Below are 72,089 nucleotides of genomic sequence, written 5' to 3'. Positions count from 1 at the left end.
TTAAGACCAGATGTTTATACTACAAGAATTAACATCTACCTTTTCAATATATCTGTATTTCAAAATTTTCTCCATACCGAATTGTCTAGGGTTCTTCTTTGACTCCTTTTGAAATATAGATGGGTTTATTTCTCTTTCTATGCAAAAATTATAATTTTCGGTTTTAAGTACTAGTAATATAAGGGATTTTGCCCTTGATTTTAATAGCCAAATTTCAACTTGGATGGTTATAAGTCTGAAAGTTTAGAGTGTGTAATGATGGGTTTATTCTCTCTCTATGGATGATTTGGTCTAAAATTATTATTTTTGGTTTTAAGTTTTGGTAACATTAGGGATTTCGCCCTTGATTTTAATACTTGGTTGGTTGAAAATCAGAAAATTTAGAGTGTATAGTAATTACTGCATTTTTGAAAAATTAATTAATTAATTAATTAAGAACCAATTGATTACTATACACCTTCCAACAGATTGTTAGAAACTGTTATTGAAATTATAAAAAACCTTCTTACTCTATCATTTTGTTTAAATTCAGATTTGCTGCAGTTCTCTATCAAGTACAAAACTTGAGTAATTTGCAAGCAGAGTTGCTGGAACAAATTGATAGGTTAGGAAAGCCTAATTTTTCCTTTGTTTATCTAATAATTTTGTCCATTATGTATTCGTTGTTTGAATTTCCTCTGTTTTTGCATATTTTAGATAGCTTTTTCTAAAAAGAAAAAAATGCATTCCATGATTCTTTTTCAACTGACCTGTAAAATTGTTATGTTTTTTTTTTTTGTTGGTGTCATGCTTTGTGATCAACTTCCTTATAATGATTACTTCAACTTCTTTTTGTAGACTTTGTTTCACCTTAGGACGGCCTTACTATCCCTCTATTTATCTGATAGTTTGGATTACATTTTGTTGATTGATGTATTTGGGATAGTTCTAAGCAAAATTAGATTGTTAGAGTTCTCTTTGGTTTCTTTTTTGAAAATAAAAATCCTTTTTTTAGGCTTTACATTTCAATCTACCTCAAAGATTAAATTTTCTTGATTTTGAGGGATTTCAGTTGCTATTTGTGATGATTCTGTGAATGAAACTTTCAATTTCAAATAGAGCTCTTATATATGGTTTGTGATCTCTAGCATTTTTCCCCACCCATGTTTGTAAGATTTGAGTTGTGATAGTAGCAGATTATTTATTACAATTTTGGGTATCTTAGATTAGTATCTATTTAATTGTTAGCCTTTATCTTTCCTACTGTTAAATATTTTGTTTTGTTCAGTTATTTTGGAACTCCGTGCATCCATCTGAATTTCACTAATTTTTGCATATAGGCTTAGGTTGTTGTTTTCCCTATTAAATAAGTAGTGTTGTGCTCAAAGTTGTTGGTTTGTAAGTGAATGGTTTGATTCAAGTGCTAATTTGAAGATTTTATCGATTAAGGTAGATCAAGATCTTTTTTCATTTTTAGAAGTAGGTAGACTCATTAAATGAATTTGAGTGTCCATGTGCTGAATTAGCAACATGTGTGCACCTTAAGGCAATATCTTTACATGAGATAACATAGGAGAAGAAGACTAAGACTTGGTGACATTTGCTGGCTGGCTGTATTAATGGTGTGGAGGATTTTTTATATTATTTTTAAAATGTATTTGAACAATGTTAATTTGTACCATCTGTTTAGTGCATAGTTTTTATAGCTTGGATTTTTTTTTTCCTTCTTACATGCTTGCTTTTTGTTTCGTTTGAAAGATTGGATGGAATGCCATGTCGTCTTTCTTTCCTCTTTTTTTTTTTTTTTTCTTTTCTTTTGATGGAATGCCATGTTGTCTTTGGCAAGATGCTCTATGGGATGGATGTTGTTTACAAGAGTGACACAGAAGGATATATTTAGTTATTGTTTTGGGATGTTATTCTATTTGGTCAAATATTATAAATTTTACCATTTATTTAGAGATGGTGTTGATAGGGTATGATAAAGTACCAACCCCGACATCGTCCATAGAGGTCGTCCAGGACAAAGCCAGCGAAGCAATGACCCCAGAAACCTCATTAATAACTACCTCGTCCATGAAGGAAGAAGCTTGGACGAGGTTCGTATGATCAGGGAACAAGTTGCCTCGTCCTAGAGAGCCACAAAGCTCATCTTGAACAATATCCGTCTATAGGAGGAATGACCCTTATTCCTAAGCGAGGTACGCTCGACAGGAAGATTCTCGGACGAGGTTGTCACACTTAGGAAAATTCCCAAGCGTATATTACAACTCCTTATTACACGCATCATTTCCAGTGACCGTTATGTGAGAAATATATAACTCCTAAGCAGTTATGGAAGTTATCTTTGAACCCTCACACCTCCTCGAATCCAAGGGAGGTTACAAATTTGATAACTGTCTTTAGGACACTATATAAACGCCCATTCAGACCAAACAAAGGTACGCTTGGCTTATCCCAAAAAAGTTGGAACTCCAAAAATATAGAGAGAAAACTAACTTTGCCATCGGAGGGTTCTTGGCCGGCAGCCCCGGTCACCTTTGATTGTTCTTCTTTCTTTTTCAGACTACCAAGAGAGCCAGTAGTCCTTTTAAGTTCGAAGCATCCAGCCTACTGATTTTCTTCACATCATTAGGTGTATTTTGGAAAAGTCTTCCGAACTCTTACCCATAATCCATTTGTTTCTAAGTAATTTTTTTAGAACAATGCTTACTCCTAAATCTGTGTATATTTATTCTTTTCTTGATATGCAGAGTATTAAGAAATTTAATATTTTTTAAATGGATAAATTTAGAAATATGTTTTGAACCAGTTCAGTCTTGGTGTCCCATGAGCAGTCAATGGTACTATGGGATCAATCTTGCACATTTTTCAATTCAAGCCAGATTACAACTTCAATTTATTTTCTATAATTTAAGAAACCTCCTTTTCCCATCCTTTTGTTGAAGCACAAATTTACAAAGTTCTCTTTCAGATGAGACATTTGGGTGTTTTTTTGTATATTAAAAAAAAAACCCAGTTAAAATAAAATAAAAAAACGTTGCAATTGAAAAAACCCTAGCGATCTCTTCTCATCATTCTTTGCTTAACATTTTCTCTCTCTTATCTTATTGTCTTCTTTAGGTTTGCTATCAATTAAGAGATTTGAGATACAGAGATAGAGATCAGTGCAATTTCGTGACCAACATAATTGGAACTAAACACAGACCAACGAAAGGTACGCATCAATTTACTGTGTTCAAATTTGAATTGAAATTCGGATGCCCATTCTCTTTCTTTAGATGCTTTGTTGTGAATATTAATTCTTACGGCATGGACAAGAATGGCAGAACCCTTGAATAATCAGAGGTGGTTATTGAAAAACTAGACCGACCTCTTCATTTAAGAGAAACAAAACAATTCCCTTCACTCCATGGTTTCAATTTCATCTTAGCTGCTGCTCTAATCGTTCTCAACCCCATCCCTTCTCTGCTCTGTTAGTTGTCTGCCCCCATCCCTTCTCTTCAATGGTGTATTCTGAAGGTACGCACTGATTCGAATTTGAATTTAAACCTGGCTGTTTATTCTCTTTCTTTGGATGCTTTGGTCTCCGATTATAATCTCTGTTTACATGTTTTAATAACATTAGAAAAGTTGCCCTTAATTAATGTTTTATGCTTTCAAATCTGAAAGTTTAGTGTACAATTATTGAAAGTTTAGTTATTTGAGTTACGTTAGGTTTTGATTTGTTTTTTTGGTTTCTCTCAAAATTTGTCTTTCTCAATTTAATTTACAATAAGCCTATTAAATTATATTTGCTTTTGTTATGTTTTATAGATTGCTATAATTGAATTTTTATTTTTATTTTTTTGGGTTTTCACTGTAAAGAAACAGAATGCTTACTAGGTTTCAGGTTCATTAAAACACTGATTTCAAGTTTCTCAATATAAAAAAACTAACCGGTTCAGAATTCTGATGTGACTATTTTTATTCAGCATTTTCAGTAATGGGTTTGTTTTGAATTTATCTCTTTTGGATTTAAATCATTTGATTTCTTTTTTTGCTGAGATGATGTGGAATCTTTCTACAATCTATAATCTCTAATTTCATCAAAGCAGAAGTAAAGTTAAAGGTATTAATTTCTTTTCCTAATATTCTCTTCAATTATGGTTTGTTGTCAATTTAAGAATTTTGACTCATAGCCCTTTTCCTCCCTATAAGTGGAAACACCCACCAAATGAAATCCTACATGAGTTTTAATGGTTAGTAATCCTTTAAACTTAATCATTTCGCTTTAATTGTTGATTTTTGTTTTCCCTCTTACCTGTTCAATTATTTGTAAGGGGGATTGAAATTATTGGATTTTGAAATCTGAAAATATAATGTTCTTTATAGAAAACGTTTTTGGATGAAGTATAGTTTGTCTTCTTTTCTTGGTTTGGATGGAATTAGATTTTTGTAGCCTAAGTCTAAGATAACCTGGATTTTTTTTTTTTTTTTTTTGGGTGTGGAATTACAGACTTTTTTAGGCAAAGTACATATATTTATGGAAGTTAGCACAATCTCCAGTTACGGCTATAACTCCTACGTTGTTGGTGGTAAATTTTGGACTGTTTTCAATTGACAAGTAATATATTAACAAATACGTTATTTGTGCTTGATGAGATGTATATGTTTTGATTGTGATTTTCATGTTGCAGAATGATTAATAGATTTGAAAAAGACAAAAAAAGAAAAAAAGAAAAAGATGAGTGGGAACCACTGAGAGGAGGAAAAAATCCTTAAAATTACTTCAAATATTGCTGCACTTGGATGATTTAAAAGTTATATAGGCATGGCTTTTTGCATAAATTTGTGGTGCTCTTTTGTTGCTTTAAAGTTTTTGACATTTGAGTTTTTTTGAGTAAATGATCTATTGGTTTTTTCTCCTGTGTATGTGTGTTTTTTAATGTGCTATGTGTGTCCCAATTTTTGATATTATTCAATTCTAAGACGCGGACATTGCATTCTATTAATCTTATAGAAGTCTAACACTAATCATCTTGAATGCCATTTGATTTTCTAGCACAATGTTAAATATTTTCATATTTAAGCTTCTATTGAGAGATGATGTCTTTAGGAAATGTCTTCGAAATTCCTATCCACAATCCATCTTTTCTGAGTGAGTTATTTTCTTAAAACTATGCTTAGTCCTAAATCAATTTTATATATGTTCATGATTATTGATATGTAGATTATATATGTTAGAATTTAGACCCCTGTAAAAACTAGATTATTTGACCTAATTAATTAACCAAGTAAATACTTAGGTTTATTATTCAGATCTAGGTTAAAACAAAAACAATCATATCATGCAAAGCAGCGGAAATAATAAATAACACAATGATATGATAATCCAGGAAAACCAAATTGGTAAAAAATCGGGGGAGGATTTAACTTAACTATCCTCAAGGTAAACCTGAATCCACTATGAAAGAATCGAAGTTGTATAATAGCGACTTAGACCATTAACCTCCTATTGCTACCCACCAGTAGAACTTACTGACACGATCATGTGCAAGCTCCGAGATCACGGACTCCTTCTTTCTTGGATTCTCCAGCAAGTACAAGCACTCCCGCTTGTGTGTCTTTAAGCTCTTATGGCAGCAACTGAATGATCATCAAGCTCTTGAAGAAATCTCCTTCTTGATAATCCCAAGCTTGTGTGAAGGCAAGCACCTCTCTGATCTCACAAGAGATTCACACAAAACAACAATATGAGTAACAAAGACTCTAGAAAGCTTTGGGTACAAAAACCCTAAAACAAAAAGAGGCACACTCTTCTCTCTCTTAGAAGTCTTTAAAAACGTGCTAGGGTTTCCTTTATATAGTGGGAGAAGTAGATCTGAAATCCTAATCCTTAATGGACTTGAACTTGTTTGGGTTGACTTAAATTCTATAGAAAATTCCTGATGCACGATTCTTGATTGGTTGAGTCTATTCTTCGATCGATCGAGCCATGCAAAAATAGAACAGTAATTTCCTGCAACTACTCAATTCCAAACTTACATTAAACCAAACGTTGAGCAAGTCTAAACCTAGACTAAATGTTTTGATCGTGGTTTGCCAACACAATACACATTGAAGTTCTAATACATTAGTCCCTAAGATCTTAGAACCTAACCATATATAGCTTTAAGTTAAAAGACTTGCACGATACATCGTTTCAGTAATCTTAAAATTTTAACTTTTATTGCTACAACACCATTTGAAAGCCTCTCACTATAAAAAATAAATAAATAAATAAACTGCTTAAATTACAATCAACTGCTTGCTGAACATTGAATTTACATTTTAAACCAGTTTAGTCTTGGTCCTATGAGCATTCGACATTACAAGTTTTTTTTTTTTTTTTTTTTTTTTTTTTTTTTTTTTTTTTTTGCTTCTAACCAAATTCTGCACATGCATGTTTTTGCTGCATATTTCAAAATTTTAAAAAGTGAAAGATACTGAGTTGCAGATATAAAGGGAAGGAACGAAATTGATTCAATAATGCCCCTCCTGTTATAATACTAACAGTTAAGCTGATGGTTTATTAAAATGTCTCATGTTATACCACACGTACAGTTAAAAAAGAAAAAACACATTATTCCGCTTAATTAATAGTCTAATGAGAACCAGTAAGAATTTACTATATTAATAGTTTTGTAAAAATATTATAAAATACTTATTGCCTATAGCATTTATATATATATTTTTATAGTTTACATCTAAATTTATATATATATATATATATTTTTTTTACCAAATGAAAAATATATAAGAGGGAGGAGGGATTTTTGAAAAGTCAAAGGGCTCCTCCTAAGAAGAAGATGATGATGATGTTGATGGTCCTTGGGTGCTCATGCAAACCATTAATGTAAATATACTAGTAAATCTCAAACTATATATAGATATAGAAAAAAAGTGCATTCAATTAAAACTGAATAGAAAGAAATTATAAGAAAAGTAAATTAAGGAAGAGGAATATAATTTAATGTATATTTACTTGTAAATCTCAAGCTATATATAGATAAATAAATAAATAAAACAAGTGCATTCAATTAAAACTAACGAGGAATAAATTATAAGGAAAGTAATTTAAGGAAGAAGAATATAATTTGATGTAAAAGTGTTTTGGACTAAATTCTTCTTTTATTTTGAGAAATGCTAGGTCCATAATACTTTTACAACATTTTTACAGTAAATTCTAGGTGATAGATTATTAGAATTTACAAGGAACAGCTTGCCATTTAAGATCTGTTGTGAAAGTGTTGTATGTGTAGAATTCATCTTTCATTTTAAGGACAAAGCGAAAGGAAAATAATAAAAGTGAAGAATATGTGACTTACAGATTTGGAAATTGAGATCACTGTAGTAGTGATCGTGATGAAAGTCGAAACCTTCTTGAAACAAAGCCGGACTCAATTCTTATTAGATAATTTCCTGTTCCATAGTCTTCTGGTTGGTCTTAAATGCCCTTTCTCTTTTGTCTTTTAGTGTGGCAAAAGGGTCAAACTTAGCTCTTCACGCAAATCAATTTATTTATTTATTTTTATAGAGTTTCAACCTATAATGTCTCTTTTGATGATTACGTTCTTTATTATCAGAACAAGACATCAATCGGTTTTTTATATAGATGTGGATTGAATTCTAAATCTCTTATTTAGTAATCAGAGATTTTACTAATTAAGCTAACTGGAACCTATTGCAAGTTAATTCATTGATTGCTCATTCATCCCTTGCTCCTTGTATTTTAGTTCATTTTACCTCCTTATTGATCCTTTCAATTTTTATTTTTATTTTTAGTATTTACTTCAATGTTATAGTTTTTTTTTTTTTGGGAGTAAAAAACGAATATTTACCTTTTGAGTAATTACAATCCTCTCCCTTGAAGTTTGGAGAAATGACAGTCCATCACAAGCTTGAAGGAAAAAAATATTTTTCCCCTTAACATCCGATTGAACAAACTTTGTTAAATTAATATTAAAATTTTGTGTATTAACCTGATCTTTGCTTAAGAGCAAGTTTCCAAAATTATTCTATTTCATAATTAAAATTCATTATTTCAAAATTTTAATTAAAGTGTATTTTAAAATATTAAGTGTGGATTTTGCTTATTATTATTTTTCTTTTTTCAATAGGTTATTGAGAAATTTTCCGTTGCAAGTGTTTTCGTACTTGATCAATTTTAGGGGGTTGGAAGGGAGGAGTGTTAATTTCTTCAAATCTCAATGGAGGGGAGTATATTTTTCCCCACAGGTTTGAAGTGGAGGATCATTCCCTCAAACTTAAAAGGAGGAGAGTGTAATTACTACCCAACCTTTTTATTACTATTCATCTGACCTCTCTTTGGCACATGTTTTTTCTTTTTCTTGTTTTTTGGAGAGAAACTCTTTGGCTTTTCTAATGTTACACTTACCCTTGAGTATTGGATTAAAATAAAAACCTTCGAATTACTATTTGATACGATTATATAGTATGTAGGGAGCGAAAACCTACAAAATGGATAAGAAGAGAGTGGAATGAAGAACCAGGAATTTTGCTGCTTTGATATAAGTATACTTTAGTAGATTTATGTTGCTTTAAAAAATAAATTGAGTAAATGTAAACAAAACCAAAAAGAGGTAACATATTAAAAAATTGTACATAAACTAGCGGTAAAAAAACAGGTTGATTTTAAGCTTATCCAATATACACTTTTGCAATTGCCAACAATATCAACGATCCTGACTTTTCTGCAAAAAAATTTCAACAATCTTGACTTTTTTCTCAAATAATGCCGACAATCATGATTATTAGTTAGGTTGAATATGATATCATTAATTTTTACTTGCTATATGTATCTTTAGAATACAAATTCTCATTTCACTTTTTGTGTTTCACTTTTTGTGCTCCACTTTATGCTCAACCAATTACACAATGTTTTTCTAATGTTATTAGTTTGGTTGAATATAAGAAATTATTCATTCATGTGGGAGGAGTTCACTCCTCTCACAAGGGGTGGTAGGGAGGACTTCTCCCATAGGAGTGAACAATTCCTAGGTTGAATATATTGTCATTATTTATGACTTGTCTTTTTGTATGCATTTGATTATATATATATATATATATATATATATATACACACACACACACTTGCAGACACAATATAACAAAAAATTGTACTAACTCTACCATCGCTCTTACAAATATAGCAAAAATGGCATTATTGTCTTTATAAAGTAGTTAAAATCTTAAAATTCTATAATCTTAGAGCATTCTCATCAAAGGTGAGATAAATGCTAAAAGTTATTTTTAGCAACGAAACCATTAAAAAAGCCCCTACATCAATGACACTAAATTTTAAATTTTTTAGCACCTTGCTACAGTAAGATGTTATTACTAACACCCTCCTGTAGCAAGTTACTACTCATTTTTTATTCCCCTTCTCTCCCTTCCCTCAGATCTCACTTTCTGCTCTCTCTCAAATAGAATAAAAAATGATAAATAAATAATATTTTAATGAAGTGGTAAAAAAAATAGAATTTTTTTTTGATAGAAAAAATAGAAATTTTGATGTTATGTGTATTGTAAAGTGGTGTGTTAAATGCTATAAAGTTGATTTTTTAGGTGCTAAATGCTAAAATTTTTAAAACTCCTGATGAGAATGCTCTTACACAACCAGACAAAGAGTTCCGATCCCAAAAAAAAATTCCTCTCTCAAGTTGTTAGAAATGGAATAGTGATATTATTGTGTTTTCCTTTCATACGTTGGATAAAAATTAGTATTAGCCAAACTAGACTCCTTGAAACATCTTACAAATAAAATATCTTGTCCATTCCTCAATCAACTCTGAAGTTTGGACTAAATATCTCCATCAAATATCCTCTCTTGCTTTTGATGCTTGAAACATCAAAATATATCCAACTAAGCATTCAAAATTAGTTTAGTGTAATATTTTATCCATTCAACTCAATTAGACACAAATTATTTCAGTAAAAGATAATTGTAGAAAGGTGTGAAAATAAAATCAATTATATAGAAAGGAACAATTTTTGTTGTACTAATAGCCTGTTTTTGCCAATTTGGAAATTTGTTTTAACTGCAAGTAGAAATGCTGTACAACAGACCCTGTCAATAGCTTCCTGTGTTGAGTAGCATTAGGGGGAAAAAATATGAGTAAAAACAAACTATCTTTGGACAATGGAAACCCCTATTTTTCCAAAAAAATAACTCCATCTCATGACATACAAAAGAAAGGAAGCTAAGAGGCAATATGTGAAACTATTGAAACGAAGCCAAGAGCTCTGTGGCTGTAGGTGTGTAGCTCTTTCTATCACTCACTTGATATTGATATTATTATTTACTAGTCGCATACCCGCATGTTGTGCGTGATAATTTTTTTAGGATGATCTCATTAAGTGTTTTATTAATACTATAATCTTAGTTATTAACCATTAGTTCATTAGTTTTTAAGTTAATATAAACCTTAAATATTCCTTTTTTTTACCTTTACAGGCACGCGCGCGCGCGCGCGCACACACACACACACACACACATATATATAATGTGAATCTTTACACATACCTTTAAGAAAACTTTATATATTCCATTTCTTTGGATGCACAAAATTATAGACCACTACTCCATAATGATAGTGGCTAATTAATTTTATATATATTTTTTAGTGATTTCATTTGCAACGCTTCTTACCATTATCATATATTTACTAATTGATGATTCGCATAACAAAGAAATTAAATGAGAGGTAGCATTGTTCATTATATTTTCAAAAGTAATAGTGTATGAAAATTATATATATATATATATATATATATATATATTATAAATAAGGTTAAATGAAAGGTCAAGAAGAATTTTGAATATTTTCTAACTTTATTTCTAATGTAATTTCTACTACTACCAGAGAACATCTTTTTTTATTTTTTTTATTTTATGATTAATATGGTTTCCATAGTTAGAGTTTGATTAGTTTTAAATTTAAATTTAGTACTATGATTGTATTTAATTATTGATTTAATTTTTAAGTGAATTTAACGGTTTATTTTACACACTGTAAAGTTTTTAATGTTCTCCACACGATAATCTCTATTTTATTTTTTACTTATCCTTACATCTTCTTTGTTTTCCAATCAATGGTTACTAATTGACGCTTGATTCTTTTTTCTTTATCTACTCTTTATTACTTTGTATTGTTTTTTTTCATTACCATCTCTCTCTCTCTCTCTCTCTCTCTCCATTGGCAACCTATTGTTATCCAAAATTTGATGATGATTCTATGAGATTAAATATGCATTATTATTTTTTTATTTAGTGTTTCTAACATAATTTGTTTTGCATTTCATTTTTCCTTTGATGCATTGGGTATGAGAATGAGTGTTTCCCTAGCATTACTTCACTTAATAAGGACAATTTTATTTATTTAATTTAGGATAAATATTATATTTTAAATTTTTTAAAATTAAAAAGGAGTGGAAATATAAATAATTTAATGATATATATGGGGGATGTGACTGAATTTAAATGTTGAATAAAATTATATGAGAAAAAAGTAAAAAAAAAATAAATATATATATATATATATAACAGTAAACACTAACTTATATGTAATATAATAATAGTATATTCTTACATACTATCTTTAATTCTTTAAAATGCAATATGATAACATTTAACAATCAAAGTGATAAAAAAAAAAAAAAAAAACTTAAAACACAAAACACAAAACTAAATTTCATCAACCAAAATAGAATTCTATAGAATACAACACTTTATCAAGCTAAAATAGAGATGCAAGAAAAACAAAAATAAAATCCACCAAAAAATTGAGGGAGAAAGAGTGGGAAATAACCTGTTTTTTGTGAGATAAAATTATGTAAAGAATAGAAGAGTGAATGACAAATTTATAATGAGAGAATGATAATAAAAAGAAACAAAATAAAGAAAGAGTGATATCAAGGTAGAATGTTTAGGAAGATGAAAAGGTAAATGGAATGAGAAAGGTTAGAGAAAGTGTAAATGTTAAAAAATTGAGTACAATTTGATGAACACAATTTTCTTTTATTTGAATTTAAGTAAAATATTACATTTTTTTAAACAAAAAAAGAGAGAGAAAATGTCAATAATTTAATGATAAGGAGGATATGGTTGAATTTGAATATTGAATAAAATAAGATGAGAAGGAAAAAAAATAAGAAAAATTAAAAGATATAACAATAAACACTAAATTATACAAATTATGCTATGTAATGGAATACTATTATATTTTTATCTACTATCTTTAATTTTTTATAACGTAATTTGATAAAATTTAACGATCAAAGAATAATAATAATAATAATAATAACTTCTTAAAACACAAAACTAAATCGTATCAACCTAAATAAGAGTTCTAAAAAACACAAAAATTTACCAACCTAAAGCGGAGATGTAATAAAAATAAAAATCCACCAAAACATTGAGAGAGAGAGAGAGAGATAATCTTTTTTGTGAGAGATAACTATGCAAAGAATGAAAGAGAGAATGACAAATTTATTGTAAGAGAGAGTGAATAAGAAGAGACAAATAAAGGAAGATGAAGAGAAATATGAATAGTGATATTAAAGTAGAGGGTAGTGGGAAGATGAAAAGGTAAGGGAAGAAGAAAGATTGAAGAAAGTGTAAATATATATATTTTTTTAAAAGTGAATGTCAAAAAAAATTATAGGAAAATTGGAAATAAAAAGGATACATACATACATATATATATATATATATATAGATGTTAAAATCGACAAAGATGAATATGTAAAGTTAATAATTTATTTATATATTTTTTTGTAAAAAAAAAAAAAGAATAATAATTATGTGACAAATGATGTGGTAATGAGATGACGCAACATAAGCTCAGCAGCAATAAATGCTACGCTTCAGCTTTTAGTAATATATAGATATAGATATAGATATAGAATATAGATTAGCTTAAAAATTGTAATTAAAAAAAAGTGGTGGAGAGAGAGAGAGAGAGAGAGAGAGATATATGAAGGGTTTTTTTTTTTTTTTTGCTGAAATAAAATTCATTAAAACTAACAAAACAGAATTACACAGTACAACAAGAAGAGACCCTCTCAAGAACAACAACATTAGAAACAGAAACTGGGAGAGTCTCAGCAACTAAATAACCAATAAAAAATGAACTTGAGGCCCATTTAACCAATGCGTCAGCACTTTTGTTCAAAATCCTAGGAACACAGCTAAAACAAAATTTAGGAGTCTCACTCTCCTTAACTACACTTCTAATAATTTCAACATACTGATGAAGCTCCCAGCATACCGATTGATCAGTGTTGCAGATAGCATCAAAAACAATCTTTGCATCCCCTTCTATCATTACTTGCTCATAGCCTTCTTCATTTGCAGCTTGAATTGCTAGTCCAATAGCCAAGCATTCAGCTATCGCCACAGAAACAGCATCCACCTGTTCAGCCCATGCCTTCAAAACTTCACCTCTACAGTTTCTTGCCAAACCAGCAACACTTGCCTTCCCTTCACTCCAAGAAGCATCAACATTGATCTTAATCCAGCCCCTTGGAGGTGGACACTACCCTTCTTCCTTCTCTCTTTCCTTACACTGCCCATCATTTTCCTTTCTTGGAGAAAAGCTTTCCATAGCAGACTTAATTCTCCAAGGGAATTCCATTGGGTCAAACTTTACATTTTTAGAAAGCATCAAATTTCGCATCCTCCATGTTTCGTAGCAAATCACAGCTGCCATTAAAGTGAACTCATTTTGATTTAAACCATCAGTTATTAACTCCTTAGGGGGGTTTAATATCTTTTGTACCAACTCCACAGCAGAATTAGCCTCAAAATGATCCCATCTCAAGCCAATCTCAGAGGCAAACCACAACATTCTAATCACTATACAATCACGGAACACATGTAACTCTGATTCCTCTGCTTCCCCACACAGCACGCAAGACAGATCCTCACACCCTATGCTATTTGCCAATCGGGTTTTAAGGGGTAGTTCCCCTTTTGCAAGCCTCCACAGAAACATTTTTAGTCTTTCGTGCAATTTACTTTCCCATAGCTTCTTCCAACCTTGGTTATACTTCTGATCAAATCTATCACCGTGCTCTGTTAAGTACGAAGATTTCACTGAAAAATTTCCTGACGTTTCTCCCAACCACACCAATGTATCTGGAGTTGCTCTTCTAGGGATGGGAATTTGCTTCATAGCCCGGATTGAGTTTTCTTCAAAAAATTGTTGTGGCATGATTTCATTCCATTTTCCCTGCTCAATTAGATTGACTACTATTAAAGGGTGATTAGCTGCTTCATTTGATATAGGTGAAGGTTTGAACCCTTGGATTCATTCCAAGAGAGATAGAAGTTTAAAAACTGTAATTCAAAAAAAAAAAAAAAGTGTCTGGACAGAGAGATAAATTTTAAAATTGCAAATGAAACAAACAAAATAAAGTGGTTGAAGTCATAGAGTCATAGCCCTCATGATACCTACAATTGACTATTAAGTAAAACCAATGATATATTTCAATTTTATTATAAAAAAATATTAGTTACAATTAACTCATCTCATAGCCAAGCGTTGTGTGGGTGTAGGTATAAATTTGTATGTTAAATGCAAATTGGAAATGGGTTGTTTGAAGATGAAGTAGATCATCAATAACACCTGTGGTTGTAAATTTGAATAACTAATAAATAATATTGGACAACTAATTTACAAATTTTAGCAGAATTAAAATGATAATCTATTAATTGGACAATCACGATTATCTAACAAAAAAATTTAAAAAAAAAAAAATCATCCATGCTTGTGTATGCAAAATAAATTAAACAAAGAAAGAAATCATAATGGCAAATAATTATTTTACGAGATAATTGTCATGTGCACTTTTACTTGAGCAAATTCAAATTTGAAATATAGCAATACCTCAACTTGGATTCCACTAGTTAAAGGTCCATGTCTGTAAATCCAGGAATTAAGATAAGCATTTTTTATCAAATGCAATTTCCTGGTAACTTCCTCCATATTCATTCTTTCTTTTGGTGACTGCACTGAACAAGCCAATCCAAGTTGAAGTATTGGGACTAAGTACTTATGCATTTCTTCAACGTCTCTTCGAAGGAATGGATCTACAATCTGAACAAGTCTTTCTGGCTGTGCAACTGCCATCTTAGCATAATTGTGGAGATTGAGACCATCTTTAAACATTTTGTCAGTGGGTCGCTTCCCTAAGAACATCTCCAATATAATTATTCCATAGCTATACACGTCTCCCTTTGTTGAAGTGTCACAGCCCATGCCATACTCTACATATTATGTAATGTAAGGAGATTTTGAAATTCTTGTTTGTAATGAAATTTGGGATTTGAGGAGTGTCCATCAAAAAGTAAAAAGAAATTGAACATAAGGAAAAACGTGATGATAGATGCCACAAGTTCAATGTTTCAAGTTTGAAAAAATGATAATTTGTACGTTAGAATAATACTTTTGAGCCCACTAGAAGGAGGCAATATTTATGGTTTAGATGTAGTAATGGAAATATGGTTAATGGTTATAATTAGGATAATTCAATCAAACTAATTTATAATTGGTATGGTCATACTGGACTCATGAGATACTGGCTCCACAATTCACAAATGTTCAATACAGAATCGTAAGTCCTATTATTACCCACTACATAATTCACGTGTAGTTTTTGTTGACAGCTTGTTCAGAGTACGATACGTACATCAATAAAATACACAATATTGTAGAATCGGTCTGTCTTAAGAGCTGCTATACCACAATTTGATATAGCCGATTGACAAGCTATCATCTCAAACGCATAGTGTTCAGGAATTAAATGGATTAAAAAAGCAAGCTAAGTGAATGGATAATCAGTAATACCTGTCAACTAATCAAATTTACGACTTATCATTGGCATAAATCATGTTTTCTTACTTAGACTTTTTTATTTAAAAAATATATCGAGTGTGTGTATGCTTGTTTTTGTGTTGCATGTTGTGAGAGAGGATCTTTTGCTGATACGGCAATTGCTAAAACAAGAAAACCAATACGTTTTAAACAATTAATTTAACGATATTTGTTAGGATATTTTAGGATTTAGAAATGATTGGAAGGAAATTACCTGGAGCAACAAAGCCAATAGATCCCTCTAGCCCAGTTGTAATAGTTTCCTTTAAACAAGAATCTTCAATAGTTGAGCCGAACCTTGCTAAGCCAAAATCACTTATATGAGCAACCATGTCATTGTCAAGAAGAATATTACTTGGCTTTAAATCACAGTGAATAATTGGTGGCACAGAATGGTTGTGAAGATAATTTATTGCAGTAGCCACATCAATTGCAACATTTAATCTTTGAAGAAAGCTCAAGTTCCTTGATTGATTTTCGTTGTCTAGCCCTGGATGCAACCAAACATCTAAGCTCCCATTTGTCATGAACTTAAAGACTAGAGCTTTGAATTCATTTCCACAATGATCCATGTGAGAGCAACATGTTATTATCTTAACAAGATTCCGATGCCGAATATTTCGCAATGTGTTGCATTCGGCCATGAAACTTTTGGAAGCTCCCTTCTGTTGAAGGTTAAGGACCTTTATAGCAGCTAGAGTTCCATTCCCATCAAGATCTCCTTTATACACAGAGCCAAAACTGCCAGATCCAATTAAATTATTTGAAGAAAATCCACTAGTTGCTTTATAGAGTTCTTTGTATGTAACATTACCAGGGTCTAGTGACTGCTTGAATTCATTGTATAAAAACCTAATGCGGGGCATTCTTGAAGCCATAAATAGTGACCTTTGTGATTTTCTTATCAAGTAGCAATTATCAAGAAAGGATGAAAACAAGCAAATAAATAGAACAATGGGAGTAATAATAATTGCTACTCTAAAGCCAATGGACTTCCATGGTTTCATGACTTTTACAGGACATTTTGGCAACTTCAAGTTTGGTATACCACCACAAAGTTTAGCATTTCCAATCAATGATATTGCATTTGTGTTTTTAAAAACTCCTTCAGTTGGTACCTCACCCTCAAAATTATTGAACGAAAGATTAAGGTGTTCCAACACCAAACAAAATCCGATAGATTTCGGAATTTCACCCGACAAATTATTGTTAGAAACATCCAGTTTGTTGATATTTTCAAGGTCACCTACTTCTAATGGCAGTTTGCCAGTCAATGAGTTGTAAGATAAATTGAGAATTAGTGTAAGGGAAGAAAGACCAATAAGCTCTAGGGGTATGGATCCATTAAGGTTATTTTGTGAAACGTCCAAGATCTGCAAATTTGGGCAGTGTACAATACTTGGAGGTATGGTTCCTTCGAATCTGTTTTCTTGTAACTCGAGTTGGAATAACCGAGTAAGGTTGCCTATGAAGGTTGGTATTTCTCCAGAAAATTTGTTTCCACCTAAAGCCAACAGTTGCATCTTCTGAAACCTCCCGAAACTAGTGGGAATGGTGCCACTGAAGTGATTATAATCCATTCCTAAGCCAATTAAGTTGACAAGATTCTCTAATGATGCAGGAATAGTTCCAGATATTTCATTGCCTCCAAAAAATAATTTAGTGAGGTTGGTTGACAAGTTGGCTATAGAATTGGGCAAAACACCTTGAAATTGGTTTTTACTTAAATCCACGGAGACCAGTTTGCTACAATTTGTTAGCGATGTTAAGAAATGGAGGCTCTTTCCTAGGTAATTGCTATTCAAACCTAGCGATGAAAGATCCAACAAATTTCCAAAATTAGTTGGAACTGATCCCAGAAAATTGTTCATACCAAAATCAATTTTTTGAAGGTGAGTTGCATTGCATAATGAAGTAGGGATTGGCCCAGAGAACTCATTCCCACCAAATCGAAGAACTTGGAGATTGGGAAGATTAAGGCCTATGTTTGTTGGAAGGGTGCCATGAAGTTGGTTGTCTGCAACTGAAAATATTTGGAGAGATGACACGTTGTAAAGAGAGGAAGGTATCATACCTGACAAGTTATTCATGAGAATTGAGAAAACTACTAAGCCTTTTAATCGGCCTATGGTATCTGGAATATTTCCCACCAGGTTATTGTACTCAGCAGCGAAAGATTTGAGTGAAGAAAGATTACCCAGAGAAGGTGGGATCCCTCCTGCCAAATTGTTTTTGAGGAGTTGAAGTTCTTCAAGTTTCATTAGAGAGCCTAGCTCCATTGGAATTTCCCCTGTAAAGTTATTCACATGAAGATGAATGAATCTGAGATTGGAGCACTTGGACAAGTTGGATGGTATTTGCCCCTCCAGCGTGTTATTATTAAGTCTGAGTTCTTGCAGTTGAAACAAATTGCCAACTTCCCGTGGAATTTCACCATAGAAGGTGTTGTTTTGGAGTTTGATGGACCTAAGAAAGCTGAGGTTGCCTATGTAAGGTGACAGAGATCCACGTAAGTTGTAGCCCGGTAGGTCCAAGGCCGTGACTCTTTGGTGTCGACCATCGCATGTTATTCCAAGCCAATTGCAGAAGTTCACAGAGTCATTCCATGAACTCAAAATGTTATATGGATCATAAGATACAGATTCTTTAAATTTGAGCAAAGCCAAACGATCTGTCTCATTTGTTGGAGCAGGGGCTGCAGTGGTTGGTTGCAAGCAGAGCAGGATTATAAAAAGGAAGAGAATCGCATGAAGGTATATGGAACAAGATGCACACGAATTGATTTGGCGAAGCGTCATTTGGTTTGGAGAAACAGGAATTTGGCGAAAATGAAATATTTGATGTCGGGCAATGAAGGCTGATTATGAGCAGATTTCTCCTCTGGGAAATGGGAAAAAGATAAGACCCCAATGCCTTGTTTTCAAGAGCTGCCAGTCCGTAGGAAATTGATTAACTACCCCCACGGCCCCACCTTTGTCCTTGTTTTGTTGAAATTTGTTTGACTACTTTCACATTTTCAATTTGCATTTTCTAATATTCTACTTTCCAGCCACTTTCCAAAAGATCTCATCGCTCGGTGTTCTCATAAAGACACTTCTTATTAATCTCTTTCCCCTCTCATTTCTCAACAAAAAAAAAAAAAAAACAAAAATCTCCTCTCTGCCTCTTTCTTAACATAGAAGGTCCGTATAGATAGAGTTTATTGCTGAAAATTAAAAACTGAAAATACTGTACCAAAATAATTTTTAAATGTGTGAATAGTGTCGTGGGACCCATTTTTAATAAAAAAAATTATGTAAAGTGTAGTTTGTGGGTCCCGTGAACAGTACACGGGACCCACAAATGTGCTGAAAAGTCAGCAAAAGCTGGCTACTGTTTATGCAATGCATGAACAGTAGCCTTTGTCCCCTGACCCGTACAGCAGCAGAAGAAGAAAAAAAAAAAAAAAAACGCAAAACGCAGCAGACGCGGATGCATAAGCTGTATCCAAACTCAGCTAGAGTTTTATTAAGTGAAACTTATAAATTAAAGTGACAATAAATGTAATCGATAGATTTTAATTATCGTATAAATGAATATTTGAAAGTCTCTCTATCGTTGGTGACACATCATTTAGTAAGCTTAATGTAATAAAAATTGTAATACATGCACCACTAATCAATGAATTATGGCTATGATTGCTTTTCTTATTATTATAATTTATTAGCAAATTATGTTTCTATTACCAGCCGCTCAACAAAGCTATCGATCATCCTCTAGAAAACTTTTTTTTTTTTTTTTTTTTTGAGAAACATACTCTAGAAAACTTAAACACAAAGAAAGAAAAAGTTTAATACAACAGCCCACACGCACAAAATAAAGTCCGCTTTTCACACTACCTCTCGATGGGAAACACTCTAGAAGGGAAGAAACTCAGCGTATTCATGGCATCTTCAAAGCAAAAGGGAAAAGAAAAAAAAATGGTATGAGTATGACATTGATGGATTGGTGATTTACTTGGCACATACAAAGTCTTCTTTAATTTAACAAAAAAATAAAGGCTTCTTTTTATGCTGCGTAACATGATAATTAATAATTATTCATCCAAAATAAATTATACAGTAACCAAAAATAAGATTTAAAGAATTTCTTGATACTATAAAAAAAAAATTAGTAATAAAAAATATCATGAAGTCACAATTAATTTGATAGCAGTCAATTTGATTTTTACTTATCAGCTCACTAATAAAAATGTCATGCCATCATTTGAATTAAAAATGTCAGGTAATTTCACTAATGAAATTATGCCCAAGTATTTTTGGACCAGGGTGTAAATTAGTATGGGCTAGTCATGTTAGTGGGCTAGTCTCACTTTGAGAGAAACTCAATGACAATTAGATGAGTTAGGCCCAACTCAAGCCCCAATCCTTCAGAAGCAGTACTGATGGTGGTGCACCTAACATCGAGTAATGCCAACATTAGGTGAGGCTTTATTGTAAGGTGGTGAGACTATGCACGTGTGGCTGGGTCAGCAGGGACGGAACTTGTGGGCTTAGGGGGCCATTGCCCCAGAACGACTAGTATATAGCTACACAAAAATTTTGACTTTTGACCCTAAATTGTATGTACTTGGCCCTCTTTCTCCATATTTTTTTACAAATTGACATAAGAAATTTCCCAATTTTGTACTTCTATTTTATCAAACAATCCCTTTTCTCAATTGCCCCAAAGAATATCAAGAAAATCCTTTAGACTAACCAACAAAACAATTCATAAACCTAGATAATAAGAAAAACCTTAAGACAAATGACAAATTCAGTCTAAAAAATGCCAGAAGGACAATTACAAATGACAAATCCTTAGCAAAACAATCCTTTTAGCGCAATACCACCACCATCATCATCTTTTTCTCTGGCCAGCTGCCGAACTAGTACCACCATCGTCTGTCAAAGACTACCATCAACATTTTCTTCATGCTGCATCTTTACTTGCCTTCGTCTTATTTATTTTTCTTACTTCACAACCTTCAGTGCATATGTTCATCTCTCCTCTTTGTTAAATGATTATGGAGAAAGCTTATCTCCAAAATAGTTTGGAAAGAAATTCTTCAAACTCTCCTTATATTTTTTTATTAAATATAAATTTTGATAAATCCACTGTTAGATTACATTTTCTTATTATATCTTTTATACATATAAAATTTCAAGAAGTTCAAAGATAAATAACTATGTTATCAATAAATTTTTTAATTTTAAGTTTTTGTAATCTTAAATTATGTATAAAAAAATATTTATGGATCGAATACTAATTAACATCTAATTTGAAAGAAATTTAACATGTTTATTAAGAACATAAAAAATATGTAATTCGGTGGTTAGATTTTCAAAATATGTATAGACCATGTGTAAAACTAGAGTAAAAGAGGAAGAAAGAGTGGTTTTTTTTTTTTTTTAATGGATTTGGGCTAAACCGTCCTTGGGTACTCTTTGGAAATTGTTGTGGAGGTGATGTGTCATCGGAGGAGCCTGAGGAGATTGGGATGTCGTGGGATTTCCCAAAGCAGTTTCCCATTGAGAAAGACAGAGGAAGGTGGAGAGAGAAAGAGTTTTAGCTTGTAGTGCTTTCGAGAATTTTTATAATCTCCAATTTAGTTGCAAGAGCATATATTTATAAAAAATTCGAGAAGTTTGATTTCAACTGCTCTACACTGCTTCTATTTTTTTTTCTTTTTTCTTTTCTATTTATGCTTTGCTTTTGCTTCTTGGATGGTCCTGGGCATCATTCTTCTTTCTCTTTTTGCTTGGATACGCTTTTGCACAGAGAGAGAGAGAGACAACAGTCATTACTTTGATTTATCAAAAGAAAATGGCCTTCAATGTGGTAACGAATTTTGCATTGTCTGGAATGTCTAATTGCAAATACAAGAACATTCATTGATTCACAACTAGGTCCTCTTATAGAATGAGGAACCATCTTTGTTTAAATATTTTTCTCTTGTAATTACATTATCTAACAAGAATTTAGAAAGGTCATCTAATTGCAAGTTGTGTTTGAAAACTTAAATTTGGATATGGATTTTGATTTTGATTTTGATTTTGATTTTGAATCAATAGATTTGAAATGCCTCAATTTCAAATCCACTGATGTGGCCAAAATCCTGGGATATGAATTTGGTCAAGAAGTACCTCCATTCATGTGGCCAAATAAATTTTGCATCTCTCCAAACTTTGCAAATTGGTTTGATCTTGTGATAGTCACCATAACTTTTTTAATAGCTACAGATAAATTAATAATAATAGAATACGTTATCTGATAGACAAAATTGCAATAGGTCCTGTACAACTTTTTACTTCAATTTAATTCTAATAGTGGTAATAAAAATAGGGAAAAAGTTAATAGATGCCCTAAGGGCATTAGTTTATGAAATATTTTTAGAAACTTTTTTGGAAAGAGAAAAAAGAAATTAATGTTTTTTTAATGATTTTTTTTATATATTTTTCATGAAAGTTGTGTCAAAACTCTACTTAAATAGTTTATTAACAATTGTTCTAAAAGCACCCGCTAACAAATTTTTTTTTTTTTTAAACCCATCTATATCTCACAAGTATTGAAGCACCTTAACCACCTAACAAGTTCCACATTGTGTTTGAGTTTCTATGATTTTGTTCCATTGGAGCTAAAACTATTCTACAAATTAATATGAGGGCCCATTTTCTGTTGAAAACTCTGTTTCTCATGTAATTATCTGCTATATCAAGAATTTGGAAATTGGTTACCAATTGTTAGGTACCAATGACTCAATTTTCCAATTCTACACTTGACAAATTTCTGTCCATTCATAATTCCCTCAAACCCTACTAATTACGACAACAGAAAAATCTTCTAAAGAGCAAGGAAACCATATAAACTTCTCCGAAATTCACAACTCATGCTCTCATTGAGATTAACTCAAATAAAACTTTCTTATAAATAAAAAAAAGATTAACTCAAATACACTACATGAGAGAAATGGGAGAAAGGTACCTAATAGTACAGCTTGTAGGCGATACGACAGCAGTAAGCTCAATTGAACTTTATTATATTCTATGAAAATAGTAAGCTCAATTGAGCTTTACTATATTTTATGAAAATCATAATAATTGAAACCATATAAATCATATCTGGTAAGGACTAGAACTCATCAAAGAAAAAAAAAACACTATACACTACTCCTACGCCAAGCTTGTCACTTTATTTCCTATACTGACTTGTAATCGTGGCATTTCTCTAATAAATATACTTATTATTTGTAAATGACAATAGTTTTAATTAACTAAATAAGAAAACGTCTCCTTAAATTTTTATTACAGTGATTAATGAAAAGATTGCACTTTTCTTTACCCAATTTTTGTCCATGATGCAATCAAAACTGTTACCTTGATTTCTCTAAAAGAATCTTTGAAATTTGATTCTAGAAAAAAAATAAATAAATAAATAAATTTTGAACTCCCCCTAAAAATTCTATAAACCAAACACTTCTTAAGGCCCATTAATGAGGAATCACTATGTGACAGGCCAAGAAGTAAGCTAATATTTTGTTGCACCATACCAAAATTTTGTACCTCCTAAATCCCAAATTCAAAAAAAGAAAAAGAAAAAGAGACTCATGACTAAATAAAGGAACAGAGCCCATTATTGAAATATAGCCCAAATCCAAAGAAACTGATCTGAGAGAGATGAAAAAAAATGGCGTAAATGCACTTTTAGTCCCTACATTTTGACCCAATTTCTATTTTGGTCCCTACATTTTATTTTTACCACTTTTAGTCTCTAAACCAATTAACGCATAACGTTTAAGTCCTTACCGTCACCCAACTAATAGAAAATGCTGACGTGGCTAACGATACAGTAAAATAATAATTAAAAAATTTATTTTCGCATTAAAAAATTGCCACGTCAGAATTTAAATTAATTTTAATTAAATAAAAAAAATTAAAAACAAAATTATTCCGCATCAAAATCAAAAATCACTAACAAACCCAGATTTTTTCAAAACTCACTAATAGATCAACTAAAACTAACCCAGCTACCAAAACAACAAACACTAAAACCCAATAACCAAAACTAATAGCAAAAGAGAAAGAGAAAGAGAGAAGAATTGATGTGCAAATCCTCCTCCTCCACGGCAATACAAGTCACACACAGTCGCATATGGGTGCGCGAATAGCTTTATTAGCGCCATTTTTGCGAACTCGTACAGCTTTTGAGTGGGTTCAGATGGGGTTTTGATCGGCGGAAGGAGATCGGGTGGGTTCCGATGGAGTTTTGATTGGCGTGGGTTCTATGGAGATCGGAGTTTTGATCGGTGTATATGGAGATCGGGTTTTGATTGCGTGGGTTTCGTTCCGATGGGGTTTTGATCGCGTGGGTTTTGTGGAGATCAAAGTTTTGATCGGTGTATATGGAGATCGGGTTTTGATTGCGTGGGTTTTGTTCCGATGGGGTTTTGATCGCGTGGGTTTTGTGGAGATTAGAGTGTTGATCGGCGTATATGGAGATCGGGTTTTGATTGCGTGGGTTTCGTTCCGATGGGGTTTTGATCGCGTGGGTTTTGTGGAGATCAGAGTTTTGATCGGCGTATATGGAGATCGGGTTTTGATTGCGTGGGTTTCGTTCCGATGGGGTTTTGATCGCGTGGGTTCTGTGGAGATCGGAGTTTTGATCGGCGTATATGGAGATCGGGTTTTGATTACGTGGTTTCGTTCCGATGGGATTTTGATCGAGTGGGTTTTGTGGAGATCGTGGGTGCCGAAATAATGGGTTTGCTGGGGTGATTGTTGATTTGTTCAAGCGCTTCGACGATCGACGAAGAGGGAGAGTTCGACGCACTGCCGCCACTGGGTTTAGAGAAAGAGATGGTGGGTGCTGGGTTCGACTAGGTTTGCTGGGATCTGGGCTTTCTCATCGGTGATCGTTGGTGGGTTTGATTGGGTTTGTTGTTGTTAATTTGGATGTGGTTTCGTGTGAGTTTTTTGTGTTTTCTATTGTTCATGCTCTTTGATCTAGTGATATATATATATATATATATATATTTTTTTTTTTTTTTTCCTGTAGGTCATGTTCTTTGATTCTGGGTTTGTTGCTGGGTTTGATGTTTATGTTCATGTTCAATTCATGTAATTTTTTGTTTTTTATTTTTTTATTTAATTATTATATTAATTTAAAATTTATTTATTTTTAATTTAAATGCTGACGTGGCAATTTTTTAATGCAAAAATAGATTTTTTAATTATTATTTTACTGTGCCGTTAGCCATGTCAGCATTTTCTATTAGTTGAGTGACGGTAAGGACTTAAACGTCACGCATTAATTGTTTTAGGGACTAAAAGTGGTAAAAATAAAATGTAGGGACTAAAATAGAAATCGGGTCAAAATATAGGAACTAAAAATGCATTTATGCCAAAAAAAAGAATTGCATATCCAAATCCGACCACGATAGTATACATAGAATGGGAGATCCGAAACCTATTAAAATAAAAATAAAAATCTAATCCTAATTCCTAACTCTAAACTTAACCCCGCCACCTTTGGCTTTGTCTCTATCTCTCAAGTCTCATCCCCATTCCAAATCTAGAAGAATCGTCTATGTCAGGAGGGTCAAGTTCAGGGTCAGGGTCAGGGTCAGTGTTAGGGGTGAAGGAGAGTTTTGTGATCGTTTTTTGTGGAATAACTTTGGTGAGAGTCGCACTCTCTAACAGGACATTTCCTCTTGAATATATAGGGCTCTTTTATAATCTAACAAGAATATTACTTTACAACTGAACTTGTTTGAAACTTTCTCCTTTTGAACTGCAAGGAATATATTGTTTCATAAACATTATCTCAAAAACACATAGAAGGCAGAAATGTGACAAAGTTACCTGAAAATATTGCTTGTAGGCCATCCAATAGCACTAGCCCACTTGAAATTCATCCAACAAAAAAATATTATTACAAAAACCATATAACTCCTTATCTGTCAAGAGCTAGATCTCCTTTAAAAATAAATAAATAAATTAATCTTAAACTCCATTTTCATTTTGAAACAAGATGATTTAGATATGCCAATTGAACAACTTCCTAAATCATTGTAATTGAACCAAATACAAATTTAAAATATGGTTAGGCTCATTGAATTGCATGTGCACATCTATCTGTCAAAGTCTTAATTGATATTCATCCTATGAAAAATAGCTAGTCAAAGTATAAACAAGACATGAGGGTCATCTTATGTAGTCATGTCAATAATCATCATCATCTGCATGTGCATCATCATCATCATCTACATATGCATCATCATCATCATCTACACCATCATCATCATCATCATCTGCACTATCACCATCATCATCATCTGCATATGAAGCATCATCATCTGCATATGAAGCATCATCATCATCATCATCATCATCATCTGCATATGAAGCATCATCATCATCATCTGTATATGAAGCATCATCATCATCATCTGCACTATCATCATCATCATCTGCATATGAAGCATCATCATCATCATCATCATCATCATCTACATATACATCATCATCTACATATGAAGCATCATCATCTACATATGAAGCATCATCATCTGCATATGAAGCATCATCATCTGCATATGAAGCATCATCATCATCATCATCATCATCATCATCATCATCATCTACATATGCATCATCATCATCATCTACACCATCATCATCATCATCATCTGCACTATCACCATCATCATCATCTGTATATGAAGCATCATCATCATCATCTGCACTATCATCATCATCATCTGCATATGAAGCATCATCATCATCATCATCATCATCTACATATACATCATCATCTACATATGAAGCATCATCATCTACATATGAAGCATCATCATCTGCATATGAAGCATCATCATCATCATCATCATCATCGTCATCATCATCATCACTAACTGCATATACATCATCATCATCATCTACATATACATCATCATCTGCATATGAAGCATCATCATCATCATCATCACCATCACCATCATCATCAATAACTGCATATAAATCATCATCTACATATACATCACCATCATCATCATCATCACTAACTGCATATACATCATCACCACCAATTCCATATTTGTCAACATCTGAGTTAGTATGGTACTATTATAATAATAATAATAATAATAATAATAATAATAATAATAATAATAATAATAATAATAATAATAATTCACTCATTACAAACTAGTGTCATTGGAGTTTCTTGTTATCTATTTTATCGGGCATGACACCATTGATTATCAACTATACACATGGTAGGGAAGGAAATACTCTTTAGTCCTTAGTTTTCAAGTTTCAAGAAGTTATCTGGAAGAATTGTCTTGCATTTGCCAGCATAAAATGAATATGCAAAATGGCATGATACTCTGATAGTTACGTGCCAAATTCAAATTGAACCATTTACATTACCAAATGAGCTTGAGGATTTTGAACCCAATTTCTCCATCATCTCATTCACAATGTCTTGGATAAATTCAGCCTCATTCCTGCAAAGATGATAGAAGACATTTACATGATGGTCCAAACCAATTATAAAATCATCTTTTTCACAATGTGTTGGATCAATTCTGACTCATGCCTGTTAACAAGATAGAAAATAATCACATGATGGTCCAAACCAATTATAAAACCGCAGAGGATGAAGAGAAATACTAGGCAAGAATACACCTTGCACAAGCATGTACATATGAATTCATCAGCTCGTGGATAGAATTACTCATATAGAATTGTATATTATATTCAAAGCTATAGTTATCGTTATATTTTGTTGAAACAGATGCATCAAATTTTAAGATTGCTAGAATACAAATAATAAAAGGTTAAGCCTTAGTGCCAGCACAAGCACAAGTTTTTACCTCTTGAACGGGGACTAAAATAATGGTGTATTTTTTTCTCTTGTCTTTTTCTTTTTGCTTCGATTAAGAAGAGGTGTTCTTTGAATTTCTATTTAGGCACTAATATCATTATAAAATACTAAAGCTCTACTTCTTCAAAATTACATAATTTTTTTTTTTAAACAGTTGATTTGTGAATAAAAGGGTTAAAATGCGCTCTAAGGAATTTATTTAACCAAAAACAATGATTGGACCAAAACAAATTCCTTTTAAAAAGGACTGGCATGCGGTAGACTTAATCCAATCTATAATTTGGCAAAAGGTAATTTTGGGTTGTTAAAGCGTCACATTGACTTATTAAGGTTGTGTTTGGATAGATTATATTTGGCAGCTTATTTTACTATTCAGCTTATTTTTGTTATTATTCATGGGTCCCATTGCACTTTTTGGTACTATTTATAGGTCTTATGGTACTATTTCTACTAACTTTTAGTTTTATCTACAATATTTTCAGCAAAAAGTTTTCAATTCCAACTAAATAATTTGTTCCCAAACGAACCCTAAAAGTGTTATAATTGTCTCTAAAATTGGACTTTCAAGTCTTCAACTGAGGGCGAAAATGGGCAAATGCCCATTTCGCACAAAAAAAAAGAGCAAATACCCCATTTCCAAAACTAATTAGGAAAATGCCCCTCTTTTGAAACTCGATTTTCTTAAAATTGAGTTTCAAAAAAAAAATTCTGGAGCCCTATAGCGACGTTTTAAGGAGCCTATAGTGACGTTTTAAGAACCTATAGCGGCATTTTGTAACTTGACCTCCTTGGAATCAAGTTACATGCAAGTTTTTCTTCTTCTTTTTTTACCTATGACTCGACTTCATGGAGCTTGAGTTACAAAACGCCGTTATAGGTCCTTAAAAACGTCACTATAGGCTCCTTAAAACGTCGCTATAGGGCTTAACTTGATTTTAAGAAAATCGAGTTTCAAAAGAGGGCATTTCCCTAATTAGTTTAGAAAAGATGGCAAAATGCTGGATTTTTTTTTTGAAAAGGGCAAAAGCCTATTTTCTCCCTTCAACTGACTTAAATTCTTATGGGGCATGGCTAGAGTAATTGGAGAATGTTTTTCCATAATATTAAAGCATCATGTGACTTAATAAATTTTTTGTTTCTTTTTTTGAAAAGAGTGACTTAATAATTGATTAACTCTTGATAGTAGAATTAATTTTTTTCAGTCATCATAATGTATTGTCTTTCAACCATTTTTATAGGTAGACTTTGACTAAAGAAGCCTGTGGGTAAACTTATCCTACCAAAGGAACTGGAAAAGTACAATTTACTTTTTGGTTTGGCCCTTTCACAATTTAGAATACGAAGCTTCAATTACTACATTTAAATCCATAAAACACCAAGTGTTCCATATAAACTTAAAGATTTTTCACTCGTGTGGGACTTGTGAGCAATTTAAGGACTAGCTTGACGAAATAACCCCACACAATTCCAACTATGTTCGATTCTCCAATTTTTTTCTTGAAAAAGAGAGAGAGAAAACAATACAAAAGTAAAGTTAAGAAAATAAAAAATAAAAAAATGGAGAAGATGAATTAGGCATTTTAACTAGCATACCATGATGTAGTTCAATACATGCATGTTATGTTATATTCTCATAGCTAATTATATGATTCATGGTATAAGAAAGAAGCTTATTGTTTGGTTTTAAAACCTTTAGGTTTAAATGTATTAGAACACTAATTTGTAATGTTGGAAAACCACGATAAAAACGTTTTAGTCTTATTTAGACTGCTCAAAGTATGTGTCTTATATGTAAAGTTGGAATTGAGTTGCTACAGAATTTACTGTGCAATTCTGCCTGGCTTGATCAATCGAGAATTAGACTCGACCGATTGAAGCTTGTGCAGATTGTTTTTTCTGCAAATTTTTCCAACTTAGCCCAAGCCCATTAAGGATTAGGGTTTCAGATCTACTTCTACCACATATAAAGGAAACCCTAAGCTCGTTTTTATAGGCTTCTAAGAGAGAGAAGAGTGTGCCTCTTTTTGTATCTAGGGTTTGTACCCAAAAGCTCTTTAGAGTCTTGTTGTTGTTTATGATGTGTATGTGAATCTCTTGTGAGATCTAGAGGTGTTTGTCTTCACATATACTTAAGGTTATCAAGAATCAAGATTATGTTAAGAACTTGATGATCATTCAGTTGTTGCATTAAGAGCTTAAAGATATACAAGCGGGAGTGCTTGTGCTTGCTAGGAATCCAAGAAAGAAGTAGTCCGTGGACTCGGAGCTGTCACGTGATAGTGGTAGTAAGTTTCCTACTCAAGGTAGCAATAATATGTTAGTGGTCTAAGTTGCTATTGTGTAAACTTCAATTCTTTCATAGTGGATTCAGTTTACCTTGAGGATAGCTAAGTTAAATCCTCCCTATGATTTTTACCGGTTTGGTTTTCCTAGGTCATCATATTATTATATTATTTATTTTTCCGCTGCTTTCCATGATATGATTGTTTTATGTTAACCTAGATCTGCATAATTTATCTAAGTTAATAACTTGGCTAAATAATTAAGTTAAACTGGCTTTTTTAAGGGGTCTAAAAATGTACACTTATCATTTGAAATTCATGGAAATTACCTATTTTGTAAATGCCAACTAGAGATATCAGCCACTTCTCTTAAAGTAGCTCTCCATGTTTCCACCTTCTCTATGTTATCTTTGAAGCGTTTCTGGTGATCAGTAAAGGCTTGTTTAAAAGTTCCTGTTTGTTTAAAAGTGCCTTTGTGCCTTCATGCACAGTTTGGAGGATATTCCAAGTAGTATGAGCAACCTCAACATTAGAGATTCTCTTAAATTCCTCCATAGAAACAGCATTAAAGATAGCATTCATGGCTTTGCTATTGAAAGTGGCTACTTCTTTCTGAGAAATTTTTCATTCACTCACAGGAGTAGTGGGCTTCTCCCATCCGTATTCAATAGAGTTCTAGACTCTCTCATCAATAGATTTCAGGAATGCTTCCATCTTGACCTTCCAGTGAGCATAATTATTCCCATCAAAGTGAGAAGGAATAACAAGAGAGTGTTGGTGTTCCATGACAACTGGGGTCAAGGATCAACTCAAAGATCAAAAGATCTTCAACAAAAGAGCTACCCGCTCTAATACCACTTGTACATTTTTAGACCCCTTAAACACAACCATATTAACCTAGCTATTTAGCCAAGTGATTAACTTAGGTAAATTAAGCAAATCTAGGTTAACACAAATATATCATATCATGCAAAGCAGCAGAAATATAAAGAACACAATGATATGATAACCTAGGAAAACCAAACTAATAAAAAACCTGGGGAGAATTTAACCTAGCTATCCTCAAGGTAAAACTAAATCCACTATGAAAGAATTGAAATTTACACAATAGCGACTTAGACTACTAACATCGTATTACTACCTCAAGTAGGAAACTTACTACCACGACCACGTGACAGCTCCAAGTCCACGAACTACTTTTTTCTTGGATTCCCAGCAAGTACAAGCACTCTCGTTTGTATATCTTTAAGCTCTTGAATCTGCAACTGAATTGATCACCAATCTCTTGACATAATCTAGATCTTGATAACCCTAAGTGTATATAAAGGCAAACAGCTCTAGATCTCACAAGAGATTCACACACATAGCATAAAGAGTATTAGCAGCAAATTTAAAAATGTGGCTAGGGTTTTCCCTTTTATACCTAGAGAAAAACATAAAATCCTACACGTAAAACGGGCTTAGGCTAAGGAAAATTCTGCAGAAAAAAAATCTGCACGACTTTCGATCAGTCGAGTCTAATTCTCAATCGATCGAGCCAAGTAGAATTGCACAGTAAATTCTGCAGCAACTCAATTCCAACTTTACATATAAGACACATACTTTGAGCAATCTAAACAAGACTAAAATGTTTTGATCATGGTTTGCCAACATTACAAATTAGTGTTCTAATACATTTAAACCTAAAGGTCTTAAAACCTAACAAGAATGTCCAAACTATTTGAGAAGAAATGGTAAAGTACTTGCTACTACCCTTAGTTACTTGGAGAGTTCAAAGTCCGATGCAAAAGGAGAATATGATAGTGATGGAAATTATTCAACTTTCATGGCAATTACCACCTTTGATTATAGAGATGAGTTGAGCGACTTGGTTGATGAACTTGGTGTACATTTAGAAGGAGAAGAAGTTGATGTTTCGGAAGATGAGGATGTGTATCTCAATGAGGGTGAAAAGAATCTTCAAGAAGTGTACGATGCGTTACTTGAAGATTGTGGCAAATATGCCAAAGTTGCAAAGAGTGTTGTTAAAAAGATGAAGAAAATTGAAGAAGAGCACAAATCTACTCTTGTGCAACTTAAGGATGCTAAATGTGAAGTTGAAGAGCTGAAGGAAGAGTTGCTAAATGCTTACTCCAAAATCAAGTTTCTTGAACTTGAAATAATTCAGGCAAATTTCGAAGTGGAACGCATCTCCACCAAGAAGCTTGACAATGTACTCTCTTCTCAAAAACCTTTAAACGATAAGACCGGATTAGGCTATACCAGTGAAGGAAGCTCAAGCAGCGAACCCAAGAAGGAAATGAAGTTCGTGTTGGCCATGAATGTAGAGAAACCCAAAGTGGAGAAGCCAAGGTTAAGATCTCTACTGTTATAAAGAGAACCATTGGTCCAAAACCAAAGCAAAAAGGGAAGTCATTACCCAAGAGTAAAAAGGGACCTCAAGTGAAGCATTTTTGTCATCATTGTGGTGTGCAAGAACACACAAAACCTAATTGCATCAAGCTTCAAGCTCTTAAGAAGGCTGACTCTCTACATGGTCAAGACAACTCAAGAAGAATGACAAAGGGAAATTAAGCTAAAGGAGAAAATGAGGGACAACTCATTGGAGATATTATGGAAATGTTGAAAAACATTTCATCATGCCTAGTTAGCTTCACCTCGAGATTTGAAAGTTATATCGGTCGTATCCCTCTTTCTAAGGACCTCACCCAAAACACTCGTATAGTGTGGGTGAAGAATGGTACTCATGCATGATCACTCACTATGTCCATGCATTAATACTTCCAATGTATTAAGGTCATAGTTTCATGCATCATAACATATTGTCATTGCTTCCGTCCTAGCATGTTTCTTTTATAGGTCTTTTAGTTTACCTTGTTTTTGTTGATCTTACTTTATTGATTTGTTTTTTAGTGTGCTGAAAAATTCAGAAACCCATAAAAAGTAAAAAATCTCAAAAAGTTTGATCGCTTGTGTTGTATATATCACATGTTGAGTTTGGCCTAGTACCTCCATACTAATGGCGTAATGCATTTACAAGTTTATCTTGTTATGTATGCACATTTTTAAGTGTAAGCGACATCTAGAATCTACGTTTGATTGTTGTAAATGGATCTTCAAGCTTGTCATGAATGATTAGTCAATAGTCTTACTTGATCTTGATACATGTGTAGACTTGTGCCTATACATCTCCTCACATTTATTTTTTATGTAAAAAAAACTCTACAAATGTCAATATCTAAAAGAAAAAAAGCTGAAAAAGCCTTTCTTCAAAAACTAGTTTGACTAGGAAAATGTGGAGCAAAAATGTATTCTAATGTCTGGTGTCAAAGCCAAATGTTTATTCGTCAAAGAAATATAAAAAATTTCATGACATCGCTTCTCAAAAATTAAGTTGTATAGATCAAAAGTATGAAAAATGGAAGCCAAATGAAAACCTTTCAATCAAATGTAAACACTTTGGTGGAGGATCATATATGTTCATTTCTACTAGTGAGATAGGTCACTTGACTTTATGCTAGTTGTGTATGACTCGATTGAATTGATCATTGAAGTTTCATACTAGACTACGAACTAGTTCGTACTTGATTTACACACACAACACACAAGTCTAATGTTTAATAAATGCCTATTTCATTTGTGTGATTGTACGTGTTCAAATGTGATATGTGTATACTCAATTGCTTGATGATCAAACCCAAATAGATTTTTGAGTATTTTATTTGTTTTTTAAAGTGTTTTTGTGTATCACTTTTGTGTTTTAAGAGTTTTTCCAAAAAGCCAAATCTATTTTGTTGAAAAACTCTATTAGAGGCATTTTTGTGAGTAAGTCGCGTGTAAGACATCTCACAGCCTATCCGCAAAAATAAGGAAGCTAATTTTCATTTCTTCCAAAATTTTACATAGAGAGTTTCGCGACTCTCTCGTAACTCTTTTGTGAGATATAGCTTCCCACAAAACTAATCCTATGCATTTGAGGCATTTCAAAAGTAACTAGTGAGTACTTCACGAGTAACTTACCCACAAAATGAGAGGATTTTCAGTTTTTAAAGGCCAAACAGTGATAGTTTTTCAAAAACTCTATTTTGCCTCCTCCACGCCTCTCTCAACCCAAAACTTTATTTTCTCCAAAAATTCAAAAACTTTATTTAACTCTTTTTCATCATTGATTCCTTAGATTAAGCATTAGATTCTAGGATTTCTAGGGTAGGGTTATTTTGAAAGGGATTGGGAAAATTTCAATTTCTTGTCAAATTTCTAAATTTTTCTTGATTGGTTTGTGTCCCATTGTGTTTGTGTTGGCCCCAAGTGGCATTTTAACATGTACTTAGGCAAGTTTTTCATATGTTCATGCATTGTTTCATATGTTAGTGTTATGTGTGCACTCTAAATGTTTGATAAAATGCCTATATGGTATTTTTTTTTCTTCATTGTTTTGGACTCCATTGAGTACAAATCTTTAGGGATTACCATGATTATTCATGTTTATCATGTTTTGATCATTGGTTATGTGTTTTACACACTTTGTCCAATGAGTGCTTTGCCATGCATTGCTTATGCATCTTACATACACACCACAAGCACACTTGATGCACACACTCTATCACTTGACATGTTTTGCATTTCACTCATGATATGTGAGCCTTGTTAAACGTTTATCACTTAAAACATGATCTTTTGTCTATGTTTGCTTGTCTATTTTCATTTTTTAGGACAATTTGTTCGTGTTTATGGACTAACTTCTATCTAATCAAGTCTATTACCATGTTTATGTTGGTTCCGTTTGCTTGTGTGTTATTTTGCAAATGTCTCGTCGATCTTCAAGTGGCAAGGAACCTATGATTGATCTCACATCATCTCCTATATAAAAGAGGACTCGTCAATCAACAAGAGACTTTGACAACAAGAGGTTCAAGACTCTTTTGGACTCTCAATCCTTCTTCAACAATTTCAAGAATGCACCTACTGTGGTGGAAAGGATTGTGAGATTCGACACCTTGGGATCAACCTTCATCCCTAAGATCTTTGCAGATAAGGATTGGGAAAGTTTGTTTGGTAACTTTGAGGATCCCATTGAAGAGTTGGTCAAAGAATTCTACTCGAATGCATGGTTCACTAGAGCTGAACTAAAGTGCTAGGTTCGAGGAAAAGATTTTGTCATTACTCCAGACTATCTAGCAAAGATTCTTCACATCAATCGTCCAAATGTAGACAGTTCCCCATATGATGACAGATTACACCAGTGCTACAATTCTTGACACTTTAGGAGCTAATCATGAAGTCTTCTCCAAGGGCACTTCCATTGGGACTGCAAAATTTTGGACCGGAGATGAAGACTCTCACATTGATCATGTTCTTCAACCTATACCCTCTGTCCAACACAGATTTCATCAACCTCGAACGAGCACAATTCCTATGTGATCTAATCAAAGGAGCTCAAATTGACATTTGTGCTCACATATTTCAGACCATGGGAAAAACAACAAGGAGATTAGTTGCAAGAATGTGTCTTCCCTTCTGTAGCCTTGCCATGAAGATCATGACTTTTAAGGGTGTCCGTCCTCCGAAAGAAGGAACAACCCTGCCTTGTTAACGACCAATATCATTGATCTCTCTTCAAATGAGCAAAGGTCACTCATCTATTGAAAAGGCAAAGAAAAGTCCTCCTAAGCCTCCAAAGAGCGAATCCTGCCAACATGCCACTCCTACTAAACAGAGATTAGCTGCTCCTACTGTCCCTAAGCAACCCAAGACAGCATCTCCTCACATTCTCGAGCCTCAGTCTACCAGCACTCAATCGAGACCATCTAGCTCTCATCCATATAGGTTGACGACCTTGATTGAGGGGTTGCATGAGCGCATTTATGGACTTGATAATGTCATATACTCTACCAACAAACATGTTCAGATTTGTCTAACCACCATTGAGACACAGTTGGATGAGATTCAGGGCAAGCTAGAGGAGAGCCTTTAGCTATTCTTGCTAAAAGGGGGAGAGCACTTAATGTGAATATTTTGACTATAACATATAGTAAGGGGGAGAGCATCACATGGAAAGAAGGTGTGCATATTGAAAGGGGGAGATCAGTGGGCTTAAAAAGAGGAAGCTAACCTACATCCACACACACTTTTGAATAGTCTAACCATTGTTTGACTAGTCTAGTTTATGTTTTATGCTTTTACAACTTTTGTTATTGACAGTGCTTTATTTAAAGTTTTCAAGTGCTTTAGTTTAAAACATATTTTTCTTTAGTACTTTTTGTATCTTGGTTTTTATAGCCGTTTCTTGATGCTTGTAGGTATCTATTGCTTCTTGCCTTAGTTTCTTTAATGCATCATGTGGTTTGTTGTACATGCAAATGATTTTAGCATTGCTCTTAATTGTATTGCGTGTCCAAATGATCATTTACTAGTTAAATGTTCATTGTGGTCTTTTCCGAATGACTGTTCATGCTTGATCAAGTTATGCTTTGTGTTCACATTTCTTTTGGTATCTTGATCCCATTTTACTTGTTCTTTATACATACCTTGTATTCTACTTATCTCGTGCTTAATGAAGTTTATTTGTTATGTACAAGTGTTTCAAGATATACGTGTATATGGTTCAAGTGCTTCACAGCTTTTAGATTTAGGTGTGAGTGAGTTTTGCCTATGTTCCCAAACTCACGTTTAAGTCTAGAGTCTATTTAGGGGTTTTGTCACAGAATAGCCAAAAAGGGAGATTGTAAAGTTGTGATTTCCAACAATCTTGTGTTGGCTTTAATTCCGTGCCAAATTTTATTGTAATTTCTTCAATCATTTTCCCTGTATGTATGTGGGTTTATTTGTAAAGGATGAGTGTGAGAGATCGGTGAAGAATCAAGCTTCAAAAGATGAATCAACGGAATTCGTGACTAGCTCGCAAGTAGCTCGCGAGAAGCAACCCACGAAAAGGCCATGTGTGAAGCACATGACTGGAAGCTGAAGAGTCACGTCAGGCTATCAAGTTCGCGAGTATTTCGTGAGAAGGGCCATCCCGCGATGTACCCACGAAACTTTCTATTTGGCAAAAAGTTAAGTTACTTTGCCAAATTCTTTACCCACACTATAAATACCCTCATTACCCACGAATTGTAATGAGTGCTTTTTAGAGAGAAAACCCTAGCAAATATACTTGAGAGTTAGAGATTGTTATATTCAAAATCATCTACACATTTTCTTGTGGTTTTCCTCAACTCCTACCTCTCTATCTCTAGATCCTTGAAAGGTTGTTAGCTTAAACACTTACCGTGCCCATCCTGAGTGTTAAGTGAGATTTTGGTGTTGTTGGAAAGTGATAAGAATGCAAAATGTCATATTTTTCTCCCTTAATGTTTAGTCTTCTACACTCATTTGATGCCTAAATGTACTCATTATTCTTATATTTTGATTTAGGATGCAAACGGAGGCGTTTAGTGCAAAACGAAGTTAATTGGGCGATTCTGGACAACTATGACATCGCTTCGTAATCTGGGCATAACTCTCTCATCCAAGTTTTGATTTAGATGATTCAAAATGCTATGAAACGCCAAGACAAAGCTGCACTGCTAATGTTCTAGAATGTTCCTTTGCCTAAAATTCTAATACCTGATGCGGTTTATTTTCAGAAGCTTCTAGATCTAGTGCACAAAAATTCCAACTAAAAAACACCACTTTCCTAGTTATATTAGGACTTTGTTTTATTTTTAATATTTTTCTTAATTAGTCAGATTTAGATATTATTATTTAGAATATTTTTAGGAGATTTTGTAGGCTTGGGAAAGGGGAATTAACGTGTAAAAGAGAGGAGGAGAAATCAGATTGGACAGACACGCCTCTCTCTCCCCTCTTCTCTAATTTTCTCCTTTGAGTTTTTTGTCATGGCCCGGCTTAGCTAAACTTTTATACTTGGTTGAAGGAAACGGAAGTCTCGGAATCAATAAAACCATGAGATCTAATTTGTTTTTATTGTTCAATTTTATGCTTTGAGTATCAGATGTTCTTCTATACTTATTTTCATGATTGTCTTGTTTAATTATTAGGAGGCTTGCTTGTTTATTATCCGTTGCAATCTACTGCTAGGTTAGATATCAAATCCGTAATTGTTTGATCTCTCTAATTTGTGAAGCAACCAAGATTTAATGATTTGCTACGTCAGAAATTATTAGATCTTAGGAAGAACGCTCGACTAAATTAAATACAACCACTTGTGCTTGTGTTGTTTAGTTTCATCGATCTCTCTAATTCTTAATGCTGTTACTAGATTAAACCTTTAGCTTTTGTCTTGGGTTGTTTAGTAGTTAGGGTTTATTAGATCGCTTGTTTTCTAATTAACTGCGACTAAGGAGAGATAGGAAAATAGTTCCAACGGTGAATATTCAAAGTGTGAATTGATATATACTTGCATTGATGATCAGTTGTAAAATTCCGGTGGTGGATGTTGACTTAGACCAAGGTTTGTTCCTTTGATTGATTTTGACATTTTAATATGAATTGTTCCTTAGTTGTTTTTCTTAAAATTGTTTTCATTATACTCAAACCCCTCCCCTTTTTGTTCACGTAGCATAAAACTAAGCTAGATACTCTCCGTGGGAACAATCCTTACTCGCACTGCTACATATATTTTTAGGAGTATAGGTTTTATTTTTGGTTGCTTGGGACAGCACACTAGGAAGCATTAGAAGGAGCCATTTAGTGGCAGATGCAATCGGGCTGAATTGTGGAATCCAAAAAGTTAGAGAAGACAAGACTCCAAGAAGTTCATTGGTAGCAAGAGCTTGGAGGGTTCAAGTACATGGGGTTGAATAGGCTTAGAGGGTCTTTTATTATTCGTATACTCCAACTTTATTCTCTAGTGGATCGATTTCGACTTGGAGGGTCACGGAGAGGTTTTTCGCAGAGTTCTTCAGTTTCTTCTTCAATAACACATCTCGGTGTTATCTTGTGTTTGCATCTCTCTTCCCTACTCTTTAAACTTCATTTAATTGTTTATTGTGGATGGATATGGCTTAGAGTAATCTTATCGGTTCATTGCGCTTATTTACTCTTGTTTCGCACTTAGTTTAAGTTAGAATAAAAGCAATCTAGCTGTATTTTTTAATTGGGGGTCTACAAACTCTTGTATTTTAGCACAAATTTGAGCTTTCACTATTTATAAGTGATTATATTAGTAGATTCACAGCCACTTCTACTGTTCCAAAAAATTTAACAGAATCTTAACTAGTATACCATGATGTAGTTCTATGCATGCATATTATGATATATTCTCATAGCTAATTATATGCTTCATGGTATATGAAAGAAGCTTATTATTTGAAATTCATGGAAATTACCTATTTCGTAGATGTAGATCCCATCCGGAGATACCAGCCACTTCTCTTAAAATAGCTCTCCATGTTTCCACCTTCTCTATGTTATCCTTAAAGCGTTCCTGGTGATCAATAAAGGCTTGTTTAAAAGTTTCTGTTTGTTTCCGTACATCAGTTGGGTCAACATCATAAAAAATTGGCAAAACTATCAGTCCCATTTCTTCCCTGCATTTCATAATCTTGGCAAGCTCATCCAAGCACCACGTAGAAGATGCATAGTTTTTGGAGAGAATGATGATAGCAAATTGTGATTCTTCTATTGCTTTAAAGAGCTCAGAAGCAATCGATTCTCCTTTCTCGAGTTTTTCTTCGTCCATAAATGTTAAAATGCCCTTTTGTTGCAAAGCAAAAAATAGATGGTCGGTAAAAGTTTTACGGGTATCCTCACCCCTAAAACTAAGAAATACATCGTATTTCCATTGACGCGTTGAAGAAGAAGATGTTGAAGAAGAAGATGGTGACGGTGAAGACTCTCTTTTACAATTCATTGAAGCTGTTGGAAATTCAGATAAAAAAAAGTACAACCAATTAAAAGTAAAGAAAAGGCAGGGAGTGAAACGGTAATAATAAATAGAGATGATTGTGTTTGTGTGTTAAAACTTAAAAGTGAACTTACCCATTTGTAAGAAGGAATTACAGCAGTGATGGTCTCCAAGACCTCCTTAATACACTCCAGTTTTGGACAATCCAACTACTCCTGTTTCGCTTCTTCTTTTTTTCTTTTTTCTTTTTTTCTGTTTTTCCAAAGAAGGGACGACTGAAAATTATTTAACTATAGGAAATGAGACAATGATAATCTAATAGATTTTCTTTTTAAAAAAAAAGACTACGGAATTTAAGCAAACTTTTGTTTGGAGCTTTATTCATTCATTTCATTGGTAATGAGAAAACCAACTCGAGGTTCAAACCTTGAAACAAACAAAAGTTGAAACTCATGCTTTACGGAAATTAGGAAGAAGAAAACAATTTGATATGGATTTTTCATTTCAAGAAAAAAAAAAATGAAAGGAAAGAAATAAAAGGGATGAATAAGTGTGAAAAATGACAACTTACAGAATTGGAAATTGAAATTAGAGAAGAGTAGTACTGATTGTTCGTAATGCTCGAAACCCACTTGAAACAAAGCCGGATCCAATTGATATTTATAGGCTATTTAATAAAGGATTGTACTCTGTTCTTTCTTTCTCCGTGTGTTTGTGTTCACAATTTTACATCCCCTGTTTTCAGTCAAATGCCTTTTCCCAGTTTCAGTTGCCTTTTCCCATTACTTTTTTTTAGAGACAGTAGTTTTGTGGTAACCAGCTATGAATATGAAGCTCTGTTTAGATTTCCTTTTTCACTCAGATGTGGTGGGCGTACTGCGTATGAGAATTGAAGAATGAAAAAAAAAACTTTTTTATTTAGCTAAAATTTATAGTAAAAAATAAAAATTATCATTAGATTTTGCAATACTATCAAAACTCTTTAAAGAGTACAAAGGTCACATAAAGCCATTACAAAATTTGTTTGCACTTACTTTCATCTCCATTTTTTTTTAGGGTAAATTGCAAATTACACCCCTAAAGTTTGGAGGTGATTGGATTTTACACTTTGAAGTTTCAGAATTTGGATTTTAACCCTAACGTTTAGGGGTGTTTGACACCTTAATGTTTCAGAATTTGAATTTTACCTCCTTATATTTTAAGGGTGTTTGGATTTTACTCCCTAAAGTTTTGAGGTGTTTGAATTTTACTCCCTAAAGTTTTGGGGTGTTTGTATTTTACATCCTAAAGTTTCATAATTTGAGAGTGTAAAATCCAAGCACTACTAAACTTTAGAAGGTAAAATCTAAATTTTGAAACGTTAGGGTATAAAATCCAAACACCCTAAACTTAAGGGGTAAAATCCAAATTCTAAAGTTTCAGAGTGTAAAATCCAAACACCTCCAAACTTTAGGGGTGCAATTTGCAATTTACCCTTTTATTTATATAAACTTCCTTCTTCATTTTTAATTGTTATTTATTTATTTAATTTTAATTGTTATTTTTCTATTAGGGTTATTCTGAAACTTTTTTATGTATATAATGTGTTAAGAGTAAATATGTGTTAGTTAAAATTCACATTAAATGATAATGAAAATAGTGTGTGATTATTGTAATATAATTTGATCCAAACTTGTAAACTTTAAGTTTTTAAATAAAATGGTGTACTTTAACTTTATAGGATTCAGATCCTCTAGAGTTTCTAGGGTACTCTACCAAGTAGAGTTCATTAAATCTTAACCACTCTTTAATGATTTAATGGTCTAGATTTTGCCATGTCAGCATTTCATTAACAATCATCTTAATTGTTTTGTTTACAACATTATTTTATTATTTCAAAAATATTATTAATGAAATGCTGACATGGCAGAATCTAAACCATTAAATCATTAAAGAGTGGTTAGGATTTAATGAACTCTACTGGTAGAGTACCCTAAGAACTCTAGAGGATCTGAATCCAACTTTATATTATATTTCAATGCTAAATCAGAATCTGTTATATCTCTTATTCATCTGTTAAATCAGAATCTGTTATATTTCTTTGGTGGTTAGTCGAGTGCACTTTTTCCAGTCCCCCCGTTTCTTACACCTTTGCTTTATTTTATTTTTTTTTAATTATTATTATTTAAATCAATAGAGGTGGACTAAGAGCATTCTCATTAAGTGCGTCAAATGCCAAATATTTGGCATTTGACATACCAAGCACCAAAAAACCCCTTTCATGAGATGTTCCAAATCTTATAATTTTTACCACATGTGAACAGTATTATTCCATCTTTAGAACGGTACGGATTGAGAATGCTAAAAATAAGGTTTTTTTTATTCATTTCTCTCTCATCCTTTGTGACTTTCTTCTTCTCTCTCTTTCTGTTTCTTTTTCTTCTGTCTTTCTTCACCACTCTTTCATCTCTGTCACTCTCTTTTCTTCTTCCTCTTTTCTTCTTCTTTCTCCAAAAGCTTCACCTCTCTCTTTTTTTCTTTTTCTTTTTTTTCTCTCTTTTTTTCCTTTTTCTTTTTTCTATCACTTTCTTTGCACTTCTCTGTCTCTCTTTTTTTTTTCTTTTTTTTTTCTTCTGGTCATTCTCTCTCTCTTTCTTCTTTTTTCTCCGCGTAAACCGTTGCCTTTGAGATCGGCCATTTCCGTGGAGTTTGGAAATTTATTCCTTCTCCCATTATTTGTTTTAGAGCTTTAGCTTGGCACTTACTCCTTTCCTTTATTGCTTTTTTTTTTTTCTTTTTCAAATCGATGGAGGAGGACAGGGTAGTTTCCTTTCTTGCTTTTTTTTCTTTTTCTTTTTTGACTACGAACCTCTGCTTAAATTTCTTTAAGAAATATCTATTACATTCACCCATTTAAATACAAAGTACACACATTCAATTTTTTGAACTAAAATTGTGACTTGAAATAATTGAAAATTGTAACTTTCTGTGCAAAAGTGGCAATTGTGTGAATTGTGTGTTTACGTGTGTAACATAGACATTTTTGGATGCGGTGGGGCATATCACGTTTGAGATATTTCCATTAAAGAGAAAGTTTCCTTCCTAGTCTCCTTGTTTAAAAAATTGAAGAAAAAAAAATACATTTTTATTTAGCTAAATACAAAAATTATCATCAAAACTTTTAACAATACAAACAAATGAAAGTTCTATCTTAATCATTGATAATGATTAAGATAATGATTCCCCCCACTGTCTTAATCATTTCCCGTAAAGAAAGAGACTCACACAGATGGAATGAAAATTCTTGTATTACTTCAATATCAGAGTACAAGATAATTAGCTAACTATATCAATATGTAGAATAACAGAGCAACAAGAAAAAGGCGCCAAAACAGCAAAAATAACTAACTCCTAACAACTTAACTAACAATCCAATTGAGATAATCAGTTCTTGACAGCTGGACTTCCTAACGGACTTCTTTCTTTCCTTCACACGTGCTAACTGTGCTGAATTAGTTGATGTCGTTTTCTTCTTTCTTTTGTCTTTTTCTTCACTCTGTCGTTTAGCCACAACTTCAGCTTTAACATTTCCTTCATCTTTTTCTTTTTTTTTTACCTTTTTTTAGAACTATAAATAAATAAATAACTAGAACGGACAGGGTAATTTCGTGGTGACCAATGATGGAGCTTATAATTGAAATTTCATTGAGATGTGAACACGTGGCAATTATTTGATCTATATCCAAATTCCAATGAATTCAGTGTACTGGATCTAAGCCAATTCCTTTGCATAGAAGTTTCATTCTTAGTCCCCTCATTTGGACTCGGGAAAATTGGTCGCTGATTCCCCCCCCCCCCCTCCCCTTTCTTTTAGAAAGATATACCTTGTATAGTTTATTTTATTTTTACCTTTCTTATTGAGAAAATTTTTAATTACTCCCCTTAACATAGTGCTCAATTTTCTCACATTTATAATAGATCCTCCGTAATTCATTCAGGCATGAGTTTTGCTTTCCCAAATAGATGTAGGAATTCTATTGAATAGAATAATGAAAGATTACATCAAATCACAGTATTACAGTACGGTGCTTCCCCTTGCCACAGGTGTGAGGGACTTAATACAGTACTAGGCATGTTTAGCAAAACACAGTGGTCCTCTAATGTTTTTAGTCAGGTTGAATTTAAGAGATATATATTATTCATTCCTATGGGATGACACATAGGAGTGAACAATTCGTTGAATATGTTGTCATAATTTATGGCTTACCTTTTCGTATGTATTTGATTTTATTGATATACACGCGCATACAGAGCAAATGCTCAGTAAGGTTAAAAGTTTCTTTCTATTTTATATTAAAAATCTACTTTTTTTTTATTTTACAAACTAATTTTTACAAAACACTCACATCAGTCTATCTGTTCTACACATTTATTTAATAACATATTCATTCTTTTACAATTTTTTATTATTTCCTCACTCACTACTCATCTCTCTCACATACCCAACACTACCGAAAAATACTAAAATATTAAATGTACGAGCTACAGTAACCGTGTATATATATGCACAGTTACTGTAGCACTTGTGCATTTATGCACAACTAGTAAGTTGCCTGTGCGATGCACAGATAATTTTATGATATTTTATGTAAAACACTTTTGAATAATGTTGTACATAAATTATAAAGAAAAAGTAAATTAAATTAGAGTAAAGAAACATATACATTTTGAGATATTAAAAATTGGTTTAGTAGCTTCATTGCATATTTGTAGCCTTCTTAAGGTAAGATTTTTTTTTTAAATCATGAAACCAAAAATAAAATGTAAAAGAGTAATGGGACCATGAAATAAACTAATTTGTGTTGTATTTACATATTTCATACTATGAAATAAAAATATACCCAACTCTCTAACTATCTTTCACTCATCGATAGTGTGACATTAAGACATGGTATAAGCAAGTGTGTATGCATGTGTCTTATAGATGATTTAAAATTGAACCATGGTAGAATATGACTTTACATTGCGCACCTAATATTCTCTCTACTTATATATCCAAAACAAAAACTAACTAACCAAATTACCTAACTTAAATCATATTTAAGCCCCTAATTTAAAAAGAAAAAAAGATTACTCGTAGGGGTTTCGGTGTCTTGATGGTGGTGGGAGGTCAGTATAACGGAGGTGGTAACCCCTCAGATTTCTCTTTCTCTCTCTTTCAAATGTTTTGTTAGTCTCAGGTCTTTTAATTTGGTAATATATAGTGAAATAGTGCATTTTATTTAACAATTCACAACATTTTTGTGTCTTTTTGTCTCTCTTTAGAGTCTTATCTCGTTAGCTATTACTATTAGCCCACCCTTATTTATTTATTTATTGTTTTTGAAACACTAAAATAGCGGGTATGCTAAAAGACATGAAGAACAGTGAAAGGTGCGGTATAAGCTTAGATAATTAATGAGATAACAGTAAAATTAGATAATGTGAACTTTTGGGTAACAATTAAAAAAAATTAATGAAAGAGGTAAAAAAAAGGCTAAATACAAAATTAGAGTGCCACTTGGCAGGACTTCATGCACTCTTGCATGAGGTCTCTGAAAGAAAGACCTTTTGTAACAACTTTTATTCTACAATATTCCTCCAAAAAAATTTTTTTTACTCATTCCTTGAATTGAATAATTATAATGGTTATGTGTGTGCAATTTATAACTGTTATTTCACTACATATTTATAACCTTCTCAAGGTGAGATTAATTTTTCACCCTAAAAAAAAGGTAAGATTAAGTTTTTTTAAAATCATGAAACAAAAAATAATTGCAAAAGAGTAACAGGACCGTGAAAATCAAATAATGTGTGTTGTGTTCACGTATTTAATACTATAAAATAAAAGTATGTTCAACTCTCTCACTGTCTTCCACTCATTGATAGTGAAACATTAAAACATGGTGTGGACAAGTGTGTATGCACGTGTCTTATAGATGATTTTAAACCATAGTAGAATATGGCTTTACATTGTGTATCAAATATTCTTTCTACTTATATACCCAAAACAAAAACTATACAACCTAATTACCCAAACATAAATCATATTTAATCTCCTAATTTAAAAAGAAAAAAAAAACCCGTAGAGGTTTAAGGTCTTGATAGTGGTGGGAGGCCAATATGACGGAGGCGACGTTCCCTCAGATTTGTCTTTCTCTCTCTTTCAAATGCTTTGTCAATCTCAGGTCTTTTATAGTGAAACAATGCATTTTGATTTTATAGAGAAATAATGCGTTTTATTTAACAATCTACAACATTTTTATGTCTCTCTATCTCTCTCCAAGGCCTTATCTAGTTAGTTATTATTATTAGTCCTTAATTATTATTATTTTTTACTTTTTTTAAAATATTAAAATGGTGGGATGCTAAAAGACATGAGAAAGAGATAAATGTGTGATGTAAGCTTAGGCAATTAATGAGAGACTAATGAGATAACAGTAAAATAAGTTAATGTAAACTTTTGGGTAATAGTAAAAAAAAAACTTAATGAAAGGGGTAAAAAAAATGCTAAATGCAAAATTAGAGCGTTACTTGGCAAGACCTCACGCACTCCCATATGAGATCTCTACTTTTATATATATATATATATATATATATATATATATATATATATATATATATATATATATATATATATTCAAGATTATTCCTTTATAATTTCTAATCACTAATCAACATGAGTCTCAAAAAACTTTGTGATAAGACTTTATCATACTTACAAAATAAGAATAGATATTTTTATCTTTTTTTTTTTTTAAAAAAAGGATATTGCTATTGTGTTCATCCTTATAAGAATTTAAGCATAGATTGAATTTTCATTATTTTTGACAATTTTTCTTTGATTTCTTTATAATTTATATATTGTGTTAGTTTTAATGAATTTTTTCTCAAGCTTTCAGAGGATGGACTTTAGATAAGATGTTCAACTTTTATATGTCAAGCATTGATTATAAGTCTTGTACATGGAACAAAATAGAGATAAGAAATTAAGAATATGGTCCATTTTGGTTGGCCTTAGCTTGATTTGTCTAGACATCAATTTTCCTTGATTATTACTTGTATACAAAATTCCAGAAACATTAAATTGGAATAGGTCCCTTACTAACCAAACCAATTGGAATTGGATGAAATTTCTTCTCATTCATACTAAACGTTGTGTACACTCCAAATTTTTTCTGCATCTCATAATGATATGTTGTTGATAGGTATCATCCAAGTCCAACATGATTGAGAGTTGTAATTGAGACTACAGCCCAGAAGTTTTACTATTCAATATTTTGCGAGAAAAATTAGACACTCATTTGATATAACAGGAGACTATGGAATTTGACATTGTATACACTGGGGTTTGTTCTTGATGTTGTGAAATTGCTGTAGGTACTAAAAACTTTAGTTTGATTAGTTGACAATTCATGTTCTTTAATCGTGAAAAGTCTACAATGGAAAACTTTTGTGTGCCTACAACAAATGTTTTGGAGAGAAAATTGTTAGCCCCCTCATCCTATTAGGACCCTTCTATTTATGCAAAGGAAAAATGGTCTAATATTCCTAAGTGTGACTTAGTTACATGGAATTTTTGTGCAAATATGTCTAGATTTCTTTTAAAAATTTAGTTATAATTTTAAACACTAATTTGGTGATTTTTATATGATTTCATATGTTTATAAATAATCTAAATGTTATTCTAGTTTGTGCAAATTATACAGCATAGAATCGGTAATTTAGCAACATAGGCATACGAGAAGGCATGTAGTGGTTTAGGAAGAGTAGGCATTTAGTTATAAGGGAAGAGGAGTAGGCATAAACATAAGAAAACCTTAGGATGGAGGAATAAAGAAAACAAAAAGTTTTTGATGATTAACATCCCTCTATCTTATCCATTAGTCTTATTTATTACTAATTAAAATCTGTTGAGTTAGTAAATAACTGATGTGGCATCTAATAAGTGTAATAAAACAAAAATGAAGTACTTTATTTTTAAAAAAAAATTTAATTATCTTTTTAAATAGAGTGCCACTTGGCAAAACTTCGTGCTCTCCCATGTGAGATCTCTGCTTTTATATATATATATATATATATATATATATATATATATATATATATTTACTCATTCTTTGAACTGAATAATTATAATGGTTATGTGTGTACAATTTATAACTGTTGTTTCACTACATATTTATAGCCTTCTTAAGGTAAAATTAATTTTTCACCCTAAAAAAAAGGTAAGATTAATTTTTTTTAAATCATGAAACAAAAAATAAATGCAAAAGAGTAACAAGACCCTGAAAATCAAATAATTTTTATTGTGTTCACATATTTAATACTATGAAATAAAAGTATGTCCAACTCTCTCACTGTCTTCCACTCATTGATAGTGAAACATTAAAATATGGTGTGGGCAAATGTGTATGCACGTGTCTTATAGATAATTTCAAACCACAATAGAATATGGCTTTACATTGCGTACCAAATATTCTCTCTACTTATATACCCAAAACAAAAACTATCTAACCAAATTACCCAAACTTAAATCATATTTAATCTCCTAATTTAAAAAGAAAAAAAAAATACTCGTACAAGTTTAAGGTCTTGATGGTGGTGGGAGGCCAATATGACGGAGGCAACGTCCCCTCAGATTTCTCTTTCTCTCTTTTTCAAATGTTTTGTCAGTCTCAGGTTTTTTATAGTGAAACAATGCGTTTTATTTAACAATCTACAACATTTTTATGTCTCTCTATCTCTCTCCAAGGCCTTATCTGATAAGTTATTACTATTAGTCATTAACTATTATTTTTTTACTTTTTAAAAAAATATTAAAACGGTGGGAATGCTAAAAGACATGAGAAAGAGAGAAATGTATGATGTAAGCTTAGGCAATTAATGAAGGACTAATGAGATAACAGTAAAATAAGTTAATGTAAACTTTTGGGTAATAGTAAAAAACACTTAACGAAAGAGGTAAAAAATAATGCTAAATGCAAAATTAAAGCGTTACTTGGCAAGACCTCATGCACTCCCACATGAGATATATATATATATATATATATATATATATATATATATATATATATATATATATATATATATATTCATGAGTATTCCTTTATAATTTCTAATCACTAATCAACATGAGTCTCAAAAAATTTTGTGATAGGACTTTATCATACATACAAAATAAGTATAGATTTTTTTTATCTTTATTTAAAAAAAAAAAAAGATATTGCTATTGTGTTCATCCTTATAAGATTTTAAGTATAGATTAAATTTTCATTATTTTTGACAATTTTTCTTTGATTCCTTTAAAATTTAGATATTATGTTAGTTTAAATGAATTTTTCCTCAAGCTTTCAAATGATGGACTTTAGATAAGATGTTCAACTTTTATACGCCAAGCATTGACTATAGGTCTTGTACATGGAACAAATAGAGATAAGAAATTAAGAATATGGTCCATTTTGGTCGGCCTTAACTTGATTTGTCTAGACATCAATTTTCTCTCTTGCCAAAAGTCCAACTTATTTTACGTGGAAGTTTCCTTGATTATTACTTGTAAACAAAATTCTAGAAACATTAAATTGGAATAGGTCCCTTACTAACTTAACCAATTGGAATTGGATGAAATTTCTTCCCATTCACACTAAACGTTGTGTACACTCCAAATTTTTTCTGCATCTCATAATAATACGTTGTTGATAGGTATCATCCAAGTCCAACATGGTTGAGAGTTGTAATTGAGACTAAGGCCCAGAAGCTTTACTGTTCAATACTTTGCGAGAAAAATTAAACACTCATTTGATGTAACAGGAGACTATGAAATTTGACATTGTATATACTGGGATTTGTTCTTGATGTTGTGAAATTGCTGTAGGTACTAAAAACTCTAGTTTGATTAGTTGGCAATTGATGTTCTTTAATCGTGAAAAGTCTACAATGGAAAACTTCTGTGTTCCTACAACAAATGTTTTGGAGAGAAAATTGTTAGCCCCCTCACCCCATTGGGACCCTTCTATTTATACAAAAGAAAAATGGTCCAATATTCCTAAGTGTAACTTAGTTACATGGAATTTTTGTGCACATGTGCCTAAATTTCTTTTAAAAATTTAGTTATAATTTTAAACTCTAATTTGGTGATTTTTATATGATTTCATGTATTTTTAAATAATCTAAATGCTATTTCAGTTTGTGCAAATTATACAACATAGAATCGGTAATTTAGCAACATAGGCATACGAGAAGGCATGTAGTGGTTTAGGAAGAGTAGGCATTTAGTTATAAGGGAAGAGGAGTAGGCATAAACATAAGAAAACCTTAGGATGGAGGAATAAGGAAAATAAAGAGTTTTTGATGATTAACACCCTCTATCTTATCCATTAGTCTTATTTATTACTAATTAAAATCTGTTGAGTTATTAAATAACTGATGTGGCATCTAATAAGTGTAATAAATTAAAATGATGTATTTTATTTTATAAAAAAAATCAATTATCTTTTCAAAGAGAGTGCCACTTGGCAAAACTTCGTGCTCTCCCACGTGAGGTCTCTGCTTTTATATATATATATATATATATATATATATATATATATATATATATATATATATATATTGATTTTACACCCACTGATATGCGTGTTTTTTTGTCAAAATGTGCATATCTCAACACTTTTTCTATCTTGCACTATTTTGCACTTAGAGCATTAACATCCCAAAATTCTATCCCATCAAATTTTATCATCCCAAAAAACTACTTTATCAATTATACTATACAATTTTACAATACTCTCAGCATCCCAACTTTTATTTTACAATACAACACATTAAAAAAACATTTTTACACAATAAATTAATATATCCCAAAACCCAAATAAAAACAAAAACCCGGAGAGAGAGAGAGAGAGAGAGAGAGAGAGAGGAATTGATTTTTACAAGTCCGGATGTGTGGGGGGTTTTGAGCTTTTATGCTAAATTTTCCCTACAGATGGTATATGTCATTCCCAATGTAAATACTCGCTAATGCAAGTGCTCTTAAAGATACATACAACAAAAAATTATAGCAACTCTATCTTCACTCTTACAAAAATAGCAAAATGGCACTAATGTCTTTATAAAGAGGTTTAAATCTTAAAACTCTAAAATCTTCCACAACCAAAACATTGGAAAGTGTTCCCAAAAAAAATACTGAAGAAATTTTCCTCTTTCAGGTTGTGAGGAATGGAATGGTGATATTATTGTATTTTCCTTTCATACATTGGATAAAAATTAGTATTAGCCAAACTAGACTTCTTTGGAACATCTTAACAAATAAAAAAATCTTGTCCATTCAACTCAATAAACTCTGAAGTCTAGACTAAATATCTCCATCAAATATCCTCTCTCTTGCTTTTGATGCCTGAAACATCAACATAAATACAACTAAGCATTCAAAATGGTTTAGTCTAATATTTTTGTCCATTCAACTCAATTGGACACCAATTATTTCAGTTACAAATAGTTATAAGGTTCTCAATTTTCATACTATATGATCAAGTTGAACATAAATTTTAGTTGTAGAAAGGTGTTAAAATAAAACCAAATATATAGAAAGGAATAATTTTTTTGTACTAATAACCTGTTTTTCCCAATTTGTGAAACTAGTTTTAAGAGCTAGAAGAAATGCTTGTATAGTAGACCCTGTCAGCATTCAGATCCAAAGACCCTTTCCTTTCAAGTGTACAACGAAGGCCAAAACAACACCTACTGGAACCCCAACCAGATAATATGCCCCGACATTTACATAGGCTCCTATATCCTGCCAGCCACTTCCTCTAGCAACCCCTGATGCATATATAGCGCAAAATAACTTTGTGAGTTAATGGCAAGCAATAGCAAGAAAGAATCACAACTTCTACATTGGCATCTTATGCTGATATATTCTGATGAAATATACACAATATGATTATGATGGTTATGACTATGGCATAACTACTAACTAGACATTTCCTGTTAAGGATGTAAGGCTATTTTTTAATCCAGAAAGAAATTTACTTCCAAGAGTGAACTTGTTTAAATCTTTCCACGCCATTAGTTAACTTTTTAATTGCAAAGAAAATATTCTAAATGAATAATGAACTAATGTGTATTTGATAGTATAGCTATAGTATTCACTTGAATTGATAAGAATTAAGAAGTTATAACTTTCAAAAATTTAGCTCCAAATCAAAGCCCATTACGATTTACGTGAGAGAAATGTGAGAAAGTTACCTGAAAGTACTGCTTGTAAGCCATCCATGATTATTGAGAGACAAAGCAAAGGACCCATATCTGCAATACGATCTACAATTTCCTTCTTACTGCTGAAGGCATAGCCCAAAACACGATGGCAGAAGAAGAGAATCACGGCTACAAAAACCACCTCTGCAACTACAAGAACCATTATGGCCTTAACAGTCATTTTAGCTGCTTGTGCATTCCCAGCTTCCAACTCATTTGAAACCCGAGTGCTACAAAGTGTTTAATGCATTCTTTTTCAAAACAAATGTATAACATGCGTAGACAAGTTTAGGCGTAAGGAAACAAATTTAAGAGCAAACCTTGCTGTTGCTGCAAATCCATATGGTATGTAGTACTGCAAATTAGTAATTGTAAGGCTGCATGCAGTGAAAAATTAGAAGCATTCTATTGTAAATCTCATACAGTAAATATGGAAAAGAAGCATACCATAGCGAAAGCACTGAAGTCTCCAATTCTGGATTTGGTAAAAGCCCAAAAGCAAAATAAGTCCCTCAAACGACCACCATTCAAGACTATTATGATTGACCAGCAACAAAATGCTAAGAGACTTGATACATGTAGCCAAAAAATGAAGACTACAAATTTCTTGAAAGAAAGAACAAAACAGAAAATTACCAAACCATTCCAGCTGAAGGAACAGCAAAACGAAAGAACTCCCTCATGCTGAAGAAGACATCCTTTGAGAATATGGCACGAGCTTTCTCACAAGCAGAAGAGTACTTCATGTATACCCCAAGCATCAAGCATGAGCACATCCAGCAAATATGATGAAGCAGAGGCTAATGCAGCCGCACTACTTCCTAACTTTAATTTAAAAACCAGAGTCCAACAAAAAGGTATATGGAAACATAGAGCTGCAAATGAACTAAAGAGCAATGGAAGGATCAGGCTCTGAGTCTGGTAATAGCGAACTAGTGGTTGAAGTATAGCGTATGCAAACAGGTTAGGGACGAGGCATATGCAGTATTTGTGAGCTATATGTGAGATTGTTGGATCTTTGCCTATATGAGTATTAGTAATTTGTCTGTGAACATCCATAGGATTGATATTGGGATACAAACCAGAATAAGAGAGATGATGGCGGCATAAGTATAAATTCCTAGTTTTTAATATTGCTCTGCCCCATAGGCTTGTCCGCATAAAGTCTCTAATGCACCAGCCATCCCACACTGCTTAGCAGTCAAAAATTCACTTATCGTGATGATTGAATTAAATTCCTTAATCAGACATATCAGATTCTCAAACTAGCAGACAAAGACAACAACAATAAATATGGTTTGGATATACATTTGTCAAAAAATTATGCTTCTGATTTACTAATTTATATTAGTAACTAAACAGATATTAGGCTGTTAGTTTTAGGCAAGTCAATCAAGTTCATTTAGGATTGTGAAGAATCTTGAGCTGTACCAACACACACACACACACACACAAAAGGCTAGTGCATTAGGATCTGATTGCTTATTTGTTGAAAGTAATACAAGAATAAAAATTGGGGATTATTTTATTATATTTTTTTGGTGTGTGTATAACCTCTCAAAATAATCCCAAAAAACTGGATTTTTTTGGGCTTGCCAAACGACTTCAAGCACAAAGGTGGTCGAGTTTAAACCAGGCCAAAGTTATTCAGATAGCCAAATTATCAATTAAGCTGAAATTGTTTTTGCAGCTTTACTATGGATATATATTTCATTAGTGATTGGTAAATCTATAGGTGTGTCTTCTATTCTACGCTGATTAAAAAGCAGGGTTTTCAATTTTTTCAGCTATAAGGCATGCATGAAATTTGTCTAGAGGAGGACAAAGAGGACAAAATTAAGAACTTTACAATGAGACTGTAGCCAATTACAATGGTGAAAGAAAAGGCGACAGAGACCCCGGAAAGAGAGAGTTCATCAAGATATCCCACCATCATCAGGGTAACAAACGACAGGCTGTACTGCAAGACTGAGACAGCTACCATTGGTGCTGATAAAAAGCTCACCATCTTTAGCTCTTTCACAAACACCTCCCACTTCCCTTCCATTTCCTACCTTAATTCCTTCCAAAACAAACAGTGCCTATTCAGATTTCCTAGTCTGATTCAAACAGTTTCAACCACTACTATTGCTATTAGCTCTTAACTCTTTTTGACCTGTTGTGTTCAACATGATATGGCTTAGATTTATATGCCCAAATTTTAGGCTATCTCGTAGCTTGGTCCAACTCTGACCATTAATTTGGCCTCAGCAGCATATTCCCACTCACATTCTCCATAAGTTCCTATCATGTTATGCATGTAACTGTCATGTTTGCACCTGAAACGCACCCCCCCCCCCCCCCCCCCCCCAGATGTCATGATATACAGAACAAATATGGGATGTTCCGCAACATTTGGCAACTACAGGGAGTCAAGAATAACCAAACTTGCCCCTCCCGAAATAAGATATAAACAAAACAAAACAAAACAAAACAAAAAAAAGAATATTAAATTTAGTTTTGGAGAAATAGATGAATTCAAATCAACCGGCTTGAAAATCAGCCAATACAATGTTTTTTTTAATGTCTGATGGAATAGACTCTATCTAGACTAATAAATAAAAAGAAACTAAAGCTCTCATTGCCAAAGCATGAGTTAGAACATTATCTTGTCTATAAGTATGAGAGAACAAAAAAACTCTGAAGCGAGTTTTTGAAAGACAGAATGTCTTTGATGAGATGACCAAAAGCCAAGTGATATATATTACCTTTACAGATAGCATTGATGAAACCAAGCTCTTTTGTAAAATGAACTGCACGCCTAGCTGCCAAGGCTTCAGGGTAATCATTGATGAGGGCTTAGGGATTTTTTCAGAGAGGGAAGCCATTACTTCGCCAAGGGAGTTTCAGATTACAACTCCTATCCCAGTTTCACCCGAATCTTCAAAGAAAGCCCCATCAAAATTAGCTTTTACCAAACCAGTTGTCGGCGGTCTCCAGGCAGGTTTAGCAAGCCGAGCTAATTTGGCTGGTGTCCCATTAAAACGTTTGAATTCTGAGAGATAATTCCCTGCATTTTCGGCCACAAAATTCAGAGGAATAGTTGGTTCATTGAAACGGCATTTGTTCCTTTGGTTCCAAAGTGACCAAGCAGTAGTGGCAGGGATTCTAAGGGGGCTGCTGTTTAGGCTTAGAATTGATTAAGGGAAATTCAACTTGCTTAGAACAAGGAACAAGGTGTGACAAAACCTTCTTAAGAGAAATCCATCTCTTGAAAATAGTACTAGGCCAATCTATGTAATTGAATTCAAAACTAATCACAAAGTAACTACAATCTGGTACTTGTTTGGTATTGGCAGCCTTCTAGATACTTGACAAGTGTCTAAAACCTATTTTCTAATGCTTAAGCAATCATCTAACTAACGAACTAACTAGTTACAAGATGATTAGGATGCAACCACTTGAAATGCCCTACATCAGGACTCTCCCTCTTAAGAAGCACTTGACCTCAAGTGCTCTTGGTTGCTACAAGTTTTGTATGAATTTCTAGCATTCTAGGATAATGCAGTTGCATTGTATAATGATTTTGCTGTTGTTGGCAGCACACCAAAGGCTGCTGCTTCTGTACGGTGAAGTCCCACACAACCAACCTTCATCTTCATAAGAGTTCTACCCGGAAATGCATATTAACTTAAAATTGCCTTTCAAGTATAAATCATTATACATTCTATAAAAAAAAAAAAAAAGTATAAATCATTATACTTTTCTTTTTTCTTTTTTTCTTTTTTGAGAAAAAGAAAATTGTGAATGGTTTACCAATTAATTAATTGAGAATAAAATGTAATAATGTACCAATAATTATTTCATGAAAACACACACAGACATAGACATACGATAAACTTCACTTTTAAAGCAATGGTAGGCTTTAAAAGAAATGGTCAAATTGTACTACACACAACACACTCTCTTAAACAATGTAAAATAAAGCTTTTTTTATTTTTAAAAAACAAATACACATAGAAGGGAGATGGGAAATGGGATGAGGTTCTAATACAAAAGCACACCATAAACGTCACTCAAAAATTATGTTAACTTTTAAAGGCTTATATAATTACTATTTTTTTTTTTTTAGAATCTCATTTCTTGTATTGTGAGCTTATATATTATTAGAGATTTATAATAATAATAATAATAATAATAACAACAACAACAACAACAACAACAACAAAATTTGACCTTTGATTAACTTTTGATTTCATAAATCATAATATTTTGCCTTAAAAAGCTAAGACCTCATAATTTTACATGTCATTATTCTATTACATATTTTTCAAATGATTATAAATTTTATTCTATATTTAAATCTTACATTAAAATCTTACCAAATCATTTTTTCTTTTTTCTTTTCTTTATTTTTTGTTGATAGAAAATATTATTTTCTTTATATAGTATAATATATAGTTTCATACTTCTATATATGAACAAAATCATAATAAATGCTTATTAATAATTACTATAATTATTAAATATTTTCTTTGATAAAAAAAATATCTTGTGAAACTTTCTCATTAATTGCACAAGTTCCATGAGAGTATGAGACCACACACACACACACACACAGGATCCGAACATGTTACATGAGAGAACTCTAGTAAAACTGACTTATAAGATACTTTGTTTTTTTGTTTTTTTGTGCACAAAGCCCATCTTCAACAAAGCTCACTCAATTACCTTGATCCCACCACCAACCCAAAGGAGCTACTATCTCTACTAAACCCAAAAGCCCATATCTCAACTTACCCAAAAGAAGCGATAGTGACTTTCTTACAAAATATATGGGTTGGCCTAAATAGCACGTTTACATGGGCTGTTTTTGTTTGTTAAACAGACAACGGAAACCTCTCATTCTCATCATCCCAATTCAAATCCTTATGCATGGCTAGAAGCCTAGAAGCTTTGTATAAAGGAGCAGCAAAATTAGAGTAGTATACCATTAACATCCCAGCCCAGTCCAAGAGGCCCTAAAAATCACTGATTTGCATATAGGTTGGTAGTATGTCCAAAAATTAGGCTATGAATTTCAGCCCAACCCAACGAAGCCCTAGGTGTAGGCCCAAATACTGCGACATTATGGTTTCTTTTGTTTGTATAGTTTTTCATGGTCACCGACGTTGGTATGTTTAATTATGACTCCAAACTTGCATAGGCTTAGGAACCTTGTTTCATAAATAGTATTTTTTTTTTCAAGTATTTTTGTTGTGTCATAACTCATGGCTAGTGTGAAAACAAACCACAATTTGCTATTAATTTTCATTGTTTTTGTGCTACTGACAATTTTGATGTTATTGAATAAACGATTCACTTTGTTTGTGTCGATAATATTTTCAATTGAGAAAGACAAGACAAAAAGGTTGATGAGTTGATTATTTGTAATTCTGTTGTGGTGTAGCCTTTTTTTTATTTTTTATTTTTTCTTGGTTGTGTTATTGTAAGGGTTCTTAAGAACCAAAGTTGTTAATCTGACTATATATGTTTGCTGGTTTGTAGTAGCTAACAAAACTAATTTAAATGTAGATTGGGCTTCAAATTTCAGAGTTGGGTATTTTTTTTAAGAGAGTTTCAACTACCTATGGCATCTGCTCACGATGATAGCTTTTTATCATCAGACCAAGATATCAATCGGTTTTTGGTATAGACGGAGATTGAACTCCAAATCTCTTATTTAATTATTAAAAACTTTACCAATTAAGCTAATTGGAACCCACTTCAAATTTGGGTATTGATAAAGAGTTTGAGTATCTTAGTCTATGAAAGGAGTTGGATGTATTTGTTGGTAATTCATTAATCACATTATATGTAGGGAGTGGTTGCAACAATAATGCGTGATATGTTTTTGATAACATGTCTCGAAAAGATTATTATAACGTGGCATTTATGAAGTAAATTGTGAGAATTATTGAGATAGGAGCAGTTATATTTAGCATTTCTGAATTCTGAGAATTAATTCCTGCTCCACCATATACCTTATTTACTTAGTGAGCGATTAAAATTTGATCACAAGAATTAGCCGCAATAGACAGCCAAAAATTTCAATGATAAACAGTGTGTTTGTAGATTGAATTATGGTTGTTACTATCTAATGCCTATGCTAGGCTTCACACCATTTAGTAAAACCATTAGAGCAACTTCATTTGCACAGAATTACCAGGAACCATTTAGTATATATGGATAATCTGAAAACAAGTACATAAAAATATAACATCCCAGGAAATTTAATAAAATATATGAGGGTTTTAGTCAAAGTGTATTGCTCATATGTAATTCCTTTTGTTTATGAGTTTTCTTGGATGAGTTTTTGACTAATTTGAGCTGCATTATATAATAACTTTGTACTAGCAGTCTAGCATAGTATAGCTGCTATGACAACATGGTCCTTAAAAATTAGCTATCTTTAAATGTGTGTTGTCCCTTGCCACTGCTTGCGTTCTATTTGCACTGCCTTGCTCTAGTTGTTGAAAGTTCTAGCTTGAGCCCCATGCTAAGTCCTAAGATTGGCCTAAAGTTGAGGTTTTGTATAAGTTGTTTTGAACTTCAATTAAGTTTGTGGCTTAATATATGTGGCATTAACGAGGCAATCTCTGAGGGCTCTGGTCAAATTATTTTTTCTTACATGTAATTCCTTTTGTTTATGAGTTTCCTTTGGTTAGTCGTCGACATAATTATTGTACTTTTTATATTAGTTCCCAAAAGCCATAGATTTGAGGAGGTTTGAGTCAATTCATATAAGCAACAAATTGATACATTTATTTTCCACTCGGAAACCCTCCTGTTTAAAAATCATATGATTGTGATTCTAAAAGGAATAAAAAAATACATAATATTATTTATTTAACACTTGTGAAGCATAAGTGAACTAATATTGTAACACTTGTTATATGTTATGATATTTTTGTTGTCTTTATAGATTTTCTCATATTAAAAATATATGTAGATAATTAAGATGACTTTTGTTTGATTTTTATATTATAGATTTTAGTTGATTGACTCTCATAGAGGTACTCAGGTAGTGGGCTCATTTGTCTGGAATATAACGTAACTTGATGGAATATAACGTAACTTGAAGATTCAAAGTTCAATCTACCACATTATCAATCCATGAGATTTTCAAGATATCTCATGAACAGAAAATTCATATTAAGATAGATGGATAGAATATTAGAAGCATTATAATAGTATTAGGTGGAATGGTACCACTTACCCGGTGCATGGGTTCAAGCTGTAAGATCAACTGCATAATTATTTTTAACCATTTCGAAAAAGTAATAAATCATGGGGAAGGCCCATATTAAACCCAAAGTAGAGAACATAAAAAATAAAGGCCCATTGGGAAAAGTTATGGGTTGTAGCCCTATTCAGGATATACATATTAAAGATTTCAGTAGGCCTAAAGATACCGGCTATGGGGTTGTTAGTTTGGTGGGATATACCAACCCAAGGTCTCAAACACGCTTGATATTATTTTAGTATAATAATCTTCTTCTTTCTTTTTTTTTTAGAATATCAAGCATTTTTAACACACACACTATTATACTATATATATTATTATATTTAGTATAATAATCTTGAAACTTTATATTTTTAGCTTTATAATATTATTCAAATATTCCTTCCGTTCTATATTATTAAAAAAAAATACAATATCTTTCATAAAATTATTGAAAATCAAGTAACATTCTAACAGATTCAAATCTTGCCTACTTTAAAGTGCAAATATTCATCGAAAAATATTTGCAAAGATTGTTTTATTTTTCATAAAAATTTCATTTATCATGGGATTTGATATGTCTCAAATTGACTAGATTGTATGGAACCTGATTTTATGTTTGATAGGGTTTAGACCAAATTTGACTTGGAAGTTATCAAAGTTGTATAGATCAGAAAGGAAGAAAAGAAATGAAACAAAGAAGAAAGAAGCAGAAAGAAGAAGTTTAGGCTCTAAACGACAGAAGCAAGTTACAGTGTTAGTACTGTTAGCTAAACTGCAAGTAGCTTAGCAATTTATTTATATAGGATTCTCTCACACATGTTGTAACTGCCTATCACATGTGTTGTAACTGATTCTGTGTAGATTGGGAAGTTAGTTTATGCTCTGTTTTGTATAAAGACTCCTTTCATGTACAATTCATTTAGTTGATTCAATACAAGTTTCTTCAATTCCAATTTCCCCTCTAGCTCTTAGTTTTTCTTCCTTGAATTCTCTATACTTTATACTTTTGTATATGGTGTCAGAGCTTGAGTCTTTGTCAATGGCGTCAACCACTCAAGCTAATTCAACTTCTTCCTCTCAGCGAGAGCTTTCTCCAATGGAAGATCCACGAAGTCCATTCTTCTTGCACCATGGTGAATCCCCTGGTGCGATCCTAGTTGCTCAACCTCTAACTAAGGATAACTACCCTACTTGGGCTAGAGCAATGAGGATGGCTTTGGATGCCAAGAGTAAGCTTGGATTTGTTTATGGTTCTATCACTACATCAATGGTAGTCACACCACTCAAGAAACAAGCTTAGTCAAAATGCAATTCAATGATCTCTTCATGGATCTTGAATTTAGTCTCACCTTATATCACTACTAGTGTCAATTACAAAGACACAGCCTTTGCAATTTGGAATGCACTCAAGAATCGGTTTTTACAAGCCAATGGATCAAGAATTTCTCAACTTCAGAAGAAAATCTCCACTATGATGTAAGGGGATTCTACAGTGACAAGCTTGTTTACTGATCTTTAAGCTTCTTGGGATCAATTGTTGAATCTTAGGCCTTTACCATATTGTTCATGTGGCCAATGCACCTGTGGTGAGACTACACATCTTCATCATCAAGATTCAATTATGCAGTTCCTTAATGGCTTGAATGACTCTTACTCACAGGTCAAAATTCAAATCCTCATGATGGAACCTATTCCATCAATAGATAAGGCATTCTCTTTGGTGAATCAAGAGGAAAGGAAACGGTCTTCAGGATTTAATGTCACTCCTTCAGTTGATTCTACCGCACTTGATGTGAAGAACCAAGCTTTCAATCAAGGTTCTTCTTCTTCAAGCAACAATGGCAAGAATTTCAAAGGGGGTGTTGGAAAGGGAAGACCTGTGTGTAGTCACTGTGGAAAGGTTGGTCACATTATGGAAAAATGCTACAAGCTTGTTGGTTTTCCACCAGGCTATAAGCAGAGAGGAAGAACTGTTATGGCTAATCAGGTCATGGTTGATGGTGACCAAGGTCAGTCAGTAGTTGCACATCAGAACAGTTCTTTCCCTTTCACTTCAGAGCAGTATCAGCAGTTGCTTTCTATGCTCAATGCTCATGCCTCCACTTCTGGTAATTCCAATGATGCAATTCACATAGCCAATTCTGCCATTTCAGGTAACCTTTGTGATCATTTGCAAGATTCTATGTGTTTGAGCATGCAACATTCTATTTTTGCAGTTAATCCTACAAATAAAACAGCTTATGGTAAAGAGACTTGGGTTCTTGATACTGGAGCAACAGATCATATTGTTCGTTTAGTTAAATTGTTCACTAAAATCACTAGTTTGTTTCCTCTTTTGTTCAATTGCCTAATGGTGAAAGGGTTGTTGTCACACACATAGGTACAATTCAAGTGACATCTAGCTTAGTTCTTGAAAATGTGCTATGTGTTCTTTCTTTCACCTTCAACTTGATCTCAATTAGTCAATTAACCAAATGTCTATCATGTTGCTTTGTTTTTCTATCCAATCTGTGTTTTATACAGGACCTTTTTTGTTGAAAAACGATTGGAGTGGGTAAACTGCATAACAACCTCTACTTGCTGCAATCTTCAACTTCTTGCAAATCTATTTTAACAGTTTCCTCCATTCTAGGGTCTATTTTTAGCTCTTTTGTTCATAATGGTTCAAATGGTCCTATCACTACCAAGCCATATCTTTGGTATCTTAAATTAGGTCATGTGTCAAATGCTAAACTTCATGTTTTACATGATTGTCTCCCTGATGTAATCAGTGTACATTGCAATAAAGATTGTACTTTTTGTCTCATTGCCAAGCATAAAAGACTTCTTTTTCCTTTCTTTGATCATTTGCCTGATAATGCTTTTGATTTTATTCATTGGGATGTTTGGGTACCATTTGCAAAGTTTACTCATGATAGTTTTAGGTACTTCCTTACTATTGTTGATGATGCCACTAGATCTACATGGATATATCTTATGAAATCCAAATCTGAAACTAGGCCTTTATTGATTTCCTTTTACAAGATGATATCTACACAGTTTCATACCAATATCAAAGCAAGTAAGACTGACAATGCTCGAGTTTTTCCTAAAAGACTTCTTTGCTGAACATGGCATTCTACATCAGCATTCATGTGTTGCCACTCCAGAACAAAACTCAGTTGTAGAAAGGAAACACCAACACATTTTAAGCATTGAAGTTTCAATCTAATGTGCCTATTTCCTTTTGGGGTGAATGTGTTTTGACTGTTGTATATATCATCAATAGATTGCCTTCTTCCACTCTAGGAAACAAAACACCTTTTGAGAAGCTTTATAACAAATTCCCATCTTATGCTCACTTAAAAGTTTTTGGTTGTCTTTGCTTTGCTTTGCTTCCACTTTAACTCATAATAGATCTAAATTTGATCCTAGATCTATTTCATATTTTTTTCTGGGTAATCCATTTGGTGTTAAAGGTTACAAATTGCTTAATTTGGCATCCAAGAAAATTTTTGTTTCTAGAGATGTTATCTTTCATGAAACTGTTTTCTCGTTCATTTCATTCCCTTATTTTTCTTCACCTCACTCCACAATCCCTTTACCTCATCTTTTTCCTTCTTTAGATACTTCCACTAATTCTTTGTGTTAAGGACATATTTTATGTAGTTAACTAATCCTTTGACAAAACACACTTTACTTGTAATTGGGTAGATCTAGGATGTGTTTTATACTTCAAAGAACATGTTGTTCAAGACTAGTATTAAAGTCATGAATATTGGACCAAGAAACAAGTGAAGAAAATGTGTTCACTAAAGCTGGACTGATAACTCGACACTTGCGAACAGATAGCTCGACAGTTGCTCGACAGATAGCTATCTATCAAAGTTTAATGAGGCTCGACAGATACTATCTATCGAGGTTACGGAAATCAGAATTTTCAGATCTAATTTTCAGCCATGCTTTTGTATTTGTGTAGGGTTTCTTTTCTCACAACCCTAGACATATATAAGACTTATTTTAGAGGTCGTCACATAAGAGAATACAAGGAGAACATATGCAAAAGGTGACCGAAGCCTTATTCTCTTTGAAAGAAGCTACTGCGTCTTTGCGTCTTAAGGTTTTGTAACCAAGTGCTTCTTGATCTTCATTGTTGATGAAGTGAAGAACTCTGCAGCCAACATTCTTCTTTCTCAAGTTGGTGAGTGAGTCACATACTGGGATTTATGCAAAGGAGTTAGTCACGTACTGGGATCCGTGCATCAAAGGGTGACATTCATATATTGAAGAGTTCAAAGGTTCTAAAGCGGTAGAAGATTTCTGCTGTGAGTTCATCTACGAGGATTGTAAAGTCTAGGGACAAAGATTTTGTACTAGATCTGAAATTTCTCTTTACTATAGTGAATTGCTTTTCGGGAAGGTTTCCCCCCAAGTTTTTTACTGTGAAACTTATTTGTTTCATTGATTTTCCTAGGTCATCATATCTTGTCTTATTTATTTTTTCGCTGCATATTATTTATGACATGATATTGATGTTTGTTTGTTTTAACAAGTTTTATTCATAATAAATCTAATTAACAACTTGGGCTTAAAACTTATTAATTCTATCAACCAAGGTCTATATTTCTCAACACTTTGCATCTTGCATCTCAACCTATTTTTCCTGATTCAACTCATAATTCTAATTCCCCTCATGATTCTGATATCCCTCAACCACTTCCAGATCCTGATTGTGATTTGCTTATTCCTAATACAAATCCTTTGTCTAGCTCTTCACTTCTCTCACCTAATGAATCTATTTCTCCATCTACTGACTTCCCTCTTCCTTCACCAGTTCCTCTTCCTAATCCCACTAGTAATGTAGATTCTGCAGCTATACCCTCTACCTCACCTGTTCCTATTTTAAGAAAGTCTACCTGAGTCACTAAGACCCCTTCTTATTTGCAAGATTATACGTCAAGCTCTATTGTTAATGATCAATTCAATCATTCCAATCGTGTCATCAAGTCTGGTTCCTCCTCCACCATCTTAGGTACTAAATACCCTTTATCTCATTATATTGATTCCTCCAACTTGTCTCCATCCTATGCCCATTTTCGTTCCCTTATTACTAATGTTTCTGAGCCCAAGTCTTATCATGAGGCTGTCCAAGATCCTAAATGGCAAGTTGCTATGGCTGTTGTGATTGCTACATTGGAATCTAACCAGACTTGGACTCTCACTTCCTTACCTCCACATAAAAGGGCTATTGGATGCAAATGGGTGTATAGAGTGAAGTATAAGACTGATGGATCAGTGGAGAGGTATAAGGCCAAACTTGTGGGTAAGGGTTTCACCCAGCAGGAAGGTTTAGACTTCATAGAAACCTTTTCCCCCGTGGCTAAAATGACAATTGTCCAGACATTGCTTGTTACATCTGCTATGAGAGGTTGGCACCTAGTTCAGCTTGATGTAAACAATGCTTTCCTTCGTGGTGATCTTCATGAAGAGGTTTACATGCAGTTGCCTCAAGGTTTTCATAGCAAGGGGGAGCATCTAGTTTGTAGGCTTAACAAATCCTTTTATGGACTCAAGCAAGCATCAAGACAATGGTATTCTAAGTTTTCCTCTACCATTCTAAAGTGTGGGTTCAAGCAATCCAAGTCTGATTACTCTTTATTCACTAAGAAGTTCAACTAATCATTCATAGCACTTCTGGTTTATGTTGATGATATCTTTATTGCAAGTAATGATGTTTATACTGTTGAAGAACTTACAGTTTTCTTGGATCAAGAGTTTAAGCTGAAAGACCTTAGTAACATTCCGACCTAACTTTATAGTTAAACTATGTGTTTAAGTAGTTAATTATTATTGGAAGCCAGTTTCTTTCTATAATTAATAGAAGAGTATTTAATAAACATATTATTTTATAATACCATTGAATAAGAATTGTAAAGATTATAAATAATAGAATGGTTAATTGTATTATGAATATATACTAAGTATGTACAAAATTATATTAAGTGGTTTAAGTTATTAGATATATAGTTGGTGTTTTAATTCGGTATAATGCATGCGATGTTATAGTAGAATTTCCACTTACACATGCAACCAATTGAAATTCAACACATAATGCCAAAGTACCATGCATGTTGACAAACCCAAAGACCAACACTTGGCCGGCCATGCAATGAACAAGCTCCACCTCATCTCTTCTTTGACTTTCTCAAAGTAACTAAAACATCCAAGAAGCTCTCTCCCTCTCAATTCCCACAGGTCCAAACAAATCATAATTTCTCACCTCACTTTGCTCTCTCTTCTCTTAAGGAAAGAGCTAGAAGCTCTCTTCAGTCTCTTTTCTCAAACCCACGAGTCCACACATTAAAAAAAAGACAAAGCTCCATCTCAATTCTTCTTCATACTCTCTCAAAGAAGCTAGAAAACTCAAAGACTCTCTCAAGCTCTACCTCTTAAACTTTCAGGTCCAGCAAGTAGAAAATGGAGAATCCTTTCATGCAAGAGTGATTCTACTTCTATTTCCCCTCAAGAACCAGAAACTTGGTAAGGGTTCTAGCTACTCTTATCTTAGAATCCATGATTTCTTTAAGGAATTTTTAGTAATGGTATTTGTAGTTTGTAAGATTAGGAAATCATGAACTTGTAAGTCTATATATATATATATGCTGTTTTAAGAAGCTTTGAAACTGTGTTGGTGATTTGTTGAAGGTAGATAAGGGCTTCTACTAATTAATGATTGTATATGATTAAGGAAGTAAGATAAATTTAGGGTGAGTACATTTGATGTTACTGCTGAGATTTTTGTTGTATTTAATTTTTCCATAAATGGTTAAATGACTATATATAAGTGTTTTCTAACTTGTCTAATGAGTGTATAAAAATCCCCATATGATAATGAGACCATTTGCATTCATTTTATGATTTTACAAGAAAATGTTGCATAGCTGTCACTATGACCAATTCTGTGTTTATGCATGGTAAATTATGTATCAAATTGTATTCTATGAATTAGGATGCTAGGAGTAGTTCTTATGAATGCTAAGACACATATGGTTGTAATGGAAGTGGTCTTACAGAATTTGGATCGACATAAAAATAATGGTCTAATTTCTAAGTTGCATGAAATTCTGTCAGGACAGATTTGAGCATGCTGTCTTGTACTATTTTTAGTAAATCATGGTTTTATGATTTGGCTCTAAAAATGATATGGAATCTACTATACATGCATAGGAGTTGCTCTGTCAATTGGTATGAAAATTAGATGTGAATTGATAGCCCATTTGTATTTTATAAGTGAAGTATATACTGCTGGAATAAATAGCAAACAATAAGTGACATACCTAACTTTGAGGATTTAATTCTAAAGTTAGGGTGAATGTTTTGAGGTATAAATTAGTATGCTCATCTTTTGGTATGTCTGGATCATAGATATATTTTTTATAACTTAGTTCAGGGTTTAGTACTCAAAGGAGGGGTTCTAAACCATTCAACAGTTGTATTTATGAAGTTGTTTTGTTCAACATGTTGTATGTTGCCTTATGAGTGTATATGGTTACATGACCATGCTTAAAAGATTTTATGTTTATGCATGAATTATTGCCCTAATCTCAAAGCACCTTCTGAAATGAAGTTGGCTCTTCTAGAGATATGATATTAATGTGAGAATGTTGGTTTCTCTATGATTTGGTACATCATAGTATTTGATGAATGTATCTTGTGTTTGTGGGAACCTCGTTAAGGTGGTATTAGGACTTCCTTGATTTTAAAAAATGGATTTTGAGATGAATGTGTAAGTTTATTCTAAGGTATTATTGATAGTATAAGTTTTGATATTTGGTTTAGGTGTTACCAGTACCCAAGTCTAAGCTCCTTCGACTATAGGCTTTCGATTCCTCTGCTTTCAGGTAAGGGATAAGTTATATGAGTATTTGGTAAATCATAAGGTTATTTTAAAGTGTATTATACATTAAAAGGTTTTTTATTAGAGATATGGCATATAATCATGTTTTAGACAAAGATATGTTTGTGAACTTTCAAAACCTTATGTATATGATTTAAGCATATTGATGCTATTACTAATTTTCACGAACATGGGGTTTAAAGAAAATAATGAAAATGCTATTATTGTGAAATGTTATGCAAACTATGAATTTTAGTATGATGTATAAGTATTAAATCTTTTCGAGTTATGTCCTCTGGTGATTTGAACTCGGCCAGTAAGGATTAAACTACTGACTTTCCATGAAAAATGTTATCTATTTAGCCATTGAAAGTTGGAGGAAATGGGGGTGCCTGTAACTCTAATCTGGACAAGGCCTCTTCCCCAATGTTCAGTGTGACGTGGGGAGGAGCAAAACCACGAGGGAATGATCTGTGTGACGTCCGAGAGCGGATAATATCATGCATATGCACCACAAATAAGTACAGACTTATCAGATGTGGACTAACCAATATGTTATGAACAACTATATTATTTTATTGATTATGAGAAAATGATTTTGTTTAAATGCATTATGAAAAGTTGAAAGCTCTCATGAAAAGAAGTCCCTAATGAAAAGAAAAGTTGTTCTTTAAAGATAAAAGTGTCTGAAGTTTTGTTGTGCTCTGAAGATAAAGAATTTGATGAAAAGGTTTTAGTATTCTGTAAAGATAAAACTTCTTATGAAAGCACAAGTTTATGTTAAAAGTTATCTGATATCTGTTCTTTATGAAACTTTAAGTTTTATGACTATAAAAGTTATAATATTTTACGAGAAGAAGTTTATTATACACCACTGTAACTTTCTTTAAAACCTTCTCCCATTTTTCCGTGTGTGTGTGTTAAAAATATTTAGAATTCTAAAAAAAAAATGTTTCTAGTTTAAGACAAAGTTACCAATTATCTGATTTAAGTTAAGGAAGTAAGATAAAGTTAGGGTGAGTACATTTGATGTTACTGCTGGGATTTTTGTTGTATTTAATTTTGTTATAAATGGTTAAGTGACTATATATAAGATAAAGAATTTGATGAAAAGGTTTTGATGTTCTGCAAAGATAAGCTTCTGATGAAAGTACAAGTTTATGTTAAAGCTATCAGATATTTGTTCTTTATAAAACGTTAAGTTTTATGACTATGAAAGTTATAATATTTTACGACAAGAAGTTTATTATACACCACTGTAAGTTTCTTTAAAATCTTCTCCCCTTTCCCCGTGTGTATGTGTTAAAAATATTTAGTATGCTCAAAACTTTCATATTTATGACTATGAAAGTTATAATATTTTACGAGAAGAAGGTGTTACAAAACATAAAAGGGAGTCCTGGTCAAGGTATTCTTTTATCATCTAGATCAGATTTACACCTAAAAGCATACACAGATGCAGATTGGGCATCCTGTGATGACACTAGAAGATCAACCACTGGTTATTGTGTCTTTTTTAGCAATTCTCTGGTTTCATGGAAGTCTAAGAAGCAATCCATAGTCTCTAGGTCTTTTGCATAAGTAGAATATAGAGCTATGGCAATGACTGTTTGTGAGATGACTTAGATATTGGCTTTGTTAAAAGATTTGGAAGTTTATCATCCAAAACCTGCAATGCTTTTCTGTGACAATCAAGCAGCCATATACATAGGTGAGAATCTTGTTTTCCGTGAAAGGACTAAACATATAGAGCTAGATTGTCATTTAGCCAGAGACAAGGTGCAAGATAAAGTCATTAGGTTGTTCTTCACTCCCACACATTCACTATTAGCAGACCTGCTCACAAAGGCTCTTAGTGGTCAACAATTGAAAGCTTTACTTACCAAGATGAGCATTGTGAATAAACACAATCATGGTTCTCAACTTGAGGGGGAGTATCAAAGTTGTACAAATCAGAAAGGAAGAAAAAAACGAAACAAAGAAGAAAGAAGCAGAAAGAAGAAGTTTAGGCTCTAAATGACAGAAGCAAGTTACAGTGTTAGTACTGTTAGCTAAACTGCAAGTAGCTTAGTAGTTTATTTATATAGGAATCTCTCACACGTGTTGTAGCTGCCTGTCACACGTGCTGTAACTGATTCCGTGTAGATTGGGAAGTTAGTTTATGCTTTGTTTTGTATAAAGACTCTTTTCATGTACAGATTCATTTAGTTGATTCAATACAAGTTTCTTCAATTCCAATTTCCTCTCTAGCTCTTAGTTTTTCTTCCTTGAATTCTCTGTACTTTGTGCTTTCTTATAGAAGTGTATGCGTTACAATTTTAAATAGGATTTTAACTCGTTTTAAATTCAATTTTGAGTTTTATGACTACAAGCAATTTTTGTACTATTCTAACCACCGCATACCCTTGGTGCGATGGTCACTCTACAAGTATAAGTGCTTGTGAGGTGTGGGAGGGTAAGGGCTGGGGTTTAAGTCTCTAGGAGGGAGCTTCACGCACATATACACTTATATTAAGCTAGAATAGAAATTTTATCTTGTATAAAAAAAAAAAAAAGTTTTTATACTATTCTCTCTCATATAGTGAAAATTGTTACAACTTTACAATCATAGTCCAAATGGTGAACCATGTAAATATTTTCGTGTTGCATAAATGTTTTTTGCATGTTCTTCAATCTATTTTTTTCCTCCTTCAGATCATGGTCTATGCGAGAATTTTTTTTTATTTATTATTCTTTATAGATATCAAAAGTTAAATTTACAACATTTTGTCTATTTAGAGAAAATTTATGGCATATGTTCCATGATTATTGTTTTTTTTAATCCAATCAAGACACACTTTACATGAAATTTGATGAATAATAATGAACATAAAGCTCTCCATCAGCTGCGTCAAAGAACAGTCTTAAAGTATACTTTAATCTACCAAAAAAAAAGTATACTTTGATTAAACTGATCGAAACTAATTTATATATATATATATATATATATCATGGTCTATGTGAGAATTTTTTTTTTTCTTATTATTCTTTATAGATATCAAAAGTTAAATTTACGACATTTTGTTTATTTAGATAAAATTTATGGCATATGTTCCATGGTTATTATTTTTTTAATCCAATCAAGATACACTTTACATGAAATTTGATGAATAATAATGAACATAAAGCTCTCCATCAGCTACGTCAAAGAACATACTTAAAGTATACTTTAATCTACCCAAAACAAAAAAAAAAAAGTACACTTTGATTAAATTGATCGAAACTAATTTATATATATATATATATATATATATATATATATATACACCCACAGGAAAGTAGGAAACCCCACCAGAAGATGGGCTAAGCTGCTAAAGCTTAGTATGTATTTGACCATTGACTAGCAAACTGCGAAAGTGCATGGATCGAAAAAAATAGAATATTGATGGGAAAAAAAGCAAAATGTTGACAGAGAAAAAGATATGGAAGACCGTACATGGTACGATATTTTTTTTGCTACGGTCACCTTAAACGCGTAAAGGGCAAAGCGTACTGGTGTACGGTGAGAGGGGGTGGCGGTGCCAGCTAGCGCTGCAATCGAACCAGAAAGTTGTGTCTTCTTTGCTTCTATCAAGGTTGTTGGTGATAAAGGACTTGACCTTGATGGAACACCATAGCTCAATTATTAGTCTTAGCTTGATCCAGCTGTTTCGCTTCCACGAGGGCTTGACCCGTGTGCAAAGTGCAGTTTAGAGCAAAGTGTGTGTGTCGACTGTCGACTGTCGACACAGTGACACAGTCTAAGATTTCTTCACAGTGCATGTACCAAAAGAAGAAATAAAAATCTAAGATGACAAGAGTGTTCTTTTCAGCACGTTTAAAAATTTAGGGATTTAGTATTTTTTTAGAAATAAGTGTCGATGAGAAAGTGTGTAAAAAAATGTGTAATGTTGTTTAAAAATTGAAAATCTATTGTTGAACTTCTCTATCAAATGGCCATTTAGAGGGTGGTAGAGATTTCTAAAAACGTTGTTTAAATTTTTTAAAAATATGTGTAAAAATACATATTGTGGGGTTTAAACAACTGTTTTCATTGTTTAAATACCGTTTCCGAATGGATCTTTATAATAACTTACAATTTTCTTTTTCTTTTATTCTTTCCGACTTATTTTTCAAAATATTGTTCTAGTATCTATTTTACAATATATATATATATATATATATATATATATATATATATATATATATTCATACAATTACTTTCTTCCACTCCCTTCTTTTATTCTCAAAATAAGTAAAGAAATAAAAAATAATAATAAATGTAAAATAAATAATGTCAAAGTTTAGTAATCATATGTTTTCACACAACTTTGCACAAGACTTGATGTAGATGAATTTTGAACTTAGTTTACTAAAATATGTTACATTTTCTATTATATAAGCACTGAAACGAATGCTCTAATCAATTTCACTCACTTTCATAATTATCTAATATGGTTTGAGTTGTGAAGAAAAAATTTAAGTTTACATGAAAGTGAAAGTGATCGAAAGTGAAAGTGAAAGACAACTAGTTAAACATCTGAAAAAATAAGCGTCAAATTGGTTGCCGTCCTAAACAACTTTGTATATAGGTGTATCCACGTGTTTTTTGGATGTGAGAGGATGTCCTTGGAGATTGAGAATGTGTACTTCGTGGAGATAGATCAACCTTTGGAAAATAAGAATGTGTCAAAGAGTGTCAAGAGACTATAAACTACGCTAGAATATGGCAACTAGAAATTAGAAATAG

General features: G+C 32.6%; 3 protein-coding genes and 1 pseudogene across 3 annotated transcripts; 1 reads left to right on the top strand and 3 right to left on the bottom strand.

The window, feature by feature from the left end:
• Positions 1 to 13,007: 13,007 nt before the first annotated feature.
• On the bottom strand, positions 13,008 to 18,772 carry LOC142619083 (uncharacterized). Its single transcript, XM_075792151.1, has 3 exons — positions 16,114 to 18,772; positions 14,913 to 15,292; positions 13,008 to 14,255 (listed from the first exon to the last, which is right to left on the bottom strand). The coding sequence occupies exons 1-3, from the start codon at positions 18,695 to 18,697 to the stop codon at positions 13,560 to 13,562; spliced, it is 3,660 nt and encodes a 1,219-aa protein (XP_075648266.1). The 5' UTR covers positions 18,698 to 18,772; the 3' UTR covers positions 13,008 to 13,559.
• Positions 18,773 to 39,410: 20,638 nt separating this feature from the next.
• LOC142619465 (TMV resistance protein N-like) lies at positions 39,411 to 40,070 on the bottom strand. Its single transcript, XM_075792563.1, has 2 exons — positions 40,067 to 40,070; positions 39,411 to 39,943 (listed from the first exon to the last, which is right to left on the bottom strand). The coding sequence occupies exons 1-2, from the start codon at positions 40,068 to 40,070 to the stop codon at positions 39,411 to 39,413; spliced, it is 537 nt and encodes a 178-aa protein (XP_075648678.1).
• An 11,227-nt stretch (positions 40,071 to 51,297) lies between these two features.
• LOC142619464 (protein DETOXIFICATION 14-like) lies at positions 51,298 to 54,246 on the bottom strand (annotated as a pseudogene).
• Positions 54,247 to 54,986: 740 nt separating this feature from the next.
• On the top strand, positions 54,987 to 65,103 carry LOC142619463 (uncharacterized). The gene is made up of 7 exons (XM_075792561.1): positions 54,987 to 55,182; positions 60,468 to 60,674; positions 60,789 to 60,921; positions 60,994 to 61,766; positions 62,063 to 62,506; positions 64,148 to 64,279; positions 64,373 to 65,103. Exons 1-7 carry the CDS (start codon positions 54,987 to 54,989, stop codon positions 65,101 to 65,103), a joined length of 2,616 nt encoding a protein of 871 aa, XP_075648676.1.
• Positions 65,104 to 72,089: the final 6,986 nt, after the last annotated feature.

The sequence above is a fragment of the Castanea sativa genome, chromosome 12 (assembly GCF_040712315.1).
Source record: "Castanea sativa cultivar Marrone di Chiusa Pesio chromosome 12, ASM4071231v1".
Classification (NCBI taxonomy): domain Eukaryota; kingdom Viridiplantae; phylum Streptophyta; class Magnoliopsida; order Fagales; family Fagaceae; genus Castanea; species Castanea sativa.
Note: the sequence above shows the minus strand (reverse complement) of the source record. Positions and strands in the feature narration are given on the sequence as shown.

Bases quoted from the DNA above. Each gene is read 5' to 3' on its own strand.
- LOC142619463 (XM_075792561.1), top strand. From the start codon at position 54,987: ATGAACTGCACGCCTAGCTGCCAAGGCTTCAGGGTAATCATTGATGAG. The intron at 60,675-60,788 runs GTAAGCTTGGAT...TCTTGAATTTAG, and splicing joins GATGGCTTTGGATGCCAAGA to TCTCACCTTATATCACTACT. The intron at 62,507-64,147 runs GTAAGACTGACA...AACCACTTCCAG, and splicing joins TCATACCAATATCAAAGCAA to ATCCTGATTGTGATTTGCTT.
- LOC142619083 (XM_075792151.1), bottom strand. From the start codon at position 18,697: ATGACGCTTCGCCAAATCAATTCGTGTGCATCTTGTTCCATATACCTT. The intron at 15,293-16,113 runs GTAATTTCCTTC...CATAATATGTAG, and splicing joins TATTGGCTTTGTTGCTCCAG to AGTATGGCATGGGCTGTGAC. The intron at 14,256-14,912 runs GTATTGCTATAT...CTAATTGAGCAG, and splicing joins CTAGTGGAATCCAAGTTGAG to GGAAAATGGAATGAAATCAT.